The sequence below is a fragment of the Brassica napus genome, chromosome C2 (genome assembly GCF_020379485.1).
Source record: "Brassica napus cultivar Da-Ae chromosome C2, Da-Ae, whole genome shotgun sequence".
In the NCBI taxonomy this organism is placed as follows: domain Eukaryota; kingdom Viridiplantae; phylum Streptophyta; class Magnoliopsida; order Brassicales; family Brassicaceae; genus Brassica; species Brassica napus.
This window is the reverse complement of record NC_063445.1, coordinates 39,552,051-39,610,988: the sequence shown is the minus strand read 5'-3', so window position 1 is coordinate 39,610,988 and position 58,938 is coordinate 39,552,051. Positions and strand designations below refer to the sequence as shown.

Sequence of the window (58,938 nt, the reverse complement as noted above, 5' to 3'; positions counted from 1 at the left end):
AACAAATAGCGAGCATCAATAATAAAAAATGACAATGAATCTATCCAACCTCCTCTCAATCAGAAAAGATATTCAAGAAATAATCGAATAAAAAATAAATCAAAGAAACCATATTATCCTAGACATACTCCACCCACCAGATTACACTTTTGAGGAACACCATAAATATACCAGTAACAAATACACTGAGAGAGTATACATGAATTGAATATAGATGGTCGATCAGAATATGAAATGATGAACTTATTTCAAGAAATGGGAATGGCAGCAATGGCTTAAAAAGGTAAAGAAAATGATGATAAACAAGCATGTATTTTGTTAGTAGTTGGCTTTACTGGAGCATTAAGATATTGGTGGGACAACTCATTAGATACAATTACGCAAGATTCTATAATTAATCATGTTGAAATAAGACAACAAGAAGATGAAGAAGGATTTATGCATGATATAGAAGTACCAAATGCAGTGGAAGTATTAATACATACTTTAACAATGCATTTTATTGGTAATCCTAAAGAAGAATTAGAAAGGAAAATAATTATATTCACAAACTTAAGATGTCCAACATTAGGAGATTTTAAATGGTACAAAGATGTTTTTATAACTAATATATTCCAAAGAAACGATTGTAATCAAACATTCTGGAAAGAACGGTTTATCTCAGGATTACCATCTTTCTTTGCGGAAAAAAAAATTAGTAAATTAAAAGAATATTCAGGAGGACAACTGATCCCTTGGAATACAATCACTTATGGTCAACTATTTGCATTTATAAAGAAAAAAAGATTAGCTATATGTCAAGAACATAAAATAAGAAACGTAATGATAAATTTAAATTCAAAATAACTATGGGATCATTTTGTGATCAATATGGTTATAATCAACTTAACCCTCCGTCAAGAATTAAATGATTAAAAATAGATATAATAAAACTAAATATCATCATAAGAATAAAAATTTTTATAAAAACCAACAAATCAGTACTATGCAAAAATAATAAACACAAACCTAATAATAAACAAAAGATAGTATGCTGGAATTGTAAAAGAAATGGACATAAGTCCACGGAGTGTAAAATTAAAAAGAAGATAAATGAAATATTCCAAGATCAACCAGATATACAAGAAAAATTAATTAAACTATTAATATCAGAGTCAGAAACATCGGCAAATCGAGTAGTGATAACTTTATAGATGAAATATGAAATATTAGTGATTCATCAATAAAATCACAAGAATTGTCAGATAATTTATGTAACTGTAAAACTATTAATGTTATAACAAAAGATATTGATAAAAATTTCTGCTAGATATAATTTATAAAATTGACGACCCAAAAATTAAAACGGAATATTTAACCAAACTAAAAGATATAATATACAAAAAAAATCAATTATCTAACCCTCAACCCTTTAGTTTATATAAAATATTTGAAAAATATCCTACACAAAGTTTAGTCAAACAAGTAACTACCGGAGAATTACAAATGAAGTTAAACAATTAAAGACACAGATCAAGGAATGACAATTAATTGTAAATCAACACGAATTAAAACAATTACAAACAGATGCTAGATTATCATTAATCGAAGCAAAAAATAATATTCAAGCATCCACAAGTAATTCAAATCAAGCATCCACAAGTAATACAAATCTAGAAATTAATGAAAATAAGCAAAATAACTCTGGTGAAGACTATATTCAAATAATTAATAATATCAATTATCAAAATGATATACAAATATTACCTTACACGTAGGACATGATTTCAAAATAAATATAATAGCATTAATGGATACAGGTGCTGACTACAACTGTATTCGCGAAGGAACTATACCAACCAAATATTATGAAAAAACTACTGAAAAATTAAGTGGAGCAAACGGAAGTAATTTAAAGGTTCAATATAAATTACCATATGCAAAAATAAGTAATCAAGGATATTGCTTCAAAAATCAGTTCATTTTAGTAAAGAACTTAACACAAGAAGTAATATTAGGAACTCCATTTTTTACGCAAATATATCCGTTCAAAGTAACAGAATTTGGAATAACCACGATAGTAGCAGGAACAAAATTATCGTTTGAATTTTTATCACCAATGAAAACAAAAGAAATATTAAACTTACAACAAAATTCAATCCAAAAGACAATTAACTTAATCAAAGAAACAAAATCATATACAATATCTACAAGATGAAATAGCATACAAAAAAATAGAGGAACAACTTAAGATGCCTTACATAATAAGCAAGATAAAAGCTATTGAAAATGACATATTAAACCAAATATGTTCAGATTTACCAAATGCCTTTTGGGAAAGAAAACAACATGTAGTTGAACTCCAATATATAAAAGAATTTAATGAAAGAATATACCAACTAAAGCACGACCTATTCAAATGAATAAAAAAATATTAGAACACTGTAAAAAGGAAATAAAAGATTTTTTAGATAAAAAATTAATCAGGTCATCCAAATCTTCCTGGAGCTGTTCAGCCTTTTATGTAAATAATCAAGCTGAAAAAGAACGTGGAGTACCACGGTTTGTAATAAATTGTAAACCATTAAATGGTGTATTACAATTGATACAATAGCCAATACCTAACAAAAGAGATTTATTAAAATGACTGTATAACGCAAAAACTTATTCAAGATTCGACATGAAAATTGGCTTTTGGCAAATTCAAATTGCCGAAAAAGATAAATATAAACAGCTTTCACCGTACCATTTGGACATTATGAGTGGAATGTAATACCTTTTGGCCTTAAAAATGCACCCTCTGAATTTCAACATATAATGAATGAAATATTCAATTATTATTCGAAATTTACAATTGTCTATATAGACGACGTATTAGTATATTCAACTTCAATAGATCAACATATCAGTCATTTAAACACATTCCTCAATATAGTCAAAAACATGGTTTGGTTATATCAGCTAAGAAAATTTCTTTATTCCAAACAAAATAAGATTCTTAGGGCATAATATATATCAAGGAACAATCACACCTATTTCAAAATCAATTGAATTTGCAGATAAATTTCCTGATGAATTAAAAGAAAAACCCAGTTACAAAGATTTTTAGGATATCTAAACTATGTTTCAGACTTCTTACCCAACCTTAGAAAAACAATTCAACCCTTATTTCAACGGTTACAAAAGAATCCAAAACCATAGACTAATCAACATACTCTTTTAGTTAAACAAGTTAAGCAAAAGGTAAAAACACTCCCATGTCTATCTATACCAAATCATGAAGCTGGCATGATAGTTGAAATTGATGCTTCCGAAATAGGTTATGGGGGGTTTCTTAAGCAAAAATTACTGAACTCAAAAGAAGAATCTATAGTTCTATTCACTCGGGAATCTGGTTAGGGCCACAAAAACATTATTCAACAGTTAAAAAGGAAGTTCTTTCGATTTTTAACTGTATCTCAAAATTCCAAGACGATTTAGTCAATAAAAAATTTCTATGACGAGTAGATTGCAAATCAGCAAAAGAAATATTGCAAAAAGATGTCAAAAATCTAGTATCAAAACAAATATTTGCTAGGTGGCAAGCAATATTATCAGTTTTTCGATTTTGAAATTCAATATATTAAAGGAGAAAAAAATTCTTTACCCGATTTTCTAACAAGAGAATATTTACAGGGAAAATCGACAGATAATCAACAACAACAATATATTCAAGATGAGTGACGAGAAATGAAAAAGCCGATGACACCATCGGATTATATCAAAAACCAACCACATCTTCAAGGAAGAACTTTAACTCCAAACCCTTACTCAGCATTAGCAGAATATCCTCCTCTATTCTATGCAAAAGCAGTCGCCAAAAAGTCATCAAAGGCGGAAACACAATCATCTACAGCAACCCCAAAAACGACCTCAAACACTACCTAAAACACTAACCAGTCTACTACACCAAACCTCATAAGCAACACCTGATGACGACCCCATTCACCAAACCAGTAAACCTTACTCAACTCAAAACCTTCAACAATCGAGTCTTCTATGAAGACAGTCCCTGGCCAACAGACAACATAACCAAAAACCAATCTTTTTATGAGTATATTCTAGTAGACTCTAAATCTATAGAAATCACCCACTACAAAGACAAGAAAAACCCAAACCTCATCAACTATTCAACCTGCAAATTCCTGCGAATTTGTTCTACCCAAGACCTTGGTTTAATCCATCATCATACAACAAAACCTTTTTCCACCCCAGGATATCATATCGACGGCTACACATATACCGTTTACAAAAATGCCTTTTTCCGAGCTTTTTTACTCAGACCCTATGACCACTCTTGGTTCTTCAGTTTTAATCAAAACTGCACAAAGACAATACCAGGATGGTTCAACGAATGGTGGTACTGGTTCGGACCAGCAGATCCAATCTACCCCGAAGAAGTACTCAAGACCTCCTACCCATTCTACAAGAAACACGTATTTGATCAACCAGTTGGGCCTCTAAACAAAATCTGGTTTCATATTGACATGGGCATCCCATGGATATGTTCATGGCATTTTACCCTCGCTATCGCTCTTCAGGAGATGCCTTATTCTCTCCTTGGAGAATTCAGAGTCAAATGGTGGGAAAAATCTAACATCGACAGATTTTCCCTCGCCAATATCCAAAAATACTTCCACATTACAAATAAAACCAAAACCGCAATCCAAACTATATCCAAATCCATACCTCTTCTCAACCCAACTCAAATATCCAAAACAAATCCAACTCCGCAAAAAAGACCAACATCAAGCCCAACAAGTTCAACTACCTCTTCCTCTTCCCAGAAATCATCAAGAAAAGAAAAAATGAAGAAACTTTTCGCCGAAATGCTAGCGCAATTTGGGACGGAAAATAATGATACCGACGACGATAACCAACAAGTCGACAATACGCAACCCAAAGATCCTTACGGCGGCCCATTAGGCCAGGATCCGTTTGATCTTTAAAAAAAAGCGTGAAAATATGTCTATATTTAAAATTTCGGTTTTTCCAAGTATATTCTAGTGGACTCTGTACATTATTTCTATATTTTCTTCTCTGTATTTTATTACTACTACCTACAAAATAATATACAGAGTAAATATGTATAAAAAGAAGCTATGCAAGAATTTCCGAGAAAGAATCCGGCCGACAATGGTGGGGCCCACATGGGGCCCACATGAAGACTTCTGCATAAAAATGACAACAGTCTCTAACAGCAATTGTCGGCACCACTCAAGACTCAACACGTATTAAATCAAGTGTCGGCACCACTAGAAGATGACACGTTGCAAGACCTTATTCAAGCAACCTTTGCCTATAAATACGCATTCATGATCAAGGAAGGGGACACGAGCGATGTCACTCTCTAAACTTTCATCTCCCTAAAAGCTCTCCCTTCTCTCTAAAAACTCCAAGAAATTTTCCAAATTTTAAGTTTTAATCTTCTAATCTCGAAAACTTGTATACCATTTCAAGATCAATAAAAAGTAAGTTTAATCATATTCTGTGTATAATTCTTAAGTTTAATACATATTAAAACTTTGTTTATCAAATTAATTATCAAAGTAACAATAATTCAAATATTAAAATAAAAGAAAGTAGTAAAAATCAATGGTAAAAAATATGTATTTTCTTCTCTGATACCATTGATTTTTACTACTTTCGTGGTTATTCCTATTTCTGTTACTTTGAACGGATATATTTGCGTAAAAATGGAGTTCCTAATATTACTTCTTGTGTTAAGTTCTTTACTAAAATGAACTGATTTTTGAAGCAATATCCTTGATTACATATTTTTGCATATGGTAATTTATATTGAACCTTTAAATTACTTCCGTTTGCTCCACTTAATTTTTCAGTAGTTTTTTCATAATATTTGGATAGTATAATTCCTTCGCAAATACAGTTGTAGTCAGCACCTGTATCCATTAATGCTATTATATTTATTTTGAAATCATGTCCTACGTGTAAGGTAATATTTGTATACCATTTTTGATAATTGATCTTATTAATTATTTGAATATAGTCTTCACCAGAGTTATTTTGCTTATTTTCATTAATTTCTAGATTTGTATTACTTGTGGATGCTTGATTTGAATTACTTGTGGATGCTTGAATATTATTTTTTGCTTCGATTAATGATAATCTAGCATGTTTTTGTAATTGTTTTAATTCGTGTTGATTTACTATTAATTGTAATTCCTTGATCTGTGTCTTTAATTGTTTAACTTCATTTTGTAATTCTCCGGTAGTTACTTGTTTGAATAAAATTTGTGTAGGATATTTTTCAAATATTTTATTTAAACTAAGAGGTTGAGGGTTAGATAATTGATTTTCTTGGTATATTATATCATTTAGTTTGGTTAAATATTTCTTTTTAATTTTCAGGTCGTCAATTTTATCAATTATATCTAGCAGAAATGTTTTTATCAACATCTTTTATCATAACGTTAATAGTTTTACAATTACATAAATTATCTGACAATTCTTGTGATTCTATTGAAGAATCACTAATATTTCCTATTTCTTCTATAAAGTTATCACTACTCGATTTTTCCGATGTTTCTAACTCTAATATTAATAGTTTAGTTAATTTTTCTTGTATATCTGGTTGATCTTGGAATATTTCAATTATCTTCTTTTTCATTTTACACTCTGTGGACTTATGTCCAGGTCTTTTATTCTTATGATGATATTTAGTTTTATTATATCTATTTTTAATCGTTTAATTCTTGACGGATGGTTAAGTTGATTATAACCATATTGATCACAAAGTGATCCCATAGTTATTTTGAATTTAAATTTATCATTACGTTTCTTATCTTTATGTTCTTGACATATATCTAATCCTTCTTTCTTTATAAATGCAAATAGTTGACCATAAGTGATTGTATTCCAAAACATCTATGTAGAATGAAAAGTAAATAATGTTTAGAAGGCCACAAATGTTGAATCAAAAAACTATATTATATATTTATATATGTTATATTTTACATATTATAATATATATTTACATGGACCAACCTATTTTTTTGAAAAATTATTATGATGATAACACGTGACATAACTCACATGTTGTAATATTTCTCAAATAATATATAAGGGATTCACAAAATTTAATATGGAGTTTTGATGGTACAAAAGACTATGTATATGAACCAACCTATTTCTCTAAAGAATCTAAAAACTATTACGGTGTTAACACGTGTCATAACTCAAATGTTGTAATGTTTTTCAAATAATATATAAGAGATTCAAAATATTTAATACGGACTTTTGCCGTACAAAAGACTATGTATCTGTAGGTTAATTGAAGTTAAACCATCTTTAATAGAATGCATTCATGTTTCTGTCTCTCTTCTCATTGTCTTGTATTGTTACTTCTCCGAAAGAGAAACTTAAAAGTGCTTGTTGCATAATCCTTGACTACACAGACAAGTTGATTACATCGTTAGCTAGCTCGAAGACCATTAGATAATCCATTATCAGCTAGCCACACGCTCTGACTCGCGACATGACTTATACTGAAACATGTTTTATTGTAATTTGATACAGATTTCTACATTTTAGGATATGTTTTCGTCTTTGAAAACAATTAACCACCAAACACTTTTACACGGTTTCCCCGAATAATCAGATACCATACAACTCAATACAACATAGACAACAATTGAAATTTAATACTACACATCTCTCTGATCACTACACATTGCATTCCAAAAAAAAAACAAAATTAAAACCATACAAATTTAGAATTATACCATCTCAACTATTCTGCATGATATATCTCAACTACAAAACAACAGCCATGGCGGAAGCCCTTGAAAGCTCTTATTAAAGAAACCAGTAACAGCTAATTGAACTTCTTTGGATCATTCAAAACAAACTCTGCATACAATTCCTTCAATGGAATCCCCACCGTCGTTATCAACGGCCCGTTTATCCATCCCTGGAAAATAAAAAACACCAGAAAAACATTAAAACATCGCCAACGTAAAAATCTTGAAAATTCAATCTTTGTGATCTGGAGAGCAGAATGACACAGAGTGACTCCACCAATAAGATTTAGTCCAGTAATGTAAGCATTAGACCCTGGAATGTCATCTTTCATCTTGAAGCACTGTAGATCCTAAAATCTACGCTAAGTATTTTGTAGTGACTGAATGTTAGAAGAAAAAGGATGTGGGCAACAATATCCTTAGAACACAACAATATAATCAGATTCCGGTTGACGAGAATGGATTTTATTGATTAAATAAGATTCAATACAATGAAGAATGAGATCAGAAACTACAAAGAAGATCGACAAAAGGAAAGGGCTCAATGCAAGCTCGAAGGAGGTCGATATGTGTAGTAAGCTTCCTCTAGGGTTTCTCACGTGTTTTCTCTCTTGTTCTAGCTTCCTTCTTATAGTTGATCCCTTTAGAGATTGTTGGTTATTAAGGGTTGTAACCCGTAAAATTGTGAATTAGATACTTGGATAATGACTGAATCGCCGTACTTTTCTTGAAGAGTATTTCGACCCTATTCCAAACCTTGGGTTACACGAAATCGCTTTGTAGGATAAGACAATCAAAGTCTCACTCTTGTTCTAGGCTAAGATACCAGAGAAACAAATAGAGCTTTAGTGTTTATATGCGTTTCTTCAAAGTCTTTTATGATCTTTGAACAATGAATCTTTTTCTCTCTCTCTTTCTTACTAACTATTAGTTTCTGATTTTTTTTTCTATCTTCATTTGCCAATGCCTACACCTCTTTATATAGAGAGTGAAGAGTTGCAACCAATAGTTGCAATGGTTAAACCAAAACTTGCAAATATTAATGAAAAGTTACAATGATTAGTGAAGAGTTACAATGGTTAATCACCAAAGGTTGCAATTAATTAATATGGTTATTACCAAAAGTTGCAATCATCAATAGTTGCAATGTTTTATTTCTATAGTTGCAACTGTTCATACAAACAATTGCAATGGTTCACATGAAACATTACACCTATTCACTTAAATATATAACATTCCTCCCCAATTTAAGTGTAATCATAGATTCATTAAATAAATAATACATATATGAAACTCATGCATAAATGAAAATGTTCGAAGAATTGAATTTCCATCTTAGTGTACTACACATTCCAAATGTCCGAGAATCGGGATGTCCTACGGATTGAATCCTTTAACCCATTTTGGGCACATGAAGATAATACACACATGTGTTTTCACACTACTCTAAGAGTTTATAATTGACACTATTATAAGCCATGTGTCCCTATCCATTCTTGAGCGCGTACAAAGCCAAGTCTCAGCTTATTGAAGCGGCATCACTTCACACTCATATAGGTAAATACTTTCACTCATGCACCTGTAAATGCATTTTTTAAGTATTTCTTAAGAATAATATTTCAACCTATCTCATTCTTGCAGATCCAAGCACATACCTTGGGATGATAAAAAAAATGTGCTTCAATCTTTAAGTGTAGGCTTTCCACATTGAATTCAGCATCTAATGTCGTATTAGAGGGGAATTAGGTATCCTACCATTAAAGATTTTAAATGGACTTTAAACCCATCCCTTTAACCGACTTAATAACTAAGTCCCTAGCAAATCCTTTCGTCAAATGATCTGCTAAATTTTGTTGATACCGAACAAACTCTATTGTAATCACCCCGTGAGTGATCAGCTCACGTACTGGGCTATGTATAACGCCCAGGTGTACGAGGTGTCTTGGCTATAGGCCTTAGCCAAGGTAGCTTGACTATCACAATGGATAGAAATTGGTGATGCTGGTTTCCGCCATAATGGAATCTCGTATACTAAGTTTCTTAGCCACTCTGCTTCTTTACCAGTAGCTGCTAATGCTACGAATTCCGACTCCATAGTCGAACTTGTTATGCAAGTTTGCTTCTTAGAAGCCCATGAAATGGCACCTCCCCCAAGCAAAAATACCCAACCACTTGTAGAATAATGATCTTGTATGTTGGTAATCCAACTTGCATCTGAATATCCTTCTAGCACCGAAGAAAATCCGACATATGACAAACCATAATTAATGGTTCCTTTCAAGTACTTGAGCACCCTTTTTAAGGCTTGCCAATGTTGAGTACTAGTGTATATACTCAACCTTCCTGCAGCGTAAGCTATATCTGGCCAAGTGCTCGTCATGGCATACATTAAGCAGCCAATCACTTGTGAATATTCAATTTATGATATTGTTTGTCCTGTATTAGGCATAAGCTTCACACTCGCATCCATGGGAGTGCTCATTGGAGAACAATTCTCACAATTGAACTTCTTAAGAACTTTCTCAATGTAATGAGATTGTGTCAAAGATAGTCCTTTGTTTTCACGTTTGATTCTAATTCCAAGAATCACATCCGCCTCCCCCATGTCTTTCCTTGCAAAATTTGATGACAAAAATGCTTTTGTAAGCTCTACTTGTCTAAGGTCAGTACCAAAGATCAATATGTCATCAACATATTTATCAATATACTCAGTACCAATGATTACTCCGTTTCCAGATTTATCAAATTTGCTATATAAACACTTATCTGATTGGTTTAACTGGAAACCATTTGATAAGACAACCTCATTAAACCTTTGATGCCACTGCTTAGGTGCTTGCTTTAGCCCATACAATGACTTGATCAACTTACACACATTATGCTCACTTCTAGGCATAATGAAACCTTCAGGTTGCTTCATATACACCTCTTCTTCCAAAATATCATTTAAGAACGCTGTCTTAACATCCATTTGGTGAACCACAAGGTTATTAATTGCTGCCAAGGCAATTAATAATCTTATAGAAGAGATCCTAGCAACTGGAGCATATGTATCGAAATAATCAATACCTTCCCTTTGTTTAAAGCCTTGAATAACCAATCGTGCTTTAAAATTGTCTATTGTTCCATCAACTTTCATCGTCTTTATGAAGATCCATTTGCAGCCTAAAGGCTTGCAACCAGGTGGGAGATCCGACAAGACCCAAGTATTATTTCCCATGATGGAGTCCATCTCATCATTTATTGGTTCTTTCCAAAGAGAAACATCCTGAGAATTCATAGCTTCACCATCAGTTCTTGGATCATTATCAATATGATAACAATATGAGTGTTGGAAACCAATCTCATCTTTTGATCCTTCAACTAAATATATTTGAAAATCAGGACCAAATGATTTTTCAATCCTTCCTCGTTTGCTCCTACGGAGCATAGGTGACATGTCAGGAGGCACTAAAGTGTGGTCTCCTTTATTAGCCCTACTTGAACTACGTACCAAATCCTTTGGCATAGGTATAGATGAAAACCGATTTTCATCAAAAATTGCATCTCTTGATTCAATTACAGTGTAAACTGCTACTGAATCATTAGGTTCTATTACATAAAATCTATAAGCTTTGGAATGCTCTGCATATCCAATAAAAATGCAATTACCTCTCTCTCCCAAGGTTTTAATCTTGGGTTGGGGTAGTCTTACAACAGCCCTACATCCCCAAACTCGAAGATAATTCAAATTTGGTTTTCTCTTATACCAAAGTTCATAAGGGGTAATTTTGTTCTTTTTGTTAGGAACTCTATTTAATAAATAGCAAGCCGTTAACATGGCTTCGCCCAAAATCCGTCACTTAATCCCGAGTAAGAGAACATGGAATTAACCATTTCTTAATCCCGAGTAAGATAACATAAAATCCGTCACTTAATCCCCAAACTTCGACAATATATACTAATTGGATTCATACACTTGTTTAAAACCACATTTATTTAAAACACTACCAGAGACTAAGTTTTTCCTAATTCCGGGTACATGAAGTACATCCTTAAGATCAAGGGTTTTTCCAGAACTAAACTCTAACACCACTTTTCCACGACCTAGGATAGAGGCAATTGATTCGTTTCTCATATGAAGTATAGATCCATCTTGAAATTGCTCATATGTAGTGAACCATTCACGATCCTTGCAAACATGTGTTGTTGCTCCCGAGTCAATCCACCATGCCACTTCATCATCCTGCACATAAAATGCTTCATAAATCTTTGATACATAATTCACATTAGAATATAGTTTAAAATCAGAGATTTGACCTTGATGAGTGGATGGACCTTGGTCTTTAGACACTTGTCCCAAACGGTTTTGTCCCGTTTTATTTTTATCCTTCCCTGCTCGGCAATCACGACTTAAGTGACCCGGCTTGTTACAATTCCAACAAATGCTCTTAAACTTTTTGTTAGATCCATTGTAAGTGTTGTTATTAAAGGATCGTTTCCTCTTATTCTTATTCTTAGAACTCACACCTTCCTCCATCATATTGATGGAAGAAGTACCAGCCTCATTATTTTTGGGTTTTTCTCCCTCTTGCGCCCTTAGAGATACCTCTATGCGCATATTGCTGCCAAGTTGTACAAGAGACAACTCTTCCTTTTTGTGTTTTAACATGTGTTTAAAATCTTTCCATGAAGGTGGTAACTTATCGATGATACTCGATACTGAGATGGATTCGTCCATCTTCATGTTGTGTTGTGCAAATTGACCTAGTATACGAAGCAATTCATTGTATTGCTCCATAACTGGCCTAGAATCAGGCATCTTGTAATTATTAAAATTACTAACAAGAAAATTCTTACTAGAAGCATCCTCAGCCATGTACTTTGATTCTAACGCATCCCACAACTCTTTTGCGGATTCGACATTCTGATAAAAATCAAAGAGAGGATCTGACATACCGTTGAGAATATGGCCACGACATATGTAATTGTCGTTTTTCCATTTAAGTTGCTTCCTTGTCTCATCCAGAGACTCGTTCTCAGCATCCTCTGGTACAGTAGGCATAGGCATGCTTAGAACATACACGACATTTAGATTTGTGAGGAGAAAATGCATCTTCTTTTGCTATCTCCGAAAATCTACTCTTTCAAACTTATCTAACTTTCCAAACTTTGATGTCATCTCTCGCACCGGTTCACCAGCCATAATTCACAAGAAACTACTCTTTACTATTGTTGGTTATTAGGGGTTGTAACCCGTAAAATTGTGAATTATATACTTGGATAATGATTGAATCGCCGTGCTTTCCTTGAAGAGTATTTCGACCATATTCCAAACTTTGGGTTACACGAAATCCCTTTGTAGGATAAGACAATCAAAGTCTCACTCTTGTTCTAGGCTAAGATACAAGAGAAACAAATAGAGCTTTAGTGTTTATATGTGTTTCTTCAAAGTCTTTGATGATCTTTGAACAATGAATCTTTTTCTCTCTCTCTTTCTTACTAACTATTAGTTTCTGATTTTTTTTCTATCTTCATTTGCCAATGCCTACACCTTCTTATATAGAGAGTGAAGAGTTGCAACCAATAGTTGCAATGGTTAAACCAAAAGTTGCAAAGGTTAATTAAGAGTTGCAATGGTTATTGAAGAGTTGGTTAATCACCAAAGGTTGTAATTAATTAATATGGTTATTGCCAAAGGTTGCAATCATCAGTAGTTGCAATGTTTTATTTCTATAGTTGCAACTGTGCATACAAACAATTGCATTGGTTCACATGAAACATTAAACATATTCACTTAAATATATAACAGAGATCTCCTCAACTTCTCCCTCGATCTTCGGGCTTCGATCTCGCTGAGTTTGAACTCGTCCTCTTGGTTTTGGGCCTTTGTTCCGCTTGGCCTTACACGGCCCATCCTTATCCTAGGCCAAAAGCGACTGGACCGAAATTGGGTCCAACATTTGTCCCTCAGTCCTTTTAGTGATGGTCAAGAATCTAAAAGGGCAAAATCTCTGACGTCGTCGCGAGTTTCTGGAAGTGGGATGCCACACATATCGATCTGGTGAGACTTGTCGGCCACCTTTTGAATCGTGCGGCTATGATTGATCGTTCGTGGCCGGTTATGATTAAGTTTCTTTGGAAATTATTTTTTTATCATTTTTGACCGCTAAATACAGCGTCTTCTTCATCGAGATAATTCTAACTTCTCTGTGTTCCCCTGCTTTCCTTCGCGTACTCTTTGCTTATTCTTCTTACCCCTTTTCTCGACTCCAAATGGCAAACGAAAGATTTGGTCCACATCTCCCAACTATTCTCAAGGGTCCACATATCGACGACGTCTACGAGCTTTGTGGGGTTGATTACGGCGTCGAGATTTCTCTTCCCGAAGATCACGAAATCCCGGAGACTGTGAGACCTGGATATTACGGAGCTTACATGCCGCATTTCAGAGATTGCGGCTTGTCGTTCCCATCCCCTCCTTCATTCTTGAAGCACTCGCCGAGTTAGGGATGGCTTTTACCTAGATTTGCCTCAACTTCCTCCGTCACTACTTGACTTTGTGGATCCGTGCCAGAGAGGAGGGTCTCGAGTTCGGATTGAGAGAGTTGAAGCAACTGTGTGTTCTTAAACGAAACAGTGTTATTTTGGGCACAATGCTTCTCTCTCCCTGTCCTGGTCGCACCATTGTTGATGGTATTCCTAACCGAGACGATCGGTAGAGAGAGAAATTCTTTGTCGTTAAGGTGAATCCAGCATCAGTTGGTGATTTTGATTTTAATCGGATTCCTCGGGAATGGTCCGTAGACATTGGTTCGTCTTCTCATCGTCCCCAAAAGTTCTTTCTCTCTTTTCTTTTGTCGTTTGTCATCATTTTTTATTTCTTTTGCTTTTCGTAGATCTCTTTGCTGGACCAGTCCAGTTCGGCGGATGGCCGAGCTGGAACGAACTTGTTGTTCTTGTCCCGTCCGCAAAGCTCCTCTCCCAAGAATGTATCAAACTCGCTCTTGTTTCGTCTCGATTGGAGGTACCGATGGAAATTTAAGATTTTAAAAACCGTAAGAACTCATTTTCTCAGATAACATTCGGATTGATCGTATAAAACGGCAATGGTTAGCTGAACACCTAGAATTTCCTATGCTATACGAGGAATTTGAATGTTCTTCGGAATCGACGTCGTTTCGAAAAGCGCTCTTTTATTAAAATCATAAAAACCTCTAAGTAAAAAAACAGCCCGAAAGGGCCCCGGACGCGGCAAAGAGCCCACTTACGATTTTATGCGGAATCAAGCCCAGTCGATACGATGGTTTATCACTTTGTTACCCAGAAGAAGATAAATGTCAAGTTCGGAGGATAAATGTGAAGTTTCCGAAGATAAACACAAAGATCGAAGAAAAATGGAAAGTTTCAGCGAAGTGATAAACTCAACCAAAGACGAAAAAGGAAAGGGGAACCTACCCAGGGGTATATGTAAGGAGCCAAAGCCAGGGGCGAACAGGGGGAGATTCTGAGACCTAGAAAAACTCTGCTAGCTTAGGAAAACTTAGAATTTAGGCGGCTCGATTTTACTTAGACTCTTTTCTTACTGAACTACGAGACGGCTTCATCCCTGAAGAGGGTACGTAGGCAATTCGTCATACGACGAGCTCAGCTGTCCCCCCTCAGTAAAAGGGGGGGGGGGAGTAGGTACGTATACGTACACTCGTATACTCCCAAAAAGAAATATCTGATCCAAGACTCGATATTTTTGAAACTTCTTTTTAACGCAGCGGAAAACATCCCAAAGCCTGAATGTCATCAAGACACTCTATCACACGAACGAACAACCTTCGGAAAAGCGAGACGTCGCTAATGCCCGAAGGACCCTTTTTCGTCAAAAACTTTCCAAAAAGAACGCTCAGTCCATCCACGACTATAAAACACAAACACCTTCTTAACACGTACCCTTCGCGAAGAATCTAAAACGGTAAGATCTACCGATAAGTTTGTTGCTGATCACAACAAATTCTTAATGTCCTAAAAAGACTAAGCCATCTCGTAGAGATAGCTCACGAACACCCGACACAAGGGTAATAGCGCCATACAAAATAAAATCCAAAATTTTTGGTTAGCACTTTCGGGAGACTTAAAAAATTTCCTCGAAGAGATGCTCGATTCCAACCATACAAGTCGCAGCCGAGAACATATCGCGGACTTTAAAGCAGGACGGAATTAGGTCAAAAACGATACGGGAAACGTAAGTCGAAGTAGTCATTGCACCCCTTAAAGCCGTGATTAGACCTAGGTCTTACCCTAAACCAGCACACTGGTTTCTAACATCTCAAGGCATAGTATCCAATACCCTGATACGAGATCCCAAAACTTGTCTCTTGCATGATATTTGAGCATCTTCCGAAATCCAGCCAGTTTACTGCAGAAAATTCCCGAAACAGATCATGGATACAGCTGTACACCCAGAGTTAGGTTACGAGATGACAACTCGTAGTCTTCCCTCTACATCCATATAAATGATTCAATAAGCTCTGAAAAAAACGCAAAAACAAAGTTCATTTAAAAATCGCAGAAGAAACGGGGATTCAAAGCCACAAGCGGCCAGTCCCATGATAAAAACACGGCCACAATTAACCGGAACAAAAACATAGAATTAAAAGTCTCACACGAGACTCCAAACTCAATCATCCTCCACACGCGGAGCTTCACCTTCGCCAATGCCCCTTCCGGGATCGAAGCCGCGTTTCCTCCGCCGTCCTCAGCTACGGGACCCTGACCCTCATGCTCATCCGAACGAGATGGAAGGATGCACTAAGACTTCAGGCCCGCTAGGAACTGGTCAAAGTCTCCTTCCGCATCCACCAATTCCGCCCTACGGATGGAAAGCATGGCCACTTCGGGTCGCGGAGACAGAGGCGCCTGTTGGGGTCAAAATCTGTCACGACGGAATCAATGTCTGAAAGTCCGTAAAAATCGGACTGAACGTTTTTACGAAAAATAAATCTTCGGAAAAGATTTATTCTTACGAAGAGCCCTGCGGAAGAAACACGAGACATCGGAGAAAAGCCCAAAAAAGGTCGCACGGTCGCTACGTAGCGACCGAGCTCGAGCCAAGCTCGGTCGCCACGTAGCAACCGAGCACACGTCCCGCTCGGTCACAACGTAGCGACTGAGCTTGAGCCAAGCTCGGTCGCTACGTAGCGACCGAGCGTCCGTCCCGCCCGGTCGCTACATAGCGACCAAGCTCGTTCGCTACGTAGTGACCGAAAACACGTCCCGCTCGTTCGCTACGTAGCGACCGAGCTCGAGCCAAGCTCGGTCGCTACGTCCGTCCCGCTCGGTCGCTACGTAGCGAACGAGCGTGTGTTCCGTTCGGTCACTACGTAGTGACCAAGCTCTTCTGAAACGTCGATACGACGCGAATCCATGCATTCTCGTCTACCCTTCGATGCTGTCTCCCGAAGACCGTAGCGAACCCATTTCATGTTTTCTGCCATTCGAAGTCATCAATCAAACTTTACGATAAAATTCGCGGAAAGTTTGTTTTTATCGAAAGAAGTCGTAATAAACGCTTCAAGTCGAAAGACGGCCCAAAGGGACCTAAGGTATGACTCGAAGCCCACCTTACGATTTCTTAACCAGCAGCCCGTAAACCGTGGGATGGTTTATGCTTGGTTCGCAAGGAAAGATAAATGTCAAGTTTCCGCAGATAAATACGAAATTTTGAAGATAATTACAAAGATCGGGAAAATGGAATATCTCCATTTTTAGGCTATGACGGCTTAAGGGCAGAAGGGAAAAAGTGTAAACCGACCTAGGAGCGAATATATAAGGAGTCCTAGGCGAGAGGCATGAGGGACAACTTTTTAGACTCAGAACTCTCGGCATTTAGAAACTCTGAGGCATTATTCTCGACATGCTCTGTTTCCATGACTGGCACCCGATTACCAGACGAACGTGCACAAGCAGTTCGATCTCTTGGTTCACTCTTGAACTACGTTCGGCTTGATCCTTGAAAGGGGTACGTAGGCAGGCTTTCATAAGGTTCAGTCCGAAATCAATCAAAAACCTTTTCTGTATTTTCTTCGTCTTTTGTTATCGAGCTGCGAGTCAACTAGGTTTGAGCTTTTAGGCCACTAGAACTAGGTAACTCGCTGACAGCCTTTGCGCCCAAAGCTTTTATGATCTCTTGTAATGATCGCAACGCTCTCACGCGGACTCGAAATAAGATCTACTGTTTTCTCTAAACTCGTTTGTTATCTTTTCATGATTTCCGCATATATTTGGTCACTTGCCGTTGGCTCTCGCAGAGATCCGGGACCTCCGGGAAATTAGGGTTTTACTAGTTTCCTAATTTAAACGTAAATTGACAGTTCGAATTATGGTTCCCACAGCGCCTCACCTACCTCTTTCGTCCCTCCTTCGACCCCGGCCAAAGCCAAATGCCTGACGTGGATGGCCGCTAGGGAGTCGGGGAAATCAGCGATCCTCGCTAGAGAGGTCTGAAACTCAGCGCGCATGACTTCCTTGGCTTCTCTGATCACACAACCCGATGATCCCTCTCCACTCTTGACCTTGCGCTTTAGCCGACGCAACTCCGAAAACTTGGATGCCCTTGATTCTTTCGCCTTAAGCAAAGAGCTTGCGGTCTTCCCAAGATCCCGCTCAATCTCGCCGATCCTAGACTCAAACCGAGCCTCCTCGAGGGAATGAGCATCCTCGATGACCTTCAACTTCCCTTCGAGCTGCGACGACTTTTCGAGACGCTCGACCTCCGATCCGCATTTGCTGATTATCCCGTCAATCAGCAAAACAAACTGCAAGACGAAAGGGGGTGCCAAGAAGCGATCAACACGCACGTACTAAGAAAGAGAGAAGGTTTTTTCTCGAAACAAACCTGGACGCGATGTCGCGACGACAAACCCGAACCAAACCTTGAATTCCTCCAGACCCCGGGCAGGACACTGGCCTCCGGATCCTCGCTAGGAGACGCTTCGGGTCTCTGCTAGGAAACACCCCGGGGATGACCCTCGCGAGCATTCCCTCCTCCGGGAGAAATATAAATCTTCCGATACGGGGATCCTCCCATATTTCTGAATATGGAAGAGTTTAATTCTATTGGCCGACTAAGACCGACCTAAAGACGACTATATAAAGGGAGCCCAAACTATAGAACAAGGGATCGACACTTGGAGACTAAGAGATTAGAGCTAGGCGGCTAGAACTAGGGTTCATACATCAATCTATTGTAGTTCCTGCTCTTTGACCTGATAAAACGTCTCTTTCAATCTCTTTACTCACAAATCCTTACCAAATACAAAGCTTGTCCATCGTTCCGTGGTACTCACAAAGATCCTATACAAAAATTCCCTAACAACTTTCTCTCACGACTTGCTGAAAAATGATGTCTATAAGAGTTGAAAGACATCTCAGGATCAACACATGCCAAAATTGGAATGTAACAGCACAGCATTGGGAATCTTCAGCATAGGATGAATGCAAGTGAGGTTGCTAGAGAAAGATTAAAGAATCAGTGGACCAGAGGAGATGATGCCATAAGAAGCTTCATTGGCACTTGGTTTCAGATGAGCAAAGATGAAGTGGACACTTGCATACAACCAAGTGGTCACTTTGATTATTACTAGCCAAAAACAACCTCCAAATTCAAGCTAAATGACTGTAACAAAACGTTGAGTGAGAGGCAACCCAATATTAGGTATTTTCTTTAAGTTTTAGTGTTTACGATTATTTATTTTCGTTTTTTACTTTTAAAGCAGGTTATTAAAAAAATAGAAAAACCATAAAAAAAACCAAAAACAGAACCATGGAGCCGTTTACTTGTCATCGACCGATGAGATCAAGTCAACATCGTTCGACAGCACAACACCAGTAAAGATCGATAAACACTTCCCTGTGTCGATCGACATCGACATCAGCGTTCATGTATGTCGTTTTCCTTGTTACATATTGTCCTTATGATTTATGTTATCACCAAACTCCGACTAGATATACACTGGGAACAGTGTAATTTAAATCTGGGGGAGGTTTACTGATTTTAATTTACCTATGAGTTTTATAAAAAATTTCAAAAAGTTTTTATTAAGTCAAGAAGGGGACAATGAACTTTTACAATTTTCCTTACTTATCTAACCACTCTTTAGCACTATTCTTAGATTTATTGACTGCAGATTGTACTATAGATGCTAAAGTGGGTCATCATGCCAATAATTCACACTTTCTGAGAATGTTTGAAAAAACCAAGCTGACCTCCAACCTAATTGAGCTCAACTTGCTTATCTTGGGGCTTGGTATACATTGGATCGGAATCCACCTGCAAGTCTGGAAGGTATTAGACTTAGTATCCCAGGTTTTCCTTCCACCTCTCTTTGGCATCCATATATATTTACAAAAGATTGAGATGATTTCTTGCGGTGTAGAGGGGTAGGAATGTCTCCTGCAACCTCATTATTCTACTCTAATAGAATGATCACACATTGTTTGGAAGCGAGGGGTAGATACATTATCGATAACCCCACTATTCGCCTACAAATTTTCCCAGTAAAACAAAAAAAAAATCAGATTCAGAAAGAGAGAAGAGAGAAGGGGAACCAGAAAAGTTACATTTAGGTCCAGATACTTGTTTGAGTTGATTCCATGTGTTCAATGATTGATACTCCCAAGGTAAAGCCTACACCTTTATTATTTATATGAATGAAATGAGGTTAGTAGAGGGTTAGTCAGACATGATTAGTTAAATTGTTGGATGAATGGAATTGGTTGCTAAACTAGGATATTGCATAAAACATACTTCTAAGTTAAGATTGATTTGATGTTGTTTGCAATATTGCTGAGGTGATGATCGTAAGTTCTTAAACTGTGTAAGTCCCTGCTGTTTTCAAACCATTTCCAGGGAGACTGTACGTTGTTTTGCTTGAGGACAAACAAAAGAGTAAGTCTGGGGTGTTGATATACCATGGATTTTATCCATTTTTAGCCATCGTATATAGGTGTTTTTAGATACATTATAGTTTTTTTTGGAGTCTTTTTAGTATGTTTTCAGGTTTTGGAGTGATTTGGAGGAAAGTGGTGATTTTGGTGCATTTGGAGATAAAATGATAAAGACCTGTAGCTGACCATCGACCAGGCTGGCGATCGATGATAGAAGATGATAATCGATCGACACACACTCTGTGTTGTTGATCGACAGCGTAGCGCGCAAAGGCCAGATTGGTTTCAGCCGACTTTAAGCCCAAGTCCCACAAGAATTACCATATTACCCCTGACGAGTTTTAACCAAATATTTATGTGCTTTGCCATTGTTCTAGGCAACACATGCTTTCTACACTTTCCTACTTTCATACTGCAAAACACTTAGAGTCTTAGGTTTGGAGAGAAGATCCAAGAGCTTTGTGATTGGAAATCCAAGTGTTTCTACTTTATTCTATTTTGAAGTTTTCTTACTTCTTTGTAATGAATTGCTTAGCTATGTCTGAGTAGTTCTCTTTGTTAGATTTAGGGTTCAGATATTCATAACGGATTATCGCAAAATATAGTACTGCTAAGTATTAGGATATCCATCAATTAAACTGTTCTTAATGCCTATGTTCTAGAATAGCTAAATAGGACCTTGCATATAGATATTAGGGCTCAAGCGGAAGCTTGGTTCTCTGTCTGAAATAGTTTAGATTGTGCTAGGATTGCTAGAAACAATCGGAAGCTGATTTAGTTAAACCTAGTGAACACGTCAAACCCGTGCGTAAAGCTTCCTAAAAGGTTCATCGATTGGCAACTCAATAGTTGCATCGATCGACGGGATGAAAGGTCTATCGATCGACAATCTTTAGTTGGTATCGATCGACACTTTCTCAAGATCAACAAGCGACAGCTGAGGTCTTAGATCTGGCAATAGATAGTCTAGAAATACGGAAGTTGGTCACTGTTTGAGTTCTAGAATATCCAATATATGCTAAATATCTAGATCTCTATAATCATGATTGTCTGAATAGAAACCGTAAGTCTAACGCATTTCATATATGTCTTCAAACCCCAATCAATCAACCGAACAATTACTTGTCCACCACTGTTATTTACATTTAAACATGTTTGCCTAGCTTAACCACATAACTTCTAGATATTTTGTGTGTCTTAGCTCCCCGTGAATTCGATCTCTAAGTACTGCAACTTGACCTCATATTTTAGAGAGTACAAATTACTCCTTAGGTTAATTTGAGTGATATCAACTGCATTCTTCGTTCCATTCAAATTTCTTGTTTTCCTTTAACAGCTTGTAAAATGGGAGGCATCTATCTGTAGATCTTGAGATAAAGCGATTTAATGCGGCTATTTTACCTCTGAGTCTCTGAACTTCTCTTATTGACCTTGGTGGTAGAGTGTCGATGAGTGCAGAGATCTATTTCGCCACGAGGTACCCGAGGAATTCTCCGGAAGCCACTCCGAATGTGAATTTTGTTGGGTTTAATTTCATCCCGAACTTATCGAGGATATTGAATCATTCATGGAGCTGGAGGACGTGATCGCTGGCTTTTGAAGATTTAACCAGCATGTCGTCTATGTAGACTTCCATCATTTTTCCGAGCTGCTTAGAAGACATCTTGTTCACCAGTCTTTTATACGTGGCTCTGGCGTTCTTTAACCCAAAGGGCATTACTTTATAACAACACCTGCCGCGTTCGGTGATGGTTCATGAGGATCTGATTGTAACCGGAGAAGGCATCCATGAAAGAAAGTAGCTCGTGCCCCGCTGTGGCTTCTACCAGTCGATCGATGTGAAGTCATTGAAATCAATACACACTCTCGTAATGGAAAGTAGTCCTTCGGGCAGGCTTTGTTGAGGTCATTGAAATCAATACACAATCTCCATTTCTCTTTTTTTTTACAACGATAGGTTTTGCGATCCAATCCGGTATTGGACTTCACGGATGGAGCCAACTTTCAAGAGTTTGCCGACCTCGTCATTTACGGCTTTAGCTCGCTCTGGTCCTAACTGTCTCTGTTTTTGCTTCATTGGTTTGAATGTCGGGTTGACGTTTAAATCGTGGGAAGTTGATGTCGATTCCCGGCATGTCTGCTGCGGACCATACGAATGTTTGGATGTTTAGCTTTAGAAAGGATAATAGCTCATGTCTAATTTTTGGAGAGAGGTCATTCCCGATGTTGACGCATTTCTCTGGGAAACGCTCATCTAAAGGGACAGCAATCGGGTGATCCTTCTCAGGGTCTCTAATTGATAGATTGCGAACACGCGTCTGATTCGTCTCCCGGAGGTACATCTTCTGGAATCCGGTCATGTAGCAAGCTCGTGACTGTTTCTGACTCCCGCGTATGGTCTTATTGCCAGTCGAAGATTTGAACTTCACACACTGGTGGTAGATCGAGGGACGTCTTTCATTTCGCGCAGCCAAGGGCGTCCTAGAATGGCATCGTAGAGACCAAAATGATCAGCTACTGCGAACTCGGTTTTCAGTTCGAGGTCGTAAGCTTTTACGACTATCGATACAGTTCCCAATGGTTGCACTGTGTTCCCCCCGACGCTAATGAGGGGTGTCACCTCGTGATCAACTATCGGGTTTGGGTGTCTGATTGACCAGGGGATCTTTTGTGAGAGGACGTTAGTTGCATATCCGGTCTCGATGAGGATCTTTGAAAAGGCAGTTCCCCCGAGCTCTAGTGCAATAACTAGGGCGTCATAGTGGGGCATATCAAGCTTAATCGTTTCATGTTCATAGAAGATGATGCTTTTATTTTCTGATACCTCTCCTCTGGGTATGGGCGGTTCGACGTGTGATTCGTTCGTTGTTTGTGATCGAGTGCCGGTCCGTTTGTCACTGGAGAGGGCGACTCGCTTTCTGGCAGGGACTTCTTTTTTGGGTCGGTCATTGTTCTCGTTTTAGTGGGTAAATCACTGTAAGCAGGGTCTTCCAGCGATGTCAATTTTCTTGATCCCGGTCTGGGGAGATCGATATCAATCGTCTTATGCCTGATGTGGCCTGATCGGGTTTGGTTGGGATCCATAGTCGTGCTTAGAAACTTTATCACAGTTTTTTAACAAGGATGCTTTTTGTTTATCTTCCCCACAGACGGCGCCAAAATGTAGATCCTAAAATCTTCACTAAGTATTTTGTAGTGATTAAATGTTAAATCTAGGGAAGAAAAAGGATGTGGGCGACAATATTCTTAGAACACAACGATATAATCAGATTTCGGCTGGCGAGAATGGATTTTATTGTTTAAATATGGTTGAATACAATGAAGAATGAGATCGGAAACTACAAAGAAGATCGACAAAAGGAAAGGGCTCAATGCGAGCTCGAAGGAGGTCGATGTGTGTAGTAAGCTTTCTCTAGGGTTTCTCACGTGTTTTCTCTCTTGTTCTAGCTTCCTTCTTATAGCCGATCCCTTTCGAGATCTCCTCAACTTCTCCCTCGATCTTGCGGCTTTGATCTCGCTAAGTTTGAACTCGTCCTCTTGGTTTTGGGCCTTTGTTCTGCTTGGCCTTACATGACCCATCTTTATCATGGCCCAAATGCGAATGGACCGAAATTGGGTCCATCAAGCACCATATTGGTAAAAATGGATCTTTGGTTTCAGCAATCATTTGTCGAGTCATTTGGATCCGTTCTATGATTCCATAAAGGATGGGCATGACCCCACTCAAAATCTTTAAGACCGAGATCGCTGTGAGAGTAAGCCCACCATGTTCTTGCTATCGATATTACTACCCCAAGCCCTCTCCTTCAAAATCTAAATTTCCAAAAAACAAGATTAGCTCTGCGTCTCAAGGAAAAAGACAATCATAATTTAGTGGGATGATAAAAACTCTTTCACTGCTTTTTCTTATTCGATCCAACAATAAGAAATAATAACCATCTTCCGTCTTGATTATCTCCATGTAAGCTTGGCTCCAAGTGATGAGGACTGGACATCACGATGTGATGTAAGCCTAAGCTAACAAAGGTTCACAAGACTCTGATGGACAGATCTCTTCAGCAGCGGGTGGATAGAGGTGATTGACTCTCTCAATCTATGGGGTGATTGAATCTCTCAATCCTTGATGAACCAGACTTGTTTGAATCTCACAAACAATCCTAATCCAGAATTCTATAGAACCAAATGAATTTCTCAAATGAATCTAAAGACAAGAACAACTCAAAGACACATTTCTTTGAAAAGAACACATTACTTTCTAGTTAATACTTAGATAAAAAGTGGGTTTACAATTTTGATACTACTAGGCTTATATAATGCTCAAAATAAAAGAAATAAAACAGAAAACCTTCAACATTTAAAAAAAAAAACTTGCTGTTTGGAGTAGTTTGGGGGAATTTGGCCAGATGGAAGGGATTCTTTTGAGTCTTTATAGCTTGGGCATGAATTGATGACGCCTGGGAATATCCTGATTTACTGAAGTATCTTCAAAGCTCCACAGAATGATGGAAAGAGCCGTTGGAGATCTTAGAGAAAAATGCTGCTTGAATCCAAAAAGGTAAACTGCTCCATATTCTTCTCTTCTTGATACTCTGGTAGATGTAAGATGTCTCCTGGTCTCCATATCTTGGTTTAGTAATGATCAAACCAAATAATTGTCCAACTTTCCATGTTTAGTTCCGGTTTGATTTGATTGTATTCTTCAAGGATCCGCCTGATCCAGTGTGTGCTGCTGCTTCTTAAGGGGTTGTGGAGTGCTTCTAGAAGTAGCGCAACGTCTTCTAGATAAGGCAAGTCAAGCCACCTTTGACTTGAAAATGGCATATCTTCTAGAACATTAATCCTTTTGATGTGAAACTAATTATTCGCGTGCTCTTGTTGAGTGTAGTATCCAGAAAAATCAGTTTCATGAATAAATTCCTCCTGGTTTGTAAGATATGGCGTTTTGATTGCACATATGTCCTGGTTGGCTTTTTTAGCTCTTCTCGGTTTCATGTTCTCCAATGATTTGCTCTTGGTTCCTTTCTCCTTTTCTGATGATGACTTGATGTCCTCATCATCAAGTATGAAGAACTGCGATTGATATGCATTGGACCAGGTTAGACCTTGTTTGATGTTAGGTTGATAGATTATAATGGATGCTAAATTGATAGATGTATGAATCATATGACATAAGAACCCTTATACCAGTTAAAGGACAATTATGGACTGCCTTGTGTCGCTGCGAATGATTGATTGCTATTATGCTTGTGTGATTGGTTGTTATGCTCCTTGTTTAAATGTCTGGTAAAAGCTAAGTGGGTAGAAAGAAGTGAACGTTTAAGGTATTAGATGAATGTATGAATGTTAGTTATGTGAGATTGTGAAGTGAATTGTGTGTAAAACCAAGAAGGGGTGGCGCCTAATGAATGAGTTAATGAGAATGGTAATGATAATGAGAATGAAGTGATGTTAAGATATCGAGAGCGGATGGCGTCTATAAAGTAATGATGAGTTAATGATGATGAGACCGCAAAATGACGGTTAGTGTTAATGAGCGCCGTAAGATTGAGTCATGCCAAGTTGTGGCAGCAAGTACCGCATGGCAGAAAGGGGTCAAATGGATGTGAGCTGGTAGTTGCGCAAGAAGACATGGGACAGTTGTTAAAGTAGAATTTTGTGGGATAAGCCGACACGAGGAGGGACATCCATGAGCGTGCCATAGGTCCTTAGAGTCTAAGTTGGTTGTAGTCAAGTCCATGTGTAGTAACGAGTGGGTTATTGCAATGGTTGATGTAGCATTTTAGTTAAAATGATGTTATGAAGGTATTAATTGTGTGCATGATCGTCAGTGGCTAGTCAGTCCACATTCCCGCATTTAGTATTATAGAGTTTCCTAAGGGGAGACTTGTCTAGAACAGCTTCACTGAGTTACCCATTTACTCATGCCTTTACTTTCTATTTCCCATATGCGCATGACTGTAAGTAGATTTATGTGGACATGGATGGGTTGGATTTCACAGAAGGCGTTCGTTGACTCATGGGACTAGTAACGGGATATCTCGGATTGTCTAAAGTGAAATGCGTGTCCATAACATCCGCTCTGAACCCTGGTCGGACGACGAGGGAGCAGGTCGTTACAATTGGTATAAGAGCCAGGTTAAGATTCGTTAGTGCTATCCTAAGGAGCTAGCATTTCCGCTGTTTTTGAAAACCTATTTCAGTTTGTAAGAAGTGTTTGCGAAAGTTTATGAGCAGCTAAAAATGTAGCGAAATGTTTTCAAACCACCAACTATATTTATATTTCTATTATGGTTATGACCGGATATTTACATGCAGGATGTCTTCGCAAGGCAGTGATGATCGTGGGACGATCGTGAGCGTCGTGGGACAGAGAGACTGTCCCACACGTCGGCAGAACCCTCTACACCAAAAGTGTCAGGGAGTTCCCCCAGGACATACATACTTAAAGCGCAAGTACCTGTGGCTTCATTGCCAAATCTTGGAGGAGCAGAGGCGTCAGAATTGCTAGTTTGTTCCATCATTTCCTAAACCAGAACCCGAGGCGAATCTGGAAAAGTGAGGAAAAGACACCCGAAGAGGGCAAAGCCGGTGCCCGAGATGGAGTGGATTCATGTGTCGCATGTTGGAGAGCCGCCCAAGAAGAAGAGGGGACGTCTGCGAAGGCCCCTTTGTTGCTCTCACTTGATTCTTAATTCGTTGCCATGTTTCCTTTCATTGCAGCCAGCATTTGCGCTTGGGTTTACATTATTCATAGCATGTCTTCATTACACCGACGAAAGGAGAGCTGTTCCTAAATGTATATACTTCTTTAGGCATGAGCGATCAATAGAGAGTTTCTAAGATCTTGTCTTCTTACCTTCTTTGTTCATTTCTCTCTCTATTGGCGGCAACGCCATTGTTGTACTGGAGATGTCGGGATTGGAGGATGGATTCTCAGCAGAAATGTTATCCGTACAGGGATACTCTTATACCTACGACAACATATTTCTACCGCACATCGACTTCTCCACAGACGCCGTCTCGCTACCACATGCCTCAGCAAGCATGTTCCACTATCGATCCACTGTGTCGCTTCGCCAATGTATGCCGTGTCCGAGTCCCACATGGCTGTTTCCATGGCCGCTCTCAGTGGAACCAGAATTGTGCACTATAACTGTGACATCGCCACTCAGACTTTCTTCATTCGCCATGGCACATCTCTCTGTGTTCCGATTACGTTCGTATTCAAATTACCAAAACATCAGATTGGTTTCATTGATGAGTTTGGTCCTTCTTCTTTCGATTTTGTCTCGCAAACAGATAAAATTATCTACTCTATATTATGAAAAAGGTTACAGATTGACATTGATTGTCTTAGTGGAATTGCTTTTTGTTGCTTGATTCTTCTGGAGCTAAGTTTGGTCATTCCTCCTTCGTTTTTGTTGCTATAGTGGAGTTTTCTGGAGCTTGATTTCTTATTCGGGCTAAGATTGGACTTAAAATTGAAGCCAAACACATTCCATGCTTACTTCTCTTATCTTCTGAAAAATGACTCTTGTTCAACCTTTCTCTCGTTGTTGTCCCACTAAGATATGTCTTTACCTTCCACTCTCTCTCTCGTTGTTGTCCCACCAAGATATGTCTTTATCTTCAACGACGAAGAAGCTTCTCATCAAAAACAACAACCCATTGTAGTAATATATTTAGAAAAATGTTTGTTTTAAATTTCCAAAATGGTTATTGGACAATTACTGTTAAATCCGGTAAACTGTTTTATTTTATGGTTATAATCTGTAATAACCGGCTTATCAAACAAGTATCTGATTTTGTGTCAATAATCTTAACTCTTCAATGTAGTTGATTTCAATCCTGAAAACATTTGTAAGAAAATTTAAGATTTAATAGATGACTAGTACCAATTCTATCTTGATTAACAATGGTATATCCGTTAATAAACTTGTTGAAACTTACATTTGTTAGAATATGTAAAACCAATAATTTTAGAGTTTTGGTTTAAATGTTTATGGTTTAGGTTTTAACGGTTAGGGTTTAGTGTTTATGATCTAAAATCTAAACCATGGGTCAATAGCCGGATTAAAATGCAATATTCAGTAATAAAGTTGTAAAAACATATTAAGCAAATTGCACTTTGTTAATTACGAAAATAGCTATAGAGGAATTATTGTTGGGATCCGGTAAATTATTTTATTTTTTTGGTTATAATTTGTAATAACCGGCTAACCAACAAGTATATGATATTATATAAATATTCTGAACAATTCTTCAATCTAGATGATTTTAATCATGAAAACGTTTGTCTTAAATTTAAGATGTATTAACTTGTACCGACCCAAATTTCGGTCTCGGAATTAGTTAGCCTGCTAAGGCCCATGCCAATTCCCAAAGCCCAATTGAATGTTTATAAAACTCACCATCTCTCTAGTTTAGTTCCTGCAAATCAAAGAGAGAGAGAGATAAAGAGAAGAAATGGAGACTGCATGGACAACCCAAGTCGCCGGAGTCACCGCACCACGAGTTCACGCCAGTCTCGTCATGACTGTTCGCTGCAGTAAGAAATCGCCAGGAACCACCATCTTTTTAAGTTTAGCTTTGGCCGTTCATAAATTTTGAATAACATTCTAACAGTGACGAATTTCGTGCATGCAAGCCCACACCTGTGTTCATCTCATCGAAACGAAGCCCTATCCACCGACCATGCCGCAATCGAAGTCCGGATGAAGCCGCACGCACCGTCAGAAGTTTTGTCATCACTGCTTGTGCATCACAGGCGCCACTGCCGGAAATCGCCTCCGCTGCCAGATCACTGCCTCGGCCCCGCTAGACCACCGCCAGACCACCACCAGATCACCGCCGGACCACTGCCGGACCAACACCGGACCACCGCTGAACTGCCATCTCGCTGCCGCTGGACCACCGTCGGACCGCCGTGCTGCCGCCGCCTGACCGCCGGTGTCTTGCCAGTGTCTCGGTCAGCCGAGTTGACTCGGTCAGTCAGTTGGTTTGACATGTTTAAATTAATTGCGAATCGATAAGGATAAACCCCTTAGATAAAATTAATTAGATTTCGGTTAGGTTAAACCAGTCGATTTAATTAATTTAATTTCTGTTAAGGTAAACAGAATGGTCCAATTGGAATTTATTTCGGTTAAGAAAAACCGGTTGGTGTAAAATCAATTCCAATCTGGTCAATGGCTGACAGGGTTGAATTTTCTGTAAACCTTGGCCAGACATGTTTTCAATTGTTCTAAGGACGTTCTAACTCATAATTTTGCCATGATTTCAGATTTGGAATCTATTTGAGCAGTTGGACTTCATAGACACCACTTTTCCATATTGCTTAGGTGAGGGTCTATTCCCGAACTTCTCGTACACGGCTTAGGATTTCAAATAAATATATTTTATTTTTAATATGTTTCGTCTGTGTGAAATCGAGTTTGTCATTGCTTGTTTAGTTTTTAGATTTTTTCCTTAAATCGGAACTAGGAAGTTAAATGATTCAATATTGATTGCTTCACTTAACGTAATTCTTAGTTAAAATTGTTTGAGACGGATACAGAGATGGACTTCTGTATGCCGGATTGTATGAGAGGCTACGGCCAACCAGTTGAATGGCTGGACCGTAGTCTGGTGTGGTCGATAAAATGTATGAGGGCGGTGACACCGAGCACTCTCTCGGCAGTGTTTTGTTTTGCCCGTTAGTGGGCAGCGAGTGAGCACCTCGTTAGGACCATTGTTTTGTTGTTTGGGTACTTTAGGTACCGTGCTTGAAATGTGTTAAATAAAATTATATTCATTCGGAGTTCTATTTCCGGGTCCAAGGACATCAGGTTTAGCATCTCATACATCACTGAGCGACTCCCCTATTGTTCACCCCTCTTTTTTCCCATTTCAGGTGAGATAAACAATTATGTGATATTTGGACGGAATTGGTGCTACTGGACTTTTCTTTCGGATTTTATTTGGGCTTGGGTGAGTGTATTTGGATTTATGGGTTTTTATATTACGAGATATTATTGGTGGTCCGTCGTCCTTAGAGAGAGAGAGACGAGTGTCACATTGTTTTATGATGCGCGTCGGGAATGACACATTGTCCTCCAGATAGAAGGTGACGGGTGTCACAATTTTGGTATCAAAGTGGGGTTATGTCCCAGTTCCGACCCGAGATGGCGGTTAAGGGATTTGGTTTTCATCAGTTTTCAACGTTTTAAAAAAAAAAATATATATATATATATATATATATATATATATATATATATATATATATTATATTTGGAAATTCTTTTAGCACCATTCTATCCAGTAATTACTAACTCAATTGTTTCTTTCATGCCAATGAGTAAAACCATCGTCATTTGACTTTTAACTAATAGGGTTCCAGCCAAATGTTCGACAGATGGATGATGTCACTGTTTGACAGATTGCTCATGAGTTTATCAGTTTCTTTGGTCATTGTTCCGAGGTTATCCAAGAGTGGATATGTGACGTTTCTGCCACCACCCCACTTCAAGCAATTTCTCCATGAGTTTTTGTTTTGGAGATTATGTGGTGTGAGGTATGAGCTATTGGTTGGCATGTATTGTTTTGTATATAAGTATATTGACTATTTAGTGTTTCAAAAAAAAAAGTGTTTCAAAAAAATATATCGACTATTTTGGAGATATGCTTGGTTTGTAAACTAGTGGGGATCGCTCTTAGACTGGGGATGCGCCGACTGTGTTGCGTTGATATTGGAGTTACGTTTAGTTTTGTTTGCCAGTTTTTGGATGTATTGATCGTTAGACATGTGTCAGTTCCCACAGCTGACATAGGACACTCTGAACTATTATTTTACAAGTTTGACAAACTGAAATAGGAACTGAAACGTAATCATTTGCATTTGCAAGTTGATCTCTAGTAGCTTTAGATTTTTAATTCTCGTTCTTTGAATATATTCGCAAGCTTTACATTTCGGCAATATTCTGGGAAATCTACTGACAAAAAGATTACCCAAATAAGTAACTATATCTGGTTTATGCCATTTAGTAGGCCTGTCATTTGACTACAAGGATCATTTCATCATTTTATCATGCTCGGCTACTCGGTTCTGCAAATAATTGCTATTTTTGCACACTTCTGCAATTACCATCCCACTTTTGTATATTGGCTTCATTAGGCATTTTTTTAGGGAATTTGCGGTAGATATACAAATTATAAGGCAATATTAGATAAACGGACACAGAGACTGTACATTTTTTATTAATACAAGTATGCCCCTATATTAAAAAAAAGTGGAATACTGATACAACCGGTACCCTATCTACTCTAACACTAACATTTCGTCTCTCTCCTTGTGATAAATTTTATTTTTTTTTCCTTTTTTTCATCTCTCTGAATCAGTCTCTTGAGTGCTGCCAATTTTTGAAAGAGTTCCGAGTCTCTTTCGTTTCTCCATCATCTTCTCCATCATCTTCGCAAGCTCTCCATTAACCGGTTTGACCGCAATACACAAACATCCACCGGTTTAGAGATAAAGAAACGACGGTGACGGTGAGTTCCATCGATATCTCCGTATTTTATTGTCTTTCTTTACACAACTGTGTTTGATCAATACTAGATCCTTAACGGTAAATCTTTATGTGTTTTTGATCGGTTTATGGTATAATCTCATGCTTTGATTAGGCCCCACAATGGTGATTAATTAGCATCTAATAGCTCTTTTAATTCGTTGATTATATAAACGCAGCGTTTTGCACGAACAAGACACAAGCTCGTGTTCGTGATCTGTTTATGGTATAATCCAACGCTTTGATTAGGCCTAAAAATGATGTTCAATTAGCATCTAATAGCTTTTTAATCTCTTTATTTATAGATTGTAAAAACGACACCTTCTTGTTCTTGATCTCTTTATGGTATAATCTCATGCTTTGGTTAGACATGACAATGATGATTAATTAGCATCTAATAGCTTTTTAATTTCTTTATTTACAGATTGTAAGAAACAGCAGCGTTTTGGAAGATATTCGAACAAGACGCAAAGCTGTTTAGCTTTTGGTCTACATGGTAATAAGATCTTGTGCGAATATTCTCGACGTATCAACTTGAAACCTTCTGTTTAAGATTGTGTGGTTAGCTTATCACGGTGGTTATCCGTGGATGTGTTGTTTCTTTTCGCTGCTTGTCGGTTCTTTGGGGCTTCGGGGACTGGCCCTGTTTCAGACCCTTTGTTGCGGTTACTCTTCAGCACCTTCAGTCGCTTGCCGTGTTTGTTTGGAGCTTCTGCTCCCGTTCTTCAAGCCTGAGAATGAAGCTTCGGGTGGGTGTCGCTGCCTCTTCGACGGTTGAAATGCATTATTCCTCGAGGAAGTGGCTGGAGTCGGGAGATAAATCTCCGCCTACCACCTCAAGAGCCCCTGTTCTTCATCGAGTGTCTTTCATCTGTTAGTTTGGACTCACAGCTTCTCCTTTGCAAAGTTTCTGGTTTGGCTGGATTTGGTCTCATTGGTAGTGTAATAGCCGGGGCCAGCTCGCCAATCCGCCTCCTCCTGTTGCCGTCAAAGTATCCCCGGGATTGCTCCGTTTCCAACCATACCCAAGACCAGTCTTCTCATTTGCAGTTTACAGTGAATGAGTTGCTTCTTGGTCTTCCTATGGCCAATAGTTAACCTTATGATCTCCTAGTTTAGCTTTAGTCTGTTTCTTATGATTTAGACTAAACCTATTTTGTATCTAAGGGGCTTTTTTTTATCTTTTTTGGGGTCTCTTTGATAGAACTTTGCTTAATTGCAGCTTTAGGTTCATGCTTGCTTGTACCTCTTTGCCATTTCTTATTGAAATGAATTCACATTTTGTCAAAAAAAAAAAACTTGAAACCTTCTAGACATTCTTCCTCAAACTCCAAGACCTCTCCCCCGTCATGACTGTCCCTGGAATCATCTCCGGCTCCTCCGAGGTAACTTCTTCTCCATGTGAGAGGAAGATCATCGTAGCCAACACGTTACCTCTCCAATCCAAAAGAGACGTTGAAGCCGGTAAATGGAGTTTCTCATGGACGAAGACTCTCTCCAACTCACAGATGGTTTCCCTCCAGAATCAAAGTTCCTCTACGTCGGCTCACTCAACGCAGACGTTGAACCAAACGAACAAGAAGAAATTTCTCAAAAACTTCTAGTGGATTTCAACTGCGCCGCGACCGGAGAAGAGACCAGAAACTACGCAAAGCTTGGTGAGGAAGAGCAAGTTACCGTGCTGCTCGTGGCTTCGTATAGATGAGTGTATTCTTAGTGGTTTCTAGATCACATCATTGTAGATGATGGCTAATCCACGAAAATTGTAGAATATGACTGGATATATTCTTTATCCGGATAACTCATCACATTTCCGGTTATATTCGGAACTCACAAACATTGAAATATCAGTAACAAAACAATATTTAGACTGGATATTCTTTATCCGGTTATAGTCAATGTCTTGATTATTTACATAGTATTCTAAATTATTTTACATGGAGACTGTACATTAATCATTTTTTGAAGATTTATATTGTCAAAGACCATATATGGTCATTATTGGTTTTACATGACCGTGCTGTTCGATCCAAGTGGTTTTTCCAAAAGAAATCCATTAATATATAATTTGAGAGCTTGTATATAGTCAGTCATCGAACAAATGATTACTTTTCGAATAACATATATTGGACTATGATTTTAATATATATTGTTATATAAATGGTTTTAAAACAATATAACACGATACACACATATTAATATATAGCTATTATTAGATCACCCTAATTTGGGGTCTTATATTCCTGCATAATAGTTTTCGTAAAGTATAGTCTACTAAGTTTCTTTCCCACTAAAATATCATTCATTCTTATTCTTCATATTAAATGATTGATTGTTATTTTTTGTTGTCAGAATAATTGTTTAATAAATCGTTTTTTTCTGAGAATTAAAACTTATACCTCCTATAATGTGCAATCTGCAAGAAATTACATAGTCTGGGATTCAAATCCTAGATCTTGATGTAGAAAAAACGATTAAAAAACATTTCTAACGCTGTCAACAAAACACTAAACCTTAAATACTAAATCTTAAACCATTGGATAAACCCTAAACCCTTGGATAAATCTTAAACACTATACACTAAATCTTAAAAATACTAAACCCTTAAACCTAAATCCTAAATCCTTGGATAAATCCTAAACCCTAGGGTTTATGGTTTACCCAAAAGTTTAGGGTTAGGTATTTAGGGTTTAGGGTTTAGTGAGCTTGTGTATAGTCAGTCATCGAACAAATTAGTACTTTTCGAATAACATATATCCGGCTATGATTTTAATATATATTGTTATATAACTGGTTTTAAAACAACATAACCGGATACACAAGTATTAATGTATAGCTATTATTAGATCACCCTAATTTGGGGTCTTATATTCCTGCATAATAGTTTCCGTAAAGTATAGTCTACTAAGTTTCTTTCCCACTAAAATATCATTCATTCTTGTTCTTCGTATTAAATGGTTGATTGTTATTTTTTGTTGTCGGAATAATTGTTTAATAAATCGTTTTTCTGAGGAATTGAAACCTATACCACATATAATGTGCAATCTGCAAGAAATTACATAGTCTGGGATTCGAATTCCAGATCTTGATGTAGAAAAAACGATTAAAAAACATTTCTAACGCTGTCAACAAAACACTAAACCTTAAATACTAAATCTTAAACCATTGGATAAACACTAAACCCTTGGATAAATCTTAAACACTATACACTAAATCTTAAAAAGACTAAACCCTTAATCCTAAATCCTAAATCCTTGGATAAATCCTAAACCCTAGGGTTTATGGTTTACCCAAAGGTTTAGGGTTTGGTATTTAGGGTTTAGGGTTTAGTGAGCTTGTGTATAGTCAGTCATCGAACAAATTAGTACTTTTCGAATAACATATATCCGGCTATGATTTTAATATATATTGTTATATAACTGGTTTTAAAACAACATAACCGGATACACAAGTATTAATGTATAGCTATTATTAGATCACCCTAATTTGGGGTCTTATATTCATGCATAATAGTTTCCGTTAAGTATAGTCTACTAAGTTTCTTTTCCACTAAAATATCATTCATTCTTGTTCTTCGTATTAAATGGTTGATTGTTATTTTTTGTTGTAGAAATAATTGTTTAATAAGTTGTTTTTGGAGGAATTGAAACCTATACCACATATAATGTGTAATCTGCAAGAAAAAACGATTTAAAAAACATTTCTAACGCTGTCAACAAAAGACTAAACTCTGAATACTAATTCCTAAACCATTAGGTAAACGTTAAATCTTTGGGTAAACCCTAGATCTTTGGATAAGTCTTAAATCCTAAATCATTAACACTAAACACTAAATCTTAAAAACTGTAAACCTTTATTCTTAAATCCTAAACCCTTGGATAAATTATAAACCTTAGGGTTTAAAATTTACTCAAGGGTTTAGGGTTTACCCAAAGATTTAGGATTTAGTATTTAGAGTTTAGAGTTTAGAGTTTAGTGTTTAGAGTTTGAACTACAGTGTCTAGAGTTAATCTTAGGATTTACTGTTTAAAATTTGAGGTATAAGGTTTAGGGTCCGGTAACCTTTATGTTTTCCTGTAACACTTTTGTTTAACTTCATTGTCTTATTCTATTTTCAAAAAAGATACTACCAAAGATTATACATGCCAAATTGAGTTATTAAAAAAGATTACACATGGCCAAATTGAGTTGTGCTACTATATAACTTTAGTACTCGTTAATCTAAGTGGTTAAATCTAAAACTATTTACTTACTAGTTTGAAGCCGATTATTAGTTGAATAAACGGGATATAAATTTTCATAGTCATCTTACAATTGACAAGTTAAACATATATGTTGATTCATCTTTTTTGATAGATAATATTGAAGATGGATACTGAAAAAAAATATTCAGTTATTTAAATAATAGTACTATTTGTTTGAAATTCGTGACATCGAAGTGTTTATGGGAGAACTAAAACCAATATCTTTTTCGTGGAACACTCAATATCCAGCTTTTTTTTATTAATGAACAGTGGTTCAGCTTACTGCACACACCAACTTTTTGAAAATATATGAACACTATTCCTCTTTTAAAATATTATTGAAATACTTGGTAGAGACGCATGACAACAAATGTTGTGATGTATTTGTCCATATGTTCACTCGATTTTCAACATGTCACTTATCAAACTTAAAAGAAAATAAAAAATCATAAACCGGTTGAGAGGAAGAGATAATAGGTAAGGATGTCAAATTGTCTCGAAGCTAAGTTCGTCATTTTAGGTCTGTGTTCCTACATGTTTGCAAATTATTAAAAACAATGCACACTTATCTAATTTCCACTCTTATTTTGTATATTCACCTAATTGACCATTTTTTTTAATCAATAGAAAAACACTTTATTTTTATATAATTAGAAGAAAAGAGAAGCACAGAACAAAATGAATAATAATAAGTAACACGTGCGAACATACATTACAAATTTACCCTTGACTCTCTAAAAGCTAGCCTTCCTCAGAGACGTGAATGTAACGGAGCTTCCCAACGGCGACGAGCCAACCTCAATATCAAAGGAATCATACCTCCTGAAAATCTCAATCAAAAATAACCTCGCCACCAAAACAACAAAGTCCTTACCGGCGCACTGTTTATTCCCCACCGTCGGATTCTCCGTCTGCGGACCATTCGACCACACCACATGCTGCAACAACCTCTCTCCTTCCTCTCCGAGAAATCTCTCCGGCACAAACTCCTCCGCTCTTTCAAATATCTTCGGATCCCTAGTCGCAAGCGGTTGATATCCATAAAGCATTTCTCCAGCCTTGACTCTAAACGCCGCGTCGTGGCTCTCGATCACGAAATCCTTCTTAGCACGAGCATATTGCGCCGGAACCGGCGGTTCGAACCGGAGACACTCGAAAACGACTGATTTCGTGAGCTCCATCTGCTCAATCCCTCCCATCGTGAGCTCTCCGCCGTTGGATTTGATAACAGATCTTATCTCCTCTGCTAATCGGATCTGGAGTTTGGTACCTGCCCGCCCGACCCGTTTAACCAGATTCGAGAACAGAATTTTCATCCCTCCCCACGTGTTGAAACACGTGGCGAAGAGAAGGTTGTGAGCAGCTTCTTCTCGCGAGATACCCAATTTCTCAGCCTCAATTAGAATCTCGCCGGAAGATTCTAGGAAGAACTCGTAGAGTCTCTGGTAATCAGACTTGATTAACGCCGAAGGTAACCGGAAAGTATGGAGAAGAGGATCTTCTATGATTGACGGTAGCCCGAGAGTCAACAAAGGATGGAGATTGAAGAAGACCCATTTCGTAATCAGACTCGGCGCATCGGATCCAAGCTTCGTATCAGCTGGATTCTTCCCGTACATAGCTCGAGCCAAGAAATTGAAAGCTGCTGCGTCACCGGGACCACCAAAATCTGCTTTTCCGTTGACGGCGAGCTCTTTCTCAATCGAATCGAAAAGCTCTGAATATGTAGCTTTAAACTCCGGGAAGATTCGGTTTCGGGAGGATTTGAGTAGATGGAAGAGTAAAGATTTGAGCTTGGCGTGATTCGGCTCCGACGGGTCCAGGTATGATAAGATACGGTAGCCTCCGGTTAGCTCCGTCGAGGGCATGTAAGTTCCGGTGAAGAGATCTTTTTTCTCGACCTTATCAACATCGAACAAAACCGGGAAGCTTTTTCCGTCGAGTAAAGCAACGACTTGGGGATTGTCGGCTATGAAACCTCCTGGTGGCATATTGACTCGAAACACTGTGGAGTTGTATGTACGGATTCGTGATTTGAAGAACTCCTCGGGTTTTTGCTTGTGGAAGTAATCGTTGCGGTCTTTTAGTGGACCTATAATTGGTAGACCGTAGCTTCCAGGGATGGTTCGGATCGGGAGATCTTTGGATCCGGATCCGGTGCGGGTCTCCACGGCTAGATCAGGAGGAGTCTCTGACGTTGAGGCTTTGATCGGACGGGTTAAAACTCGAGTCGAGGAGAATTTTAGCGGCGTTGATCGAGCGGTGGTTGTTTGGTGAAGCGTAGCGTGAAGAGAAATAGGGAAAGGAGGTGAAGGAGAGGCCATTTTTGTGTGTTTGAGTACTGATTGGTTGTTTGTTGTTGTGTAGAACTAGTAGCGAATATAAATGTTATTTATAAGGAAATGAGGTAAACGAGATCTATTCGTAAGATTATCTTTTCGGATATAGCAATAGCAGATTGATGACTTCTATTGTCTATTGGAGTCTCTGACCACCGGCCGAGCTGGTATATTCAAATAGCCACGTGCTTTGACTGCGTTTTTCTTTATAAAAGTTGTTGCTTTCCTTTTTCCGGCCAACTTAAATTATTTATTTATTTATTTATTTATAAATCTAAAATCTATGTATATAATATGATGTTATCTCAAAATTAGTCATTATGCTGTTTTAGTCTTTATTCCAATAGAGTTAAATAGATTTTGAAACAAAAATAACTCATTTGTTGAAAAAATCAATCACAAAATAAAATACCAAATCACAAGGGGATCGAACAAACTCGATCACAAGCGGTAGCAACAGTATCATCTATTATGGTTCATGGAAAAAAAAATTATTTTCAGGACAAAGTATGTATAGCACCATGTAAGGTTTTGACGGTTCGATGGGAGCAAGAAATACAAGGACAAGTCAGTCACCACTTTACTCGGAAATAGAGGCTCTGATATGGACAACGAAATGTATGCGGAATCTAAGACAGTTTACTGTTACTTTTGCAACGGATTGTTCACAGTTGGTAAAAATAGTTTTGGAACCAAAAGAGTGGTCAGTCTTTGCAAGTTATTTAGAGTACACAAAGATCCTAAAGAGAAGTTTCAGTAATTCGGCAATCATCCATATACCACGGATGCAGAATTCAAGGACGGATAGTCTTGCATGTAGTGCAAAGAAGCAATCATCTTTAGTTGTCCATATGGATGAGGAGCTTCCAGTTTGGTTTGCATAGTCTGTATGTATATGTTAAGTTGCTGAGTGAATAAAATAAAATAAAATAAAATACCATGGCGCAAAAATTAAAAAACACACAAAATAATATAACAACCAATAACAAATGTATATTCTTAACAAAGGGTGTGATTGGTAGTTGTTGTATCTGCTGTACACAGCTCCATGTATTTCTACAGTACTAAATTCACAGTAATCAAACTTTAATAAAAAAATTTAAAATCACTAACTCTTGAAATAACATATACAGCTGTACAAGTGATCTGCAGAACTAAATATCCACATCAATTTTTTGGGGCTTTCCATACAATTATACAATAATAAAATCTAAAGACAACAAAAAATCAAGAGATTATTTTTTACAAATTTTTTTTTAAAGATACAACCATTACCGATCAGACCCAAAGAAAACGTAATACAGCCATCCATAAGCAAATACTACCATTTTGTAGGCTTGAGCTGGTCGTTTCAATAATTTTTCTATTTACAAGTTTTCTTTGAAACAAGGCTGATGCTTTGTTAGTTTGCTATGGTCGGCATTTGAACGGATACCGCTTAAATCAAGGGGTTATTTGTTATCTGTGAGTGGATCAAACAAAAATTGTTATTTGTGAAATAACCAAAACAAAAATAAAATTAGTTTCTACAGAGAGGATAAAGAGATATAGGAAGAGAAAAAAAAAAAGAGAAAAGAGAATTTTGATTAATTTATGAATTTTGATTTTTCTTGTAAATACTTTTTTTGGTAAACTATTTTTTCTTGTATGTTATTGGGTGCAATTTCTGTAAAAGCAGTGACAAAATAATAATAATAAACCAGTGTCTTGAATTAACAAAATTTTCTACCATGTATAAAAAGATTCGAATCTATGTTAAAAATGTTTTTTTTTTTTTTTTGAAAAAAGGGCATATGTTAAAAATGTTCGAGATAAATCTTTCAAAATCCCACTATCTATTAATGGATTACTTTTGTATTTAAATCTAGCGAGTGTTGGTGCTCATTCACTCATTGAGTAACGTTTGTTGCTCATTCAATTTTTTGAGTAACGTATAATTTAAAAAGCAATTTTTGTGTGAAGTGTAAATCATATGATTCGGTTGGATCTTTTTGGCAGATTTGTTTTGTTTCAAAAAATTGGGTAGTTTTTTTTAAAAAATTGGAGGACATCTTGGAATTGTTTGTAGGTTAGGTTTGGATTTTGTTTTGAGATTTTTTGGGCAAAAGTTGACATTTTGTAATTATTATATATAAATATTGAAATAAGTTATATAATTGTATTATTATAATAAAATCAACCCTACACGTTTTATTATACTAGATATCTTTTTTTTGACAACATAAAAAGCTAAAGCCTATGAGACCACCGGTTCAGATAGTCAAACCGGAGGTAAAGAATCGATATATAGCATAGCTGAAGGAGAACTCCTCGCACCACGTGCAAGCTTGTCTCCCATTGTATTTTGTGCCCTTGAGATATGTCTGATCATGAAGTTGGGGAAGAAAGTCTTACTGCAGCAGAATTCTTCCATGTGTGTGGCAAACGCCGGCCGTTCGTCGGGTGAGGACACCATCTTCACTAGTTGAGAACAATCCGTCACAAATACTCCGTCTGAGAACTGCAGGGTCTTCATGCACTCCATCACCCAAATCAGTGCTTTACATTCAGCATGTAAAGGTGATAGGCTACGTCGAAGGTTCATTGCGCCCATCATTACGTCCTCTGAATTCATCTTCCAGCAATACCATCCCTGGCCTGTGAAAACATCTTGTTCTCTCCATGGCCCATCAATATAGCAAACTCGAGAGAACCCCCGTGTCTGCCAACTCATATCTGGCGGAGTAAATCCATGTTTCTCATGTACCAATAGTTGGGCCTCAGCCCAAAGTGATCCTTCAACTTCTGCTCTACGCAAAATTTCTTGAGGATTTATAGTCCTATTATTATGAATTTTGTCATTCCTATTTTTCCATACCACATAATCCATGGAAAATACTCCGAATCAACATCTTTTGGGAGTCTCCAAAAAAGATGATCCAAACTGGTAAAAATTGAGGAAGATGGAAAAATTCCGGGAGGGGAAGGGATCCGAGATAAAGCCCATGTTTGAAGTGCTGGTGGGCATTCAAACATAATATGATATATGGATTCCTCATCTGCCCCACAAATACCACACCGGAGATCACACTCTATACCACGAGCGTTCAGATTTTTTGAAACTGGCAGTGTTCCAGGCAAAGTTTGCCAAACAAAGTGTCGTAGTTTCGGTGGGCATTTGAGTTTCCAAGAATGTGCCAAAAGGGGTTTAACATTAGGTCCATAACTTAACACTTTTGGGCCTCGATCCGGGTATAAGGATTCTGTCTTAAACCCTGATTTCACCGAGTATTTACCTGAGTCCGTAAACAACCAGCCGTATGTGTCTGGCCTTTGCATTCTACTAACTGCTATACCTCAAATGATCTTTACATCATCTGGATGAAAATATATATTCAGCAGATCCTCATTCCAGGAAGAATCAATGGGATTTATCAGATCTCCCACCATAAGCGACCTATTTAAAATTTGAGATTGAGTTTTTGGTAATGCTGACCTCGGGCGAGGAGCAGGGATCCATGGGTCATTCCATACGGATATCGATTGCCCGGTTCCTACTCTTTTGATTAGCCCTTTTTTAACCAGAGATCTAGCTGAGCAGATGCTTCTCCATCCATAAGAAGAGGAGTAAGATCTGTGATCATCCAAAGGATGAGTATTCCGAAAATAACGACCCTTAAAAACCTTAGAAAATAAACATTCCGGTTTATCGATCAGTCACCATAATTATTTAGCCAACAAAGCCGTATTAAAGTCCTGCATGTCTCTAAAGCTCAAACCCCCATCGTTTTTATGGATGCAGACTTTATCCCAGGAGAACCAATGAATACCTTTTTTATTATTCCCACTGCTCCACCAGAAATGAGCTAAGGTACTCGTTATTTTTCTGGTAACCCCTTTGGGAAGCCTGTAGCAGGACATCACAAAAGTTGGCATGGGTGAGGCCGCTGATTTTATTAAGACCTCCTTACCTCCTTTTGTAAGAAAGCGAACGGTCCAACTATTCACTTTATTTTGTACATTTTCATTTAAAAATCCAAATATCTGTATTTTTGAACCTCCAAGACTCTCCGGAATCCCCAAATAATTCCCCATTCCTCCCATATTTGTAATACCTAGGAGATTATGGATGTCCGTTCTCCGATCCGCAGGAACTTTATGCCCAAATTGAATCGATGATTTAGAAAAATTAATTTGTTGTCCTGACACCTTTTCATAATCTCTAAGTAATGTTAATATAACACTACATTCCTCCATCGTCGCCTTGCAAAAGAATAAATTGTCATCCGCAAATAAAAGATGAGAAATTGATGGACTTGCACGTACTATATTTAGCCCTGTTAAACGTTTTAACCTCTTTTCTTTCCTAATATTAGCGATAAGGGCTTATGTACAGAGGATAAATAAATATGGCGATGACGGATCCCCTTGCCTCAAACCTCTCTCTAGAACTATAAATCCTTTTGGTTGTCCATTTAAAAGAACCTTATAAATAACTGATGATATACACAGCATCATCAAAGCCACCCATTCTTTAAAAAACCCATTTTCAGTAGAAGGCGCTGTAAAAACGACCACTCAACCCTATCATACGCTTTACTCATATCCGTCTTGATAGCTAAAAAAATTTCCTTACACGAATTATTAGTGCGTAGCCCATGAAACATTTCCTGCGCAATAAGAATATTATCTGAAATTAACCTCCCAGAAACAAATGCCAATTGGGTCTCTGAAATAAGATTTGGTAGCAGGCCTTTCAACCTCTGACATAACACCTTTGAAATAATTTTATACCCAACATTACACAAACTTATCGGGCAAAGTTCAGTCATTCGATTTGGTCTCGCTGTCTTTGGGATAAGACATATATTCGTCAAATTCAGCCGTCCATCAAAACTCCCTGTTTGCAGAAAATCATTGACCATATTAACCACTTTCCTCTTTATTATCGACCAAGACTGTTGGTAAAAAAACGCAGTCATTCCGACCTGGTGCTTTTTCCGGCTGCATCATAAATAAAGCCGCCTTTACCTCATCTTCTGCAGCAACTTCCATAAGCCGAAGATTCTGGGCTTCCGTCACTAAGGTTAGAACTTCCTCCGGAAAATCATCGAACTCTGTTGGCACAGTGGTCCGAAACAAATCTGTGAAATATTTAACCGCCACTTCTTCCACTTCCGGCTCTGAGTTCACCCAACTTCCTTCCTCATTATGGAGTCCTATAATCCTATTCTGAATACGCCTTTGTTTTGTCAAAGCATGATAAAATTTTGTATTTCTATCCCCACATGTATGCCATTTAGTTCTAGATTTTTGTTTCCAATATTGTTCCTCATCACAATACGCATCCTGCAATTTCCGAGAAACCTCTAGGACCTCTTCATTGGTTTTAGAAAAGTCATTTTGAATTTCCTCAAGAGCCTGTTGGAGAGAATCAATTTTCTCTTTCCCATATGGAGGATTCTGTTTCCTCCAGGCTGAGATCTCATGTCTACACCAATGAATTCTATCCACAATTCCATTCCCATCCCTAGCACGATTGGAGTTCCAACCTCGTGTAATTGAATCCATGAGCCCTTCTTCCCCTATCCATCTCTTATCAAAGCGGAAAGATTTCCTAAATTCAATAACTTTATCATCAATCGTAGCGACTATCAAAACGTTGTTATCTTATCATATTTTTTCTAAATAAAATATTGAATTTGATTAAAAAATATTCTTATTTACAACAGTTGCTATTTTAGCTTATAACGTTTCAAATAAAAATGAGATTGGGAAATGACTACGTTCTCACTGAGTCAAGCTACAGTTTTTCTTTCTTTCTTTTGCTAAAATTTGGTACAATATATTTGCAATGACCCGGTTCTCCGGTTCTCTAAACCAATTGGTTTAGATATTAATTGATTCTAAATCAAATAAAAATCTAGCTAGTCTTTTAATTTTAAGGGTTTTTGCCAAAACTAACCCACAACTTGATTTTAACCCCAAACCTATACCCAAACTTGAATCAAATGCAAAACTAACCTAAAAGCCTAGTGAAATTACAGTTCAGCCCCTTGTGACCAAACAAAAAAACAGAAGCCATTTTTACGAATATAGCCCTAGTAAATCGTCTGAGTCGTCTGAGATGTTGGAAGTTGTCTGGACGACTGAAGTGTAAGTCGTCTGGTACCGGTTTATTTTAAAAATAATTTATAAATCTTGTAAAAAAATATTTTGATGTGTGAAAAATAAAAATCAAGTAATTATAAACAGTTTTAAGTGATATAAATTAAGATATGATAAAATTGATTTGTTTTGAAGATAGAAGAGTGGAAGTAGTGAATCATGAAATACTTTGGTTTAGGAGTTTGGCAAACATATGTTGTAGTATTGTATGTATTGTTAGGGTTAGATTTTGGAAAACTAAAATGTTTTTTTCAAAAATTAGTTTTCACTTATATGTGTTTATTTATGTGTATAGTAAACACTTTTCAAGTTTGATTTGATTTTATGAAGTCTTTAATTAGATAATTAAGTTTAGGGGTTATGTTTAGGGTGTGGACGACTTATATTTCAGTCGTCTGTTGAATAATTTACTCGGACGACGTATATTTCAGTCGTCTGTTGAATAATTTACTCGGACGACTTACATTTCAGTCATCTGGTGAAGAAATTAAAACATACGACTTACATGTAAGTCGTCCAAATATTCCCGCCTAATTTTTTTTTAAAAAATTATTTTCCCGCTTAAATAATTTAAACCAGACGACTTACAAGTAAGTCGTCTGGAAAGTCTTCTATTTTAGTTTCCCGCTAAAAATATTTAATTTCCCGCTAAAAATATTAAACTCTTCTGGACGACTTACATGTAAGTCGTCTGTTTTAATTTCTTCACCAGACGACCGAAATGTAAGTCGTCCAGGAAGTCGTCTGAGTCAAAAATATTTAACCTAATTGGATTTTTTGTCTCCCTATATACAGAAAAATTTATACATTCTCTCTCCTCCTCTCAAATGGCTGGAAAAAAAATGTAATGTTCATCATTCCAAAACTCTCCAACCTCTCTCTAATCTCTTTGACTTGAAAACACCAAACTTTATATGAATTTTTCAGTTTTGTCTCATGTATTTCTTACTAATCTATCTCTTTTCCAGGTTTTTAATCAAATGGTACTCATCTTCCACTAATTTAAAGGTAAATCTATTAATTTTATATATGTATTTTTGTGTGTTCTATAAATGTAGATTTATCTAATCTTCCACTCATTTTCTCTATTTTTAAGTCATTTGAACGTTTCTGGATATGCAAGTTTTTCAGATCTGGATTTGATATGCAGGTTTTTCAGATCTGGAAGACTTCTTGAACGACTTACCTGTTAGTCGTCTGGAAGTCGTCTGGACTTCTTGGAAGTCTTTTGACAAAGTCGTCTGGACTTCCAGGAAGTCGTCTGGACTTCCAGGAAGTTGTCTGGACTTCATGAAAGTCTTCTGACGAAGTCTCCCTTTCATAATAGATCTGAGCATTTTGGTAAGTTCTTATGTCTGATTTTTCTGTATTTGGTAACTTCTTGTTGTATAAAGTTCTTACTTTTTTCCCAAACTAAAACTCTCCAAACCCACTTTAATCTCTTTGACTTGAAAACACCAAACTTTATATGAATTTTCCAGTTTTGTCTCATGTCTTTCTTACTAATCTATCTTTTTTGCAGGTTTTTAATTAGATGGTACTCATCTTCCACTAATTTAAAAGTAGATCTATTATTTTTAGATATGTATTTTTGTGTGTTCTGTAAAGGTAGATTTATCTAATCTTGCACTCATTTTTTTCTGTTTTAAGCCATTTGAACGTTTTTGGATATGCAGGTTTTTCATATCTGGATTTAATATGCAGGTTTTTCAGATCTGGAAGACTTCTGGGACGACTTACCTGTTAGTCGTCTGGAAGTCGTCTGGACTTCTTGGAAGTCTTCTGACAAAGTCGTCTGGACTTCCTGTAAAGTCGTCTGGAAGTCGTCTGAACTTCCTAAAAGTCTTCTCACAAAGTCGTCTGAACTTCCTGGAAGTCGTCTGGACTTCTTAGAAGTCGTCTGGACTTCTTAAAAGTCGTGTGGTCTTGTCCACTCAAGTGGACTCCAAGCTTGTCTTTGTAGAGAAATGATCTATAATAGTTTTGTTTGTGGTCTGTTTTGTGAATTGCATGTCTACTCTTTTAGTTGTGAATTTTTTGTAAAATCAGTAATAATGTTTTCCAAGATGTATTAAATGTGCTAACAATGTGTTTACACATTTATAAATCAATGAAATAATAGACTTCAGTAGCCTTTTTCTTATCTTTGGATCTCTCATATGCAATAATAAACTCCAATGGCCTTTTTCTCATCTTAATAAACAAGAATATTGGTAGCTTTATATTGATACAACATTTTAAGAAGCATTTTAACCCTTCTTCCAACTCATAACAATAGTCATCATTATTGTCTATAACAATAATACTTAAGAGATGGAAACAAACAATAGTAACTAGTCAAAGCATATCATATTTTATTATAAGTTTGCGTTGAAAAACTTAGTCAAATTTAGTAAAACTAAGGGAGAGAACATATTTTGTAAATATGAGTTTTACATATCTTGAAGTTACTTATCACTCTTAAAAATATAAGTTATTCAAAAACTAACGTAGAAGACTTAAAAACTAGCGGAGAAGACGCGGACGACTTCAATCTAAGTTGTCCAGACGACTAAACTATACGTCGTCTGGTCAACGCAGAGGTTATTTTTGCAATTGACTTTGAAATCTGTAACCTGAGATGACTGAAAGTTAAGTCGTATGTTTTTGTTTGGTTTCAAAAAAAATTCCAAAGAACCTAGACGACTTACATTTCAGTCGTCATAGGTTAGTTTTGCATTTGACTGGATTATTTCAGAAGTTTGACTTTTCTGGACGACTTACATTTCAGTCGTCTAGTGAAAATTAAAATAATAATATTTTTTTAAAAAGTAGACGACTTACAGTTAAGTCGTCATAGGTTAGTTTTACAATTGAAAAAAAAAAACTTCAAGATTTAATTATATATAGACGACTTATAATTCAGTCGTCCACGAGACGACTGAAATGTAAGTCGTCCAGGATTGACGAGGTTTGACCAGAATCTCGGAAAAAAATCCTGGACGACTTACAAGTAAGTCGTCTCGTGGACGACTGAATTATAAGTCGCCTGTGTATAATTAAATTTTGAAGTTTTTTTTTTCAATTGCAAAACTAACCTATGATGACTTAACTGTAAGTCGTCTACTTTTTTAAAAAATATTATTATTTTAATTTTCGCCAGACGACTGAAATGTCAGTCGTCTGGGGAAGTCAAACTTCTGAAATTATCCAGTCAAATGCAAAACTAACCTATGACGACTGAAATGTAAGTCGTCTAGGTTCTTTGGAATTTTTTTTGAAACCAAACAAAAACATACGACTTAACTTTCAGTCATCTCAGGTTACAGATTTCAAAGTCAATTGCAAAAATAACCTCTGCGTTGACCAGACGACTTCCAGGTAAGTTGTCTACAACCAGACAACTTCCCAAGTAAGTTGTCGGACGAACAGATCTGGATAAAAATTCGATATCATACCTTAAATTGGTGAGATAAGTTCCTTAGCATACATAAGGCTTCTCCAAGTACACAGAATCACAAACGAAAGTAACCCACCCAGAATCGTTAGCTTCTATGACTCTATGAACCATAAAAAATGTAGAATCAAAATCTTGGGTTTTTTTAGCTCATTGTGGAGAGAAAGTGAGAGATATGTTGTGTTTAGTTTACAAGAATGGAAAAAGAAGAAGGGTAAATCGATTTTGGGAGCATTAAGAGCTTCAAATTGGTTGTTCATGGTGGTTGTGGTATTGATGACAATGGCAATCTTGTAATTACTTGAAGATGATGAGGGTGAGAGAGTAAAAATATCATTTTCGAAGAAAAAAAGAAAAAAAAAATTGATGGCATTTTCGTAAATTATATGAACTTGTGGGGTGAATAGGGCAAAACCAATTTTCAAAAAAAAAGGAGGTTAGTTTTGTGTTTGACTTTAAGTTATAAGTCAATTCTGCAAAAAGCCCTTAATTTTATACGTATGTTGTTTACTTATTTACTAAGTGGGTTTCAGCGATGCGCGAAATATTATTTTATTATGGTTAAGTATGATGTTTTTGGATGATGTAATTATGTGGTCAGTATTTATTTGTGAAAAGCATGATTTATTATTTTATTGTGTTATGCAGTATTAGGTTATATGTTAATATATTATGTGTTGGTTTTTTTAGTAATGTGTTGTTGTGTGTATAGTAGTATTTGTTAGTGGTGAATTGAACTTCTAATGTAAAGCATATTGAATTTCAATAACTTTGAATTTAAGCATTTGTTGATTCTAACATTAACGGTTTCAGCGTCAAAATTATATTTCATATTTTTCACTTTTTTGAACATTATTCTTTTTTTTTAACAACATTGAACATTATTCTTTTAAGATGTTTTTTCGTCTCCACATATTTTGACTTGAGCCGTCACCATCTATGTATTTTATTTACATTTCCGGTATGCGGTGTTTTTTACCATCACAGGAAAAAGACTCACCTTTGTTGCTCTTATTTTTCTTCGTCTTCTTCTCTTGTGAGATTATCTGATATTTGTTGTAGATCAGGTTTATGAGTTCCCAGTTGTGCGATTGTTTCTCATGATGTTGTATTCTGTTCTGGTCAATATTGTTCCTTTTCCTCCTTAGATTTGGCTAATGTTAGGAACTACATCTCCTTGGGTTGGGTCAGAGTTTAGTTGTCTTCCTCGTAGTTGGTTTGACGTTGATAGTCCCTGCTCGTCTTGGTTTTCAAGATCTGGTTTTTGGTGATCTGGCTTTTATGTTCTCTTCATACCTTGAAGATGACTCCACAGATTGCTGATTTTGTGTAGTCTTTTTTTCTTTCTTTGTTCTCTCATCTCGTTGCACTTTTCATCGCTGGTTGCGTCTCTGGTGGCTTTCCATTTCACCATGTTTGCCACTTCAGGTTTGGATAGGGTTTTCCTTCGTGTATGTTTTGTGGGCTTGGAAGATTATTTCTTGTCTCAAACTTGAGCTCTGGTTTTTCTGTGGTTGGTTTCGATTCTCGCCCTCCCTTATGTAGCTTTTCTTCTTTCTCTGCTTCCATCGGTAAATGTGTGTGGAATTAGTCTCTTGGTGTTTTGGTCTCTTCTATCCAGAGCTTTGTGGTTCTTCATTGGCATGGATTCTTTGTATTATCTTTAGTTGGTGGTTGTGCTTTATGCATATTTTTTCCTGCTTCGTGGTGACTTTGATCTTCCGGTGATTATTCTTTCTCTTGTCCATTTTTTTTGGTGTTTTGGGTTGGTACTTGATCTCGTTCATTTATGTTCCAGATCTTTATTGAGATAGTGTTACTATAGTATTTTATTTTTTCTTTGTGATTGACAAGATTTAATTTAGATTATGTGTCCTGATGTTGTGCCATGAGTAGAAGTAGAACGTCACCGGAAATGAAGTCTTGATGTTGGAGATCCCGTCTTGTCATTATCCGAGAAGATATCTAGTCATTGCTTGCCCAAGAAGTTAAGAAGTCTAACTCTTGTTTAATCGCTTAACTCTCATCAATCCATATAGAATTTTATTTGTTTCTGGCGGTGAAAGCAATCCATTTGCCCATGAACCCACAAAGTTGATGTGCAGTGAGTAACCTTGAAACTGCATGCTTGACTTGTGCAGCAAGTGATCTATTTTTTAACCTAGGACGAGCCTTGTGGGACAAGGCATATATTAGTTTCCGAGCCCTTTTTTTTACCCATTTTCGATATTGGCTAAGGTGAGGGCTACTCTGTTTAATCCCGTACTAGTTTAGTATTACTATTATGGAAAGTTTAGTTTCGAAACATGACCTGTCTCCGTGAATCGAGTCTGTTTGAGAGTCTTGGTTGTTCATTATTATTATTGATTGTTAAAGCGGAAATAGGATAATAGATGATTCAACGGTTGAATGAATTGAGTGATGTTAAAAATATGACCTGTCTCCGTAAACTATTATGGAAAGTTTAGTTTCGAAACATGACCTGTCTCCGTGAATCGAGTCTGTTTGAGAGTCTTGGTTGTTCATTATTATTATTGATTGTTAAAGCGGAAATAGGATAATAGATGATTCAACGGTTGAATGAATTGAGTGATGTTAAAAATATTATATATATTTATAAATATAAGTCCGTTTGTATGGATTGCGGATGCACAAAGACGTTTGTGTAAGCCGCCGACGAGCAGTGTGATTGCGGGTGCACAAGGACGTTTGTGTAAGCCGCCGACGAGCAGTGAGATTGCGGGGGTAGAAAGAATTTTGTATCAGTCGCCGACGCGCAGATCGTGGGAGTGCAGAGATGGACTACTGTACGCCTGGAGATATACATATTTCCTTACGAGGAAATGCGGGGTGCATAGAGTAGCATGTACTATCAGCGCATTGTATGTTTCATATGGTGTATTAGACATTGTGATTGTTTCATATGCTAGAACTGGGCCTACATGGTCGTAGTGCTATGTACAGAGTCAGTCGTTTGCGGTTTAACATTTCATACCCCACGGAGTAACTCCCCTGTTACTCACCCCTCCTTTATTCCCCCTTTCAGGTGAGACTGACGAGCATGAGTGATTGCTATCGGATTGGTGCTTTAGGCGTTTTATTTCTTTCTTTTTCAGACTTGCGATTTTTATGCTTTTATCGATATTGTCGGAATTTATTATGTTATTTTGATTTATCTCTTTTATTGGAGTTATGGTGTTTGTAAACAATTTATGAGGATTAATAAATAGAATTCAGGATTATTTTTTATTATTTTATTTTGGAGAATACGAGTGTTACAGTATTAAAAAAAGTGGCAAGAGTTTTCTTACAAAGACTCTAGTCCAAACATATTCCCAATTAAACGAAAATAAACCCCATGTAGAATCGTAGTTATTCCATGTGGACCCACAAACAGACCTGATTGAGTTTTGACTGTCTAAAGTGGGCTGGAGGCCCATGCAAGTTGAAGAGGAAATGGTAAAAATTAGTTGGTCTAGAAGCCCATCTTTTTTTTAAAAAAATATTAAGATTTATACCATTTTAGAATTTTTTAACATTGTTGCAAGCAATTTATTACACACGAAAGAAACAACAACCCAACTCAAAAAGATTAACAGCACAAGATCAATAGAACACTACAGTCATGAAACTACTCAAGGAGGCCAGTAGAATTGGAGGGGTGATTGAGCAGGTGGAGGAGCTGCCTTGATAGAGAGTAGGAGATCCCGAAGAAGGCGGTCCAGGGCGTGATGGATGATGCGTGGTGGAGAAGAGACCGCTATGAAGATACAAGCATTCCTCTCTTTCCATAATTGGTAGATAGAGGCCTGAAATATGAGCTTGATTTGGCAAATGGCATTGGCATTAGACTTGCAGAGACTGATGGAGAATCCATGCTGCTGCTTAATGCCGATAGACCATGGATTTGACCCACTTTTACCCATGGTTTATAAGGTTTTTAACTACTAATTATTATATTATAGAGTCTATTTAGTATATTTATAGGATCAGGAGTGATTTGGAAGAAAGTGATGATTTTGGAGCATTTTGGAGATATTTGGAGTAATCACCCGAGATGACCATCGAGCACGATCATCGGCCGACATCGAGGAAGAATAATCGATCGATGTTCACATCTTGACATCGATCGACAGCGAAGCGCGCAGAAAGCGCGTTTGGTCTCAGCCGACATAGACCCCAAGTCTTCACCTATTTACAAGATTACCCCAAAAGAGTTTTAACCTAATTATATAAGCTTTGCCAACATGTTAGAGGAAAAGTGTGCTTTCTTGTTTTATTATTTTCACGGCAAAGGTTTTCTAGGATTTTTAGTAGATTGGAGAGAAGATCCAAAGAGATTTGTGATTGGAACTCCATTGATATCTATTTATTTATCTATGCAGTTTTTATACCTTATTGCTGTTATGAATTGCTTGGCCATGCCTGAGTTGTTTTTTTGTTAGATTTTAGGGTTTAAATAGGTTATGAGGGATTAGCCCCAACTATAGATTGCTAAGTTGTGATATTCATCTTTAGGATTGTCATTAATGCCTGATTCTAGATTAGCTACTTAGAACTTGCCCTAGGAGTTGTAGACATAAGCGATAGCTTGCATCTCACCCTGAATCCATCCTAACAGAGCTAAGAGTGCTAGAGTAGGCGAGAGCTGATCTAGGAAGCTAAGTGATCATATTCAATCCGCACATTAACGCTTGACCAAGAGCGTCAATTGATACTCCAATCGAATAATCGGTCGACGTTTCAATAAGTGTATCGATCGATATTTCTATAGAATAATCGATCGACACTGGTCAATAGACAAACCTAGAAAGTGAAAGCCTAATGGTTTGTTATTAAGTGTTGAGCTTTGTAATATCATTCATACAACTTATTAGGCATCTGTAGGATTACAATCATGATTACCTGAATAAAAACCCAAAGTCTAGCTATTTCCATTTAAGTACCAAAACCCCAATCAATCAATCGAGTAATTACTTGCTCACAAACTTGCAACTTTACATTTAAATCATGAAAGATCTGGGTGGACACATCATCCATCTATCCAAGGATGATATCAGAAAGCTAATGGAAAGAGCTTCGAGAGATGAGCACAACTACATATGTCTTCCAGAACATGCTAGCTCATTCACACAGACCAAGCTGGTACCAGAGATCTACACCAAGGACGAGATCAATGAGATGTTCTATGGAGTCTGTGGAGCCCAAGAGAAGAATGAATGAGACTTCCAGATGAAGCTTGATGGTGTTTACTATCCACTGAATGATAGCATCAGTTGGTTGACTACATGTATGGAGGAAATGAGGCAAGACATAGCCAAAATTCAGCATGCGGGCGACGTTTCTCGACAAGCATCAATCGACAAACATCGACCAGAATCGATTGACAATAGCTTACCAGCATCGGTCGACGACATTCTACCACACTCACATTCGATGAAGTCTCAACCAGATTTTCACACCAGAGTAGAGATTGATCAGTTGGTAGAAGAGATCTACAGAACTCTGGAAACTACAGAAGAGCGGGTTGATAGGAGATGTGATGAAATCTATTTCCCAATGGACCTTACAATGAGTTCTTTGACTTCCAAGATAGAAGAAATACAGAGGGAGATAGTATAGATTCATGGATACATCGCCCGTCGACCAGAAGCATCAGCAATGATCGACAGACGCACCAACATATCGATCGATAGTCACAGAAAGACATCGATCGACGAAGCTACAAACCGAGGCAGGCTAGTACCAAAAGTGACATCAGACAGTCTTGGAGATAGATTGCAAAAGATAGAGAGCACAACTGCAACAATGAAGATACCAAAGTGGATCAACCTGTCAACTATGTTACACTTGCTGAGAGTGTTTGAAGGAACCACAGCTGACCTTCAACCTAATTGAGCTCAACTCTGCTTGTCTTGGGGCTTGGTATACATGGGATCAGATTCTTCAAACAAGTCTGGAAGGTAAAGTCTTGTGTAGATTTATCACTCTTTCTCTCTCTATTTTCGAAATATAGATAAAATTATAGTTATAGTTACAAAAACAATATATATATATATATATATATATACATATATATATATATATATATATATACATATATATATATATATATATATATATATTTATTTATTAGGAAGGGATTCAGACATGACTTGCTGGCTACAACCATTAAGGCTTGCTTCAAAAGAATTATATAGGTAAAGGATTAGAACATGACTTGGTGGCTACAACCATTAAGGATTGATTCACAAATAATCCTAGGATATAGGTCAAAAAGAAGTGAACAGGATTTGGTGGCTAAAACCATTAAAGATTGATTCATGGAAGCTTGTCCAATCTTGGTCAATGATCTTGCAATATAAGCAGACTTTGACTGAGAGAGAAAATTAGTAGAGAGAGAGGATATGAACTATTGTTTACCTGCAGGTCCAGGTACTTGTTTGAGCATCCTTGCATCCTCTGATCGATACCCCCAAAGTAAAGCCTACACTTTATTTATGTAAGAATTGAGGTTGGTAGAGGGGATTGTCAGACATGATTTGCTAAGTTGTTGACTAGATGAACATGGTTGCTAGACTAGGATATGGTATAGTGTGCTTCTGAGACTAGAACTTTTTAAAGTGTTGATTCTAAGTTTAAAATTATGTGAGTCTTTGCTGTTTTCAAACCTCTTTTAGAGAGACTGACTAGATGAACTTGTTTGAGGACAAGCAAAAATGTAAGTCTGGGGGAGTTGATAAACCATGGAATTGACCCACTTTTACCCATGGTTTATACATGTTTTAACTACTAATTATTATATTATAGAGTCTATTTAGTATATTTATAGGATCATGAGTGATTTGGAGGAAAGTGATGATTTTGGAGCATTTTGGAGATACTTGGAGTAAACACCCGAGATGATCATCGAGCACGAATATCGGCCGACATCGAGGAAGAATAATCGATCGATGTTCACATCTTGACATCGATCGACACCAAAGCGCGCAAAAAGCCCGTTTGGTCGCAGAAATCCCGTTTGGTCTCAGCTGACTTAGAGCCCAAGTCTACACCTATTCACAAGATTACTCACAAGATTAGCCCTGACGAGTTATAACCTAATTATATAAGCTTTTCCAACATGTTAGAGGCAAAGTGGGCTTTCTTGTTTTATTATTTTCACAGCAAAGGTTTTCTAGGATATTTTTGTAGATTTGAGAGAAGATCCAAAGAGATTTGTGATTGGAACTCCATTGATATCTATTTATTTATCTATGCAGTTCTTATACCTTATTGCTGTTATGAATTGCTTGGCCATGTCTGAGTAGTTCCCTTGTCAGATTTTAGGGTTTAAATAGGTTATGAGGGATTAGCCCCAACTATAGATTGCTAAGTTGTGATATTCATCTTTAGAATTGTCATTAATGCCTGATTCTAGATTAGCTACCTAGAACTTGCCCTAGGAGTTGTAGACATAAGCGATAGCGTGCATCTCACCATGAATCCATTCTAACTGAGCTAAGATTGCTAGAGTAGGCGAGAGCTGATCTTGGAAGCTTAGTGAGCATATTCAATCTGCGCATTAACGCTTGACAAATAGCGTCGATCGATATTCCAATCGAATAATCGGTCGACGTTTCAACAAGTGTATCGATCGATATTCCTATAGAATAATCGATTGACACAGGTCTATAGACAAACCTAGAAAGCGAAAGCCTAATGGTTTGTTATTAAGTGTTGAGCTCTATAATATCATGCATACAACTTATTAGTCATCTGTAGGATTATAATCCTGATTACCTGAATAAAAACCCAAAGTCTAGCTATTTCCATTTAAGTACCAAAACCCCAATCAATCAATCGAGCAATTACTTGCTCACAAACATGAAACTTTACATTTAAATCATTAAACAACCTAGCTTAAACTAATCTGATTAGATTTATTAGGTTCCTTAGCTCTCTCTGGATTCGATCCTTAAGTACTACAACTGAACCTCTTATTTGAGAGAGTAATTCACTCCTTAGGGAAATTTGAGTGATATCAAATTTATTTATCTATGCAGTTATGAATTACTTGGCCATGTCTAAGTAGTTCTCTTGTTAGATTTAAGGTTTAAATAGGTTATGAGGGATTAACCCCAACTATAGATTGCTAAGTTGTGATATTCATCTTTAGGATTGTCATTAATGCATGTTTCTAGATTAGCTACCTAGAACTTGCCCTAGGAGTTGTAGACATAAGCGATAGCTTGCATCTCACCCTGAATCCATCCTAACTGAGCTAAGATTGCTAGAGTAGGCGAGAGCTGATCTAGGAAGCTTAGTGAGCATATTCAATCCGTGCATTAACGCTTGACCAAGAGCGTCGATCGATATTCCAATCGAATAATCGGTCGACATTTTAACAAGTGTGTCGATCGATATTCCTATAGAATAATCGATCGGCACTGGTCAATAGACAAACCTAGAAAGCGAAAGCCTAATTGTTTGTTATTAAGTGTTGAGCTCTATATATAATATCATGCATATAACTTATTTGACATCCATAGGATTATAATCCTGATTACCTGAATAAAGACCCTAAGTCTAGCTATTTCCATTTAAGTACCAAAACCCCAATCAATCAATCGAGCAATTACTTGTTCACAAACCTGCAACTTTACATTTAAATCATTAAACAACCTAGCTTAACTAATCTAATTATATTTATTAGGTTCTCTAGCTCTCTGTGGATTCGATCCCTAAGTACTACAACTGAACATCTTATTTTAGAGAGTAATTCACTCCTTAGGGTAATTTGATATTATTTGAGTGATATCAAATGCAAATTATTGGGCGGCTTAGCCCAAATTTGAGAAACGAAAGCTTGCCATAGAGTAGAAGAGTATTCACACTCAAAGAAGAGGTGGTGATGTGTTTCACTAATGCTTGAGAAGAGTACACAGACTGAAGGTACATCCATAGCCCAACGACGTAGCCTATCTCTTGTTGGCATCCTCCTCAACGAAGCTAACCAAGTCATAAATGAGTTCCTAGGGATATACTCTTCGAACAAAACCACCTTATTGTTGGGGTCAAAATCGGTCACGACGGAATCAATGTCTGAAAGCCCCCAAAAATATTTCTCGCAGCAAAAATTTCGTATAATTTTTATTGAAAAGGTTATACGACGAGTTCTTGAATTATTTTATGTAAAACAAGAAGCAAACATTGTTGAAATCAAAAACTGTTATCTCGAAATAAACGTCTAAAAATTGAATTTTTGTACCAAAGCTTTCTCGACACACTCACGACAAAAGTTCGTCAATAAAACTGCACATACGCATCAGATGTTTAGCTATAGATGAAGAACTTACTATGGTGGGATGTAGTCCATATTTTGACACAAGATAGAGCTTTTATTTAGCTTTCCAATGCCACCGGTCTGAGTTCAATCAGCATCATGTAGCAGAAGTTATGCCCGTTTTATTGAAGGGTGGACAGACCACACGATCAGCTCGGCCATCTGCCAAGCTGAACTAGTCCAGCTCGGCAGATGGCCGAGCTGGATCGACCACACGATTCAGCTCGGCCAATCGCCGAGCTGGACCAGTCCAGTTTGGCGAATGGCCGAGCTGGATCAACCACAATATTCAGCTCAACCATTCGCCGAGCTGGACCAGTCCAGTTCGGCGAATGGCCGAGTTGGATCGATCAGAATCCGTCTTCACTTCGTCCTCGTAGCTCCTCTCCCGAGATTGTACCAAACTCGCTCGTGTTTCGTCTTGATCGGAGGTACCGTTGGAACTTTAAGGTTTTAAAACCGCACGGACTCGTTTTATCTCGTAAAGTTCGGATCGACCATACGAAACAACGACAGTTAACTAAACACCTTGAATCACCTATACCGTATGGGGAATACAAACTTTCTCGGAATCAACGTCATTTCGAAAGCGCTCTCTCTGATAAATCATAAAAAAGCTAAAATCGATAAACAGCCCGAAAGGGCCCGGAACACGGCTAACGGCCCAATCACGACTTTATACGAAATTGAGCCCAATCAATATGACGGTTTATCTTTTATTTCGCATGAAAAGATAAATGTCAAGTTCGGAGGATAAACACAAAAGATCGGAGGAAAATGCAAAGTTTCCGCGAAGTGATGAACTCGCCCAAGGGCAAAAAAAGGAAGAGGCAAACCGCTTTAGAAGAAGTATATACGAGGATCGAGGTTGAAGGTGCAAAGGGACACAATTCTTTTACTCTTAGAACTCTCTACACTTAGAAACTTTAGGCATTATTCTCGACATGTTATTTTTATGACTGGCACCCGATTACCAGAAGAACTCGCACAGGCAGTTCAATCTCGTGGTTCACTCTTTCAATCGAACTACGTTTGTCTTGATCTTCGAAAGGGGTATGTAGGCAACATTTCATAAGGTTCAGTCCGAAATCAATCATAACCTTTTTTCATATCTTTTTCTTCTTCTGTTATCGAGCTGCGACTCAACTAGGTTTAAGGTTTTAGGTTGCTAGAACTAGGTAATTCGTTGACAGCTCTTGCGGCCA

The 58,938-nt window shown here is 37.3% G+C and overlaps 2 protein-coding genes and 2 long non-coding RNA genes across 6 annotated transcripts; 1 reads left to right on the top strand and 3 right to left on the bottom strand.

The window, feature by feature from the left end:
- Positions 1–9,675: 9,675 nt before the first annotated feature.
- On the bottom strand, positions 9,676–10,161 carry LOC125582387 (secreted RxLR effector protein 161-like). Its single transcript, XM_048749063.1, has one exon. The coding sequence runs from the start codon at positions 10,159–10,161 to the stop codon at positions 9,676–9,678; it is 486 nt and encodes a 161-aa protein (XP_048605020.1).
- A 14,750-nt stretch (positions 10,162–24,911) lies between these two features.
- LOC125581691 lies at positions 24,912–28,441 on the bottom strand. Its single transcript, XR_007319350.1, has 2 exons — positions 27,157–28,441; positions 24,912–25,769 (listed from the first exon to the last, which is right to left on the bottom strand). It is a non-coding gene; the product is annotated as an uncharacterized LOC125581691 (long non-coding RNA).
- Positions 28,442–29,122: 681 nt separating this feature from the next.
- On the top strand, positions 29,123–33,549 carry LOC106426728. Of its 3 annotated transcripts, none has more exons than XR_007319349.1 (5): positions 29,123–29,247; positions 29,325–29,685; positions 29,983–30,040; positions 32,076–32,225; positions 32,667–33,549. It is a non-coding gene; the product is annotated as an uncharacterized LOC106426728 (long non-coding RNA). The 3 variants fall into 3 exon arrangements; XR_007319348.1 differs by having other exon boundaries at positions 29,125–29,247; positions 29,347–29,685; XR_007319347.1 differs by having other exon boundaries at positions 29,128–29,685.
- A 3,561-nt stretch (positions 33,550–37,110) lies between these two features.
- Positions 37,111–39,149, bottom strand: LOC106446379 (allene oxide synthase, chloroplastic). Its single transcript, XM_048747549.1, has one exon. It carries the CDS (start codon positions 38,808–38,810, stop codon positions 37,221–37,223), a length of 1,590 nt encoding a protein of 529 aa, XP_048603506.1. The 5' UTR covers positions 38,811–39,149; the 3' UTR covers positions 37,111–37,220.
- Positions 39,150–58,938: the final 19,789 nt, after the last annotated feature.

Coding starts and splice junctions, on each gene's coding strand:
- LOC125582387 (XM_048749063.1), bottom strand. CDS start 10,161: ATGACGAGCACTTGGCCAGATATAGCTTACGCTGCAGGAAGGTTGAGT.
- LOC106446379 (XM_048747549.1), bottom strand. CDS start 38,810: ATGGCCTCTCCTTCACCTCCTTTCCCTATTTCTCTTCACGCTACGCTT.